At 47.3% G+C, this 72,089-nt stretch overlaps 2 protein-coding genes across 4 annotated transcripts in view; one reads left to right on the top strand and one right to left on the bottom strand.

Moving 5' to 3' along the window:
* The window catches only part of IGLON5 (IgLON family member 5), a 305,924-nt gene extending 300,369 nt beyond the window's left edge, over positions 1 to 5,555 (top strand). For both annotated transcript variants that reach the window (XM_075606322.1, XM_075606323.1), the window contains exon 8: positions 3,487 to 5,555. In XM_075606322.1, coding sequence (XP_075462437.1) covers positions 3,487 to 3,587 — 101 coding nt within the window. In that variant the 3' untranslated portion in view covers positions 3,588 to 5,555. The remainder of the gene's footprint in view (positions 1 to 3,486) is intronic.
* A 21,579-nt stretch (positions 5,556 to 27,134) lies between these two features.
* Positions 27,135 to 53,344, bottom strand: LOC142496585 (hepatic and glial cell adhesion molecule-like). Of its 2 annotated transcripts, none has more exons than XM_075603251.1 (7): positions 53,175 to 53,344; positions 42,121 to 42,441; positions 38,403 to 38,678; positions 33,501 to 33,611; positions 30,468 to 30,526; positions 29,605 to 29,680; positions 27,135 to 29,081 (listed from the first exon to the last, which is right to left on the bottom strand). In XM_075603251.1, exons 1-7 carry the CDS (start codon positions 53,224 to 53,226, stop codon positions 29,026 to 29,028), a joined length of 951 nt encoding a protein of 316 aa, XP_075459366.1. In that variant the 5' UTR covers positions 53,227 to 53,344; the 3' UTR covers positions 27,135 to 29,025. The 2 variants fall into 2 exon arrangements, with proteins under 2 accessions (XP_075459366.1, XP_075459367.1); XM_075603252.1 differs by having other exon boundaries at positions 29,605 to 29,668.
* Positions 53,345 to 72,089: the final 18,745 nt, after the last annotated feature.

Here is a 72,089-nt window from a genome sequence, read left to right as displayed (position 1 = left end):
CCACACTACACAACACCCTAATACAATACACTATAACACACTACACTATAACACACTACAACACACTATACTACAATACACTATAATAATAGTAATGATAATAATTATTATTATTATAATATTATTATTACAATACACTACACTATAACACACTACACTATAACACACTACAATACACTACACTATAACACACTACAATACACTACACCGCACTACACGGAGATTCCACGGAGTAGGAAAGAGCCAGTGCACAGCCGGAAGAAGGCGAGAGCTCGGGACGAAGTGACCGTGAAAAAAAGTTTATTAATTAAAAAACATGACAGGAGAGTCCTGGCGGATCCCCTAACGCGTTTCACGCATAGAGCGCTTTATCAAACCAGGGAGCACGCCGGGGGGGGGGGGGGTTAGGGGGGAGAAACATGTGCTACACAAGCATTCATAGACCTGAGATACGATGGCTTCTCACAGGATTCCAGGATGTGAAGAGGGCGAGGAGCAGCTGATTTGTGGAACAACGTTGGCACAAAAGCACCATACTGTAATACATTTGTGCAAAGAGAAACAATATGGAACGGACTCAACATAATGTCATATTCCTCTTTGGAGATTCTAGGAGATCAGGGGTGGCCAACTCCAGTCCTCAAGAGATACCAACAGGTCAGGTTTCCAGGATATCCCAGCTTCAGCACAGGTGACTCAGTCATATTGAGCCACCTGTACTGAAGCAGGGATATCCTGAAAACCTGACCTGTTGGGGGATCTTGAGGACTGGAGTTGGCTACCCCTGCTCCATATACATACAGATGTAGCCAGCATTATTGCAACTATAAATGCGGGGTTTCCCCTCATGTATGCCGCACTCATGCGGGAAATTGCGCGTCAGCATACCGTGCTATTGGTGTAACGCCGTGTGTAACTAAACCAATTAAAGCGATTTATCACTTTCAGTCACAAGGTGGCGCTGTGGGTGAACTATAGTGTGCATGCGTTGTATTGTCAATGGCGGCCCACATGTAAGGTCACCGGACCGCACAGCCGGCGCATGCGCGTTCACACTGACAAAGCAGTGGTGGTGCACGCATATTCTACACGTGCGCTGTGTGTGGTCAGTGGCTGCAACCACGTACAAGATTGTATAGAATTGTTCAATGCTTGTACCTGTATATAGAGATGGGCACATTTGGGGGGGGGAGGGGAGGGGGGGATCTGCAGCGGATCAGCCGGTTGCTTCAGTCCGCGGATCAATCTCAAAAAATGGCGACTCGGGTTTTGCGGATATTCCTTTATTATTATTACCAATACACTCCGCGGATTCCGCGGCCCGTGGACGGATCCGCCAATGGATTGCTAAATCCACGGATTGGATTCTACAAATCCGCCCACGGGTCGTATCCAATGGCGGTTTTTGATTAATCCACGCGGATTAAAACCAACCAAATCCAAATTGTACACCGCAAAAATTGATTTTGGGGGAGGGGGGGGGGGAAATGCGAGAAAATCTAGGAAACGGAATTGGACGGATTCGCCCGTCTCTACATGTATAACATGAGCACTGTAAAAGGATTTTTCGCACTGCCTGTTTACTTAACACTTTGAGCGAATGTGTCAAAATTCGATCCGTGAAGTCGGGCAGTTTTTATTTAATTTTTTTGCAAAATTTAATTTGCAATCGAATATTCGACCTCGAATTAGACATGGAGAAACGTGGGCGAATGTACCTAAACCTGCCGGCGTTTCCGCTCCGCTCTCCCTTTTTAACGAATGTTAGCATTTGATCGGCAAATGTTAAAACAAATTTTCAATACGATTTACTCGGTTCGATGGCGAATGTTCACACAAATGACCCCTAATGCAGATATTCGCACCTTAAAGCTGTAGTTCAAGCTCCCGTTTTTTTAAAGTTTTTTTAAAGTTTTTTTTTTTTAGTTTTTTTTTTTTTTACTTCAATAGTTTCATGTGGGCAATCTCTACTTACCTAAAGAACTGCATAGCTGCCGGTCAATTCGTTCTCCGTCTATTGATCGGCGAAGTTTGGCGACATCTTTAGATCTGGGGAATGTAAATGGTTGCTATAGGAACAAACATGCTTGTTAAAATAGAATACAAGAAAATTGGTCTTTCAAAGTTGTTGTTTTTTTAAAACAGAAAATGCTAAAAGTATTTTTTCTTACTACAGAACTGATTTATTAAAAAAAACACACATGCAGGATATTGCTTGAACTGCAGCTTTAACGGGATGGCCCCATGCAGGAATGCTTGTGCGTTTTGGGAAGTATATAAGTCAATGAATACTCTACTAAAATAGAAGCTTCGTCCTCCTCTTTACCCTCCACCTCCTCCGTTTTTGATTCTTTTTCCGTCTTGATGAGTTACCACATTATTGAACCACTTGCGTATTCTGACTAATCTCTGGTTTGTTGAGGAAGCTGCGAATTGTTACTGGAAATGTGTGATTTCTGGAATCATTTTAGCCTTGGAAAATCCTCTGAAATGTTTTCACAGGCAATCAATTTGGGCAGGGGTGTGGGGGAGGAGGGGAGGAGGGAATACATGGTGCAACTACCATTTACATATATAAACACACTGAAATGTTCCAGCACTCACTGACTATTAGAAAACTGGTCACAAACCGGAATATGCCAAAATGTGAATTGTAATGAAAAAAGCAAAATCTACAATAAACCTGGAATAATGTCACGTTAGCAGGAAATCCACAAAATGGACCCTAAAAATAGTGTGGGGAAACTATACAAGGGAAGGGATACCATAATGTGAAAGGAGGAGGGAACAACAAAATTAGGGGTGGGGGGTAACAAGGGGGGCAACGTTTCAGGGTAAGAACCCCTTCCTCAGACCCGTTTCCTCAAGTCCAAAGGGACAAAATGGTACTTCCCTAGACCTTTATAACCCCACTATATAGAACACAACCAAACACAAAATGCTATGAAATAGAATAAAGCAAAAGTTCAATAAGTCCAGACCCTAGTAGGAGAATATAATTCTCAAAAGATCGAAAGTTCAACCGTAAAGTCCTTGGTCGGGGTCTGGGTTATTCTGTCTCTCTCTCCCCGTGTATCCGTCTCTCTCCCCGTGTCTCCGTCTCTCTCCCCGTGTCTCCGTCTCTCTCCCCGTGTCTCCGTCTCTCTCCCCGTGTCTCCGTCTCTCTCCCCGTGTCTCTCTCCCTCCTAGTCTATTGTAGATTTCGCTTTTTTCATTACCACTCACATTTTGGCATATTCCGGGTTTTGACCATTTTTCTAATGGAACATTTCCGTGTGTTTATATATTGTTTTGGGAGGAACTGGGGTCCTCTCACTGTTCCTAATTGCACCCTGCAAACAATATCATATTTACCTTGCTTCAAGTGTGCTGTCTACCATTATTGTTTTATACCATTTAGATAGTTTATCATATCTACAGTATATAGGACTTGTGTTTACTTGCGTTTAAATGCTTACTTTAATACTCTGTTTCTCTCTATTCTAGAGCCTGGCTTCAGTCTCAATAACGGTGTGACTTACCCAGCTTCTCCTCTGCTACTTGGTTTGTTCTCTTCCATGTTCGTCTACGTCCTACGTAGAATCTAAAAAAAAAATCCAGAAAAAAATTCTCACAATGGGCAGAAAAAAATAAAATATTACCCACAAATAAAATAAAAAATATCAATAAAAATACATTTTTTTTGACGGAATCCGACACTGTGAGGGAACAAATTATGCATTTCGAAACCGCGTCATTGACTCGTCTACCAAGAAAGAGAAGAGAGAGGTGGATTTAACAGATGAAAAAAAAGATAGACAATATACTGTAGTACGTGACGGAGAAACAATGTGGCTGAACGATAGAGGAGGAGAGAAACTTAGATTATGAAGGAAACAAATGAAGAGAGAGTGTAACAAGGCGGAAAGAGACACCAAGCGAGATTAGACGAAGAAGAACCTCATTGGTATATGAGATACAGAAGACTGTAATTCATTGTTGTTAACCCTTCCAGTGCTGGAGCTTGCAACCTTCATTGGCACTGAAAGGGCTAATGTTTCATTGTAGTCCCCCACCACATCTCATTTACAATTTGATCTTCTCGAAAGACCCAACAACCCCAATGTAAACGTTGAGAGGCCGGTCCCTCGGCTGGCCTCACTTCCCTAGCACTCTATCACTGTTACTGTGACCATTACACCGAGACTCTCTCAATACCCTCTCGTCCCGCACACACCAAGACTTCCAGCCCAATAAGTGTTGATTCTTTACTGTAAATTGCCAACTGTTTCTGAACCTGAATGCTAAATATTAGCCGATGTTCTCCTGCACGACCTAGAGCAAGAAAAAGACTGAGGGGCAGAGAGAAATGGGACATGAGTAACATAAGGTACCGGGAGAAGTGTTGTAACGAGTTGGCTTTAGTTTATACCTTCAATAACAAATGATCTTCACGGCTCATCACCTCCGAAATGAAGTTGATACAGTATAATTTGGGGTGAATCATGATACTTGAGTTGTCAGTGTACTGTACCTGTTTCTCCAATCCTTCTGCAAACCCATTTTAAAGCACTCCTGGAACTCTGGGAAACTACCTGAAACAGACTTTTCAAATGTGGCATGTAATAAACATTTCGAGGTGTACAGCTGTTGACTAGGGGGACCGGGGAACAATGAGTGATAGGCAATTAAAATGTACGACTGAGAAAGTTGAACCACTCATGTTGCAGAGCTGAAAGATAAGGGAGGTCCACGTATAATATGTCGACATTTCCACCATTCGATTGGGATATATAAGGGAGGGTGCACAGTCCCTGAAACCTGCCACTGTTTCATATGCCTGCCATTCATCACCAGTGTCTGTGACATTCTTGTGGGTATTATAAAGACCCTATTCCCCTTTTTTAGAAGAGAAAGAAGGGGATCAAGGGGCCTTGAGTATTGTCTGACTGTTAGCTGTCTGTCTGCATGGTCCTATCACTGACTGCAAGTCCTGGGCCCGTCGTTACTCATTGTGTTATTTTGACATGGAAATGGACTCAGACCTCCCGGGCTGCCATGTTTGGGACATACACTGGTGTGGAGATGGAAGAGGCTGGGATAAGCAACATTTTGGAAACTTCTGTCACCCACCAACGTGTTACAAGATCTATAATTACCAGGACCCAATACAAGCACTTCACCCATCGCCCACCAAAAAAAAATCTGTCAAGCAGGGCGCTCCTGCTGGTGTCTCCAAAATGGCGGGCCTCCCACAAGCGTGTCTTCGTCCTTGACGTCTTTTTGTCCGTCCACCTGTTTGTAACAGATACACGTGGGACCGAAAAATGGGCCCAACAAGAGCTTCCAAGCTGTGCGTCAAAGCAATGCATTCTGGGATTTCAGTCATGGTTCCTGCGTGGGGTTTTGCGTCTATGTCGGGGGCACTTTATGGCTCATCACAGGAAATTCAAGGCAATTTGTTTTCTTTTGTTTTTCTTTTTGCAAAAAGATAAAAAAAAGTTACTTGTGAATATTGGCGAACAAATGTAAAAAGTGTTATAATATAAGAGAGAGAAAACTCTATAGCAGAGTGTGTGGTAATTTACATGCAAACGCCACCTTTATACACGTGTCCCACATGTCCATTCCCACCGATTTGCAGTCGACTTCACTGATTTGGCGCCACAGCAAATAGTACTTTTCCATTAAAATGCTATTGTCTGGTGCAGAACCCCAAATATCCATATGGGTGACATCTCTACATATAGCACTGCCGAACTTTACCTATAAAAACATTTATTCATGGCAGGGGCACAAGCTCACCCTGCCACCCCTCATACACCAGCATAAAAAGAGAAGGGTCACAATCAGGGCACAGTGTCTGTACATTTATTACCCTGGGGTGAGTTCCTTTATGAAAACCAAACTCTACATTTTGAGTTCTGGTGGCACTAGTCACCTGGGTAGAAAAATAACCATTTAGAAAAAAGATTTGTAAGAGCTTGCTCTCCTAATACTCACCGTACTGGAACAGGTAATAGTGGGGCGCCATATGTTGTCGGGGGTCTAATCCTGTAATAGATCCTGTTATGGAACAGATACAATAGTAGAAAGGCAGGAGGGCACTCATATTGCCGAAAAAGTATCTTTATTGAGGCTACATATTCCCCCAACGCGTTTCGGTCTCAGCTGGGACCAAAACGCGTAGGAGGAATATGTAACCTCAATAAAGATACTTTTTCTTCAGTTTACGAGTGCCTTGCTGCCATTTTCTAACACAGAAAAATAGCCAACCATCTACTTACAAGGGTCTGGAATCTATAGATCGGGCTCAAACAGATTTTTGACAATCCAACGTAGTCGGACAGGAAGTAATCCCTTTAAATGTGTTGTTTAAAAATTGGCTATTTTTTTAGGGGGGGGGGTCGGCTATTTTTTTTAATGAAATATCTTAAAAAGTTGTATTTTTTGCTAACACCTGACTGTAGTAAAAAAAGGCTTGCACTGCTGTACGCTATGAAAAATAATGCAGTGATACAGTACTGTATAAATAGGCAAATAACCAATAGTGAACAATTAACAATAATAAAAGCACAGGTAATGTGAGAACCCTTTGATCAGGGATGGCCAACTCCAGTCCTTAAGGGCTACCAACAAGTCAGGTATTAGGGAGATCTCTGCTTCAGCACAGGTGGCTCAATCATCATGACTGATCCACTGAGTGAGCCACCTGTGCTGCAGCAGGGATATCTTGAAAACCTGACCTGCTGGTGGCCAGTGAGGACTGGAGTTGGCTACCCCTGCCTTAGATGTAGAAAAAGCAGAGAATCTTATCAAACACTATGTCATAGTCTTATTTAGGTAATAATGACCAGTGATATCATTGACTACAGTTATATCATTAAAACGCTCCGTACATGGATGGTGTGCTGCAATAAAGATACACATACATTAATATATACATTGAACCTATATATACACTAGTGTGTCTGCTGATCTCCTGGAAGAACGCCTGGAATTCTTCACTTTAAAGATTAGAAGAAGAAAAGAAAAAAGCTCGAGACATGAGCCCTCATCGTTTATTAATAAATAATAAATGTTATGCAAAGGTAAGTAATGCGCTCACAAATAGAAAAAAGAAAAGTGCTTGTCGCAAATCAGTCCTCCCAGCACGATGCACATGCAGGCAGTCTGATGGGGCATTTGCAAAGACCCTACAGAGTGCAGTAGTGTGCCTGGGCAGCAAACGATGATGTCAGAAGTCGGTGAGCTCTCACTGTGATCTTGGCTGCATTTAGCAAGGATGTGAACTGGCAAACTCCCTATGCGTTTTGTGGCTGTGGCCACTTCATCAGGGGTATAAGTTGGATCCACTGATGAAGTGGCCACAGACAGTCACAAATAAGTAGAAACAGTTTAGTTCACCAGATCGCATTCTATAGACTGTCAGCCCAGGTGCCCAGCCTTCAGCAGACTGAACGGTGTGAACTTTCTGACTCTTTGACTGACTTCTGAGGCCATTAGTTACTGTACTCTTTAGCGTATTTGCAAATGCTCTATCAGACTGACTAAGTCTGCATCACGGTACTGGGGTTCTCCCTCCAGGCAGCACCTCTGCTGTCTTACAATCACAAGCAGCGGCACAGCATAAAGCCACCATTACTGATTGTCTTATCAGAAGGAGCAAAAGGCCTCTTCTAAAATAAAAACATGTATCTACATCCAGACATCTTCCAACATAGAAGAATTCCCAAACAAGTGTAACGGGTATTCCCTCTAGTATGACCCACCCAATCTCATATTGGCCCCTGTGGTCTAACCAGTCCCCATTACATGGTCGTGTCTGGTGGTGCACCTGTAGACAACAGGACTCCTGAGTGTCCCGCATGATGGTGTTCAGGGATTGTCAATCCAGACAGGCAGCTGAGGTAGTGTGTGCGAGTCCTACCTATATCACGTGCAGCGCCTCCACCTCATCAGGATCTCTGCGTCCGCAGGGAGATGGGTCTGATGAGGAACTCCTTCTTGGTGGTGACTTCAACTGGAGAGTAACTTCACACTCACAAAGTGGGGTTGTCTTTGAACAGGGCATCTTTATTGTTGATGTAGCAAACTGTCCCCTTGCAGTGATCAGCTCAGCCGCAAATCTCGCCGTACTGTCCCTTGAAAAGGTACGCCCTCCCAATGGAGTGGGATCCCCTCTCCCCGCAGGGAGATCACCCCTGTGCCAGGTCCCTGGACACAGTGTGGCCTTGTCAGGCTTAATGTAAAAGTGGGCCACTAGTTACTGCACTAGTGGGCCCTTCATTTCCCAAGTCTCAACACAGATTTATTCCTGTAACTCTCTCCACCGCTCTCCCTCCCACTCACTAACTTTGAGCAGTGCTGTGCCTTATATACCTCAGGAAACAGGCACATCTCTGATGTCACTAACTGTGGACTCAGAGCATGTAGCCACTCCCATCCATACATAGGGCACCTCACCAGGGTGTGAGGGCAAACCTCCATGATTACTGCTGGCATCCCTGTAACTTACCAGGTTTACTGCCAGCAGGGGAGACAACTGCAGACCATTTCCCAGCATGGCTACACAAGTATTTGGGGGGGGGGAGAGTCACAGAGAGTACGCTGCATGTAGTGAGTGATGTGTATAGGAAGGATGGGGGGATACAGTGCATTAAAGGGGACAATGTCCGTGTTATACTTGCAAGGTTAAGCGTCAAAGCAATAGGTCCAAATGGGATCCAGCAAAAGTTTCCTGAAAGAGTTTATAGAGCTGCTAGTCACACAGGAACAGGTACGGTCAAGGAAAAGGGGGAGGTGATATGATGGAGACTCACAATCCGAAGAGTATAAATTAGGTACAAGACATCGTTTGGGGTGACAGAAATGCCAAAGCAAAGAGCGATGTGCGGAGAGAGGGGGAGCTGGGGCCAGGAGCATTCAGGAGCAATGTGAAATGGTGGCGGTTGCGGTAAAGAAATGACTGGGAACTGTGACAGTTCCGGGTACAGGGGGTAAAGTCAATGAGAAAGAAGATCTAATGTGCAAAGACAAGAGAGAATAGAGCAGAGGGGCTCAAACGGTTTCATCAAGGGCTCGGGCTACCAACAGGGATAGCCTCAAAGCCTGGCCTGGTGGACCGAGTTAGAGTATCACTGGAATAGTGCAGGTGACCACTGGAATAGTGCAGGTGACCACTGGAATAGTGCAGATGAGCACTGGAATAGTGCAGGTGACCAGTGGAATAGTGCAGGTGAGCACTGGAATAGTGTAGGTGACCACTGGAATAGTGCAGGTGACCACTGGAATAGAGTAGGTGAGCACTGGAATAGTGCAGGTGAGCACTGGAATAGTGTACGTGAGCACTGGAATAGTGCAGGTGAGCACTGGAATAGTGCAGGTGAGCACTGGAATAGTGTAAGTGAGCACTGGAATAGTGCCGGTGAGCACTGGAATAGTGCTGGTGAGCACTGGAATAGTGCAGGTGAGCACTGGAATAGTGTAAGTGAGCACTGGAATAGTGCAGGTGAGCACTGGAATAGTGCAGGTGAGCACTGGAATAGTGTAAGTGAGCACTGGAATAGTGCAGGTGAGCACTGGAATAGTGCCGGTGAGCACTGGAATAGTGCAGGTGAGCACTGGAATAGTGCAGGTGAGCACTGGAATAGTGTAGGTGACTACTGGAATAGTGCAGGTGAGCACTGGAATAGTGCAGGTGAGCACTGGAATAGTGCAGGTGAGCACTGGAATAGTGCAGGTGAGCACTGGTATAGTGCAGGTGAGCACTGGAATAGTGTAGGTGACTACTGGAATAGTGCAGGTGAGCACTGGAATAGTGTAGGTGACTACTGGAATAGTACAGCCCCTTGTAGGTGGGTACACTCCATGAGCCCGCCCCCTCTAGAGGTTTCTATGGGAGCAGCCAAAGTTAGTGAGCAGTCTTCCTCTCAGCCCTGGAGAGAGAGGAGTCTGCCTCTGCACCTCAGGGTGTGAGGAGGTGGATGTTGGAGCTCCCTGCTCCTCAGGGAGTAAGGTGGGAGCTGTGAGTCTTCCCCATGGCGGGGTAAGCTTGCTCATTTTAGGCTGGCTAGCCTAAAGACCACCTGAATGAGAGCACTAGTGATGAAGGTGCACCGCCTAGAAAGCCTGGGGCGATTGGAGTGTGATATATGCTGCTAGAAGAGCTGATGCAGAGTGCCCTGCAATAAAGTACCCTTCAAGATACCTCTGCCTCTGGTGTCAGTTCCTGGGCAGGAGGGAGGTAATTGTGTAGTGATTGGGGCTGACACTTACACTCCGTGGGATCCATCACCGCTGGAGGCGCTGACACCACCATGAAGAACCCAGAGACCTGTGCGAGCCAGTCCTGTTCCTGTCTCTTTACCATCTGGCAGACAACTCAGACCTCCTGCAAACAAACAGGGAGAGCACCGTGCAATCATGGTCATGTGCCCACTCCCATACACTGGTCCCTAAGTGAGGTTGTTGGGGGACACGTGTTACATATGTATGTATGTCTTTATTTATATAGCGCCATTAATATACATAGCACTTCACAGTAGTAATACACGTGACAATCATATAAATAACAAATAATACAAATAACAGATCATGGAATAAGGGCTTCAGACATAAAAGTAACATTTAGGAAAAGGTGTCTCTGCTACAAAGAGCTTACAGTCTAATTGGTAGGAAGAACGTACAGAGACAGTAGGAGGGCGTTCTAGTAAGTGCGTCAGCAAGGGGCCAAGCTTTATGTATCATGTGTCTAGTATTAGCCACGGAGCTACTCATATGCTTCGTTAAGCAGGTGTGTTTAAAGGTTGGTCTTAAAGGTGGATAAAGAGGGTGCTAGTCGGGTATTGAGGGGAAGGGCATTCCAGAGGTGTGGGGCAGTCAGTGAAAAGGGTGTAAGGCGGGAGAGGGCTTTATATGCAAAGGGGGTAGAAAGAAGACATCCTTGAGCAGAACACAAGAGTCGGGATGGTGCATAGCGAGAAATTAGGGCTGAGATGTGAGGAGGAGCAGAAGAGTGTAAAGCTTTAAAAGTGACGAGGAGAATGGAGTGTGAGATGTGGGATTTGATCGGAAGCCAGGAGAGGGATTTCAGCAGGGGAGACGCTGAGACAGATTCAAGAAAGTGTAGAGTGATTCTGGCAACAGCGTTTAGGATAGATTGTAGGGGAGACACGTGAGAGGCAGGAAGGCCGGACAGCAGGAGGTTACGGTAATCGAGACGGGAGAGAATGAGTGTCTGTGTCAGAGTTTTGGCATTCGAGCAACAGAGGAAAGGGCGTATCTTTGTAATATTGTGGAGGAAAAAGCAACAGGTTTTAGCTACCTTTTGAATGTGAGAGAGGAGTCGAGTGTCACCCCTAGGCAGAGTGCTTGTGCTACTGGGTGAATGATAATACTTCCAATAGTGATGTGGAAGGAGGTAGTAGGACCAAGTTTGGGAGGAAGTATGAGCAGCTCTGTTTTTGCCATGTTAAGTTTAAGTCGGCAGAGGGCCATTCAGAAACTTTGGTCTGTGCAGCAGGTGTAAGGTAAGGGGTTGAAAAGTTAATGTGTGTGTCGTCAGCAGAGAGGGGATATTTGAACCCAAGAGATGTGATTAGGTTAACTAGAGAAAGTGTGTACAGAGAAAAGAGAAGAGGTCCCTGGGCCCAGCCAAGGGGGACCCCCACAGAGAGATTGATAGAGGAGGAGGTGTTAACAAAAGAGACACTGAAAGTACGATGGGAAAGGTAAGAGGAGATCCAAGATAGAGTTTTGTTATGAATACCAAGAGTATGGAGAATGTGAATTAGAAGAGGGTGGTCCACAGTATAAAATGCTGCAGAGAGGTCGAGTAATATGAGCAGAGTGTAATGACCCCTGTCTTTCACAACATGGAGGTCATTAGTTATTTTAGTGAGGGCTGTTTCAGTGGAGTGAGCAGTGTAGAAGCCAGATTCTAAAGGGTCTAGGAGAGAATAGGTGTTGAGAAAATGGGGCAAGCAAGAGAATACAAGACATTCAAAGAGTTTAGAGGAAAAGGCAGGAGGTAGACAGGCCGATAGTTAGAAAGACAGGTAGGGTCAAGCCTGCTGTTTTTGAGCAATGGTATGACTGTTGCATGTTTGAAGGAGGAGGGAAAGGTACCAAAATAGAGGGAGGAGTTAAAAATGTGTGTGAGCGTAGGGATTATAGTAGGAGCAAGAGGTTTTAGGAGATGGGTGGGAATGGGGTCAAGAGGACAGGTGGTAGAGGGAGAAGAGGCGATCAACAGCGACACATCCTCCTCTGTGACAGTGGAAAAAAAGTCGAGGAAGGCAGGAGGAGAGTTAGGAAGAGGTGTAGGATGGACGGAGGATAAGAGGGGATGTCCTGATGAATGGATTCCACCTTTTTATTGAAATAGTCAGCAAAGTCCTGAGGTGAGATGGGGGAAGAAGAGGAGGCAGCCGAGGGTGGTCTGAGTAGGGAGTCAAAGACAGAGAAGAGTCGGGTGGATTAGACTTGTGTGTGTTTAGTGAAGAAAAGTAGGTTTGTTTAGTCTGAGAGAGGGCAGAGGTGAAACAGCACAGCATAAATTTGTAGTGAAGGAAGTCTGCAAGAGTGTGAGATTTCCTCCAGAGGTGTTCAGAGGAACAAGTGCAGGAGCGCAGCATGCGCCTGTGGGAATTTAGCCAGGGTCTTGGGTGAGAAGGGCGAGAATGGCCGAGACAAAGTGGGGCATGTAGCTCAAGAGAGGAGGATAGTGCAGAGTTGTAGTTCCTGACCAGGTTGTCAGGGTCTGGAGCAGAGCTGAGAGAGGAAAGGGAGGAGCGTAAAGTGGAATCAAAAGTGGGTAAATTAATAGAGCGCAGGTCTCAGCAAAAACGAGGGGTAGATGGAGGTGGAGAAGGGGAGAAGTGAGAGAGAGAAAATGAGATGAGGTGATGGTCAGAGAGCTCTCATCATTAAGCAATTTTAATCCAGCACAGCCACCGTCAAGGAGTGGATCAGAGAGGGGGCAGCACTATATCCGGACGCGGAGCAAGTTAGCAGAGCTCCACGAGATCCACGAGCAATTTCCTACTGACGGGTTGCTTTCTCTTTTCATGCATTTCTTTTTATGCAATTCTTTTTATGCATTTTTTCTATTGTTTTTATACATGTGTTGTTTTTAGAGCTTTTGGAAATAGAATTCATTGTAGCCCATTAGTATCGTGACATTGCTCCATTTTATATTCACACCAAGGAGGGATCATCTTTATACACTTATCCACTTGGAATTTTACCTTAATAGTACTGCAAAGGATTTAAAGACACCATGATGTGCATTTACTCACACAAGGCCGTGTGAGTATTATTTGTATTTTTAATTCTATAGATCCCTATATATTAGATCACCACTACCCTGATAAGGCAGCAGGTGTAAACACACCTGCAGAGAGAAAAAGAAAAAAGATACCTTCCCCTAGGATTGCACTCACACTTGCCCGTGTGAGTGCTTGCAGCATTTGCTGCTTTTATATATCTGCTTTTGCATATCTGCTTTTTTATATCTTCTTGGGTTCGCTAGCGGGTCACCACAGAATTACGTTGATATTTTCCTACTAACATTTGTTCTTAAATTTGTTCACACCGAGGGGGATTTCCTAAACTGGGAGTTGAACACCATAGAAGAAGACCAGGAAGAAGATCAAGAACCTGAATAAAAGAAAACATTCAAGTTAAAGATACCTTGTTGTGTACCTACTCACACAAGGCCGTGTGAGTAACATTTGATTTACATCTATTATTACACACAGGACCCAAATCACACCTATAGATTACCACTTGTGAAGATCATTTCGGATATAAAGATACCTTCCCCTAGGATTGTACTCACACTTGCCCGTGTGAGTACTGGCAGTACAGTATTTACTGCCTTTATATATATTTATATTTGTTTGGAGTAAAAAGTTTTGGATTATTTAAATACTGGCTGTATCCCTCTAAACAACTGTCTTTCAATCTGTTCACTCCGAGGGAGACATCCTCACTGCAAGCCGAAGACTGTTGAAGAAATCTATGAGGAAAACCAAGCCCTGAAAAGAAGAAGGAAATCAACCAAGGGAACACAAAGAAAAGTAAACCTTGCTGTGAGAGCATTTACACAAGGCCGTGTAAGTGATTTTATATACCTTTTCAAGCACAACCACAAATATCTAATAAGATACCATATATATTCCAAAGTCTTCAACCTGTGCTCCCCCTTTTTTTCTCTATATCCCTGATGGTCAGAGAGAGGAAGGGGGGAAATAGAGAAATCAGAGAGAGAAGTTTTTAGTGAAAACCAGGTAAAAGATAGCTGTGCTTGTGTCAATGAGTATTGTGATATCCCAGTGTGGTCAGCAGATAGCTATGTTTGTTGTGATGTTTGAGAGATAGCTGTGTGTCCCAGTGAGCGGAGCACTGGCTGTTTATGAACTCCACACTGTGTGTTATTAGAGGGGGAGGAGAGCTGACTGATTTATAATGAACATTTCCACCGCTCGCCATTAAACCTCAGGCGCTCGTCGCCCATAACTGCAGCCAGCTCTATTTATTAATAATTAGCAAATTGAAGCCAAATGAACAGTTAACATATCCCCTCTCTATTTACTGCCTGCTATCAATGGCTAATAAACCAGCTCACATACAGCAGGATTATTTACAGGAGCACTCATTTATATGTGCCAGAAATAAAACATTGTGCTTGGGAGCTGCAGAGCATCGCTTAATGCCTAGTCCACTCTGAGCTATAAAGATCTGCAGAACAATGGTTAATTCCTCCCATAATACAGATCTGCAGAGCATTGGTTAACCCAGTGTCATTCCAGTCTCAGAGGTCCCAGAAGGAACAGGGACCCCTGAGAAGCTGGTGGTTCCGGGCCTTGCATAGGCTCTTATTACCTGCAAAGAACAGGTGCTGTGTATGGATGTAGCTATCCATATCTATCGATCGATTGATTGATTGATTGATTGATAGATGTGTGTGAATGTATATATATATTTTTTTTATTTATTAATAAAATGTTTTACCAGGAAGTAATACATTGAGAGTTACCTCTCGTTTTCAAGTATGTCCTGGGCACAGAGTTAAGATGACAAATAATACATGGTTACAAATACAGTTACGTAAGTGAACAGGGTTATACATTATATACACAACATTGCATGCACAGTTAAAGATAATATATATTATAGGCGCATGTAACAGTTACAGACTAAAATTGAGTCTGTAGAGCCTTAGAGAATTGTCCTGTACTTTCTTCTTGTTTTTGAATCATGTAAACGATTAAACTTTTTTTTTATTTTCTCAACAACTGGTGAGTTGATCGGTGCTTTTTTCAATGGATCCTGCTGTTCAACCAATTTTTTTACCTACCTAAAATGTGAGACAGCCTTAGTTTTGAAAGAACTTAGACTGGTGGTGGATGTGAGAGTCTCCGGTAGATTGCTCCAGTTTTGGGGTGCACGGTAAGAGAAGGAGGAGCGGCCGGATACTTTGTTGAGCCTTGGGACAATGAACAGTCTTTTGGAGTCAGATCTCAGGTGATAAGTGCTGCGTGTGGTAGGGGTGAGGAGCTTGTTCAGATAGATGGGTAGCTTGCCCAGAAAGTATTTTATGGCAAGACAGGAAAGGTAAATTTTGCACCTAGACTCAAGTGATGACCAATCTAGTTCTTTGAGCATTTCGCAGTGATGTGTGTTATAGTTGCATTGGAGAACAAAATGGCGTATTGAATTGTAGAGGGTGTCAAGTTTTCTAAGGTGGGTTTGGGGTGCCGAGCCGTATAAGGGATATGCGTCTTGCCATCCATACAATGGACGGAAATGTAATATGAAGCCCTGTGTTAATTGTTCCAACACACACATTATATACTGTATTTGCTGAAATGTCCCTGCAGTAAGATATATGTAGGTAACCCTACCAGACCTTTCAGATGCAGATTTACAGAGCATTGGAGGTATAACCTAGCCTCCCGGCCGCTATGTCTTTTTCCTGGGCCCTACTAATGTAAGCCCTGTTAAGTGCGGGCAGTGGGTGGGATAATTCCTGCCTAAGGCCTTGTGTGCTTTTGCAGACTTGGATATGTATCCAAGGGCGGGCCTTAGCAGCAGCCAGAAAGTGTCAGCCTGAAGGAAGGATACTGATTGGCTATAACACACTATAGATGAACCAATCAGTATTTAACCTGCTCTGTTAAGGGGCAGGGTTACAGTCATCCACCTCAGGTTATAAATATTGGCACTTTCCCAAATTGTGGGTGGTCCTTGTCATTCTCTCTCACCCCTCTGTGGAGTGAGGAACATCTGCCCTCCATCTCACAAGGAGAGAGTACAATATGCATAATGTATACTGAGGATGTAATGCCTCTGTATTAAGATCAGCCAGCAATAAAGACAAGAAAATAGAAATGATGTGTTATTCACTGTCTACCATAAAAGAAGAGTTGTCAGTATGGGCCATCCACTGCCATCACAGAGAATCCATTCTGACTGGAGGTGCTGCACCAAGCAAGAACAAAGGTAACCTGTAACCCTGTCCTGTTCTCCCCACAACATCGCGGAGCACTCAGCCTTCCTGTTTACCGACAGGTACACAGCATAACACCTATTGAAGTAGGTAGAAGAGCATACCCACCCCAATCTCACTTAGGGGGTGGGGGGTACAAGGGCTACATTTGGAGGTGCTGCTGAGAGCGTGAACTGCTCACTGGACAGGTTTTGCAGCAGCAGGATGTTGGGACTTATTGTGAGTGCTACAGAGACTGCTCATTGCTTCCCTCACTAAATAAATATGTTGCGGCGAACCCCTGGACATCGTGCCAGGGAGTGTGGACACCCTCATATCAGCGGAGTATTAATCTGTTGGGTGACTCCTTGAGGCACCACCAAGGAGCGTGAATACTCACATACAATCTCAAAAATATGATTTGGTGCGACTACCTGAGGCTTCACCAGGGAGGAGTGAGTACCTTGCATATCAGTTTACCAAGAAGAAAATAGGGAGCAGGTTTCTGAGGTGACACCAGGGAGCTGGCAGCCCATTGTCCAGGCACTGCAGTTGGGGAGGCTTCACCAGGGAGGAGTGGGTACCCTCCTGTAACCCACAACAAAATAAGCAGCAAGGGGACAGGGCCTCTGAGGTATCACCAGGGACCCCTGTGCACCCAAGCAATAATGGACTATTGCAATAATCAGTGAGGCGTTCCCTGAGGCTCTACCAGGGTGTGTGGTACTCAAGAAAAGATGTTTTATTGTGTGTGGCTCCTGTGGAAATCAAAAGGAGTTACACATGTCCTTTCTAGCTCACAAGATGGTGGTCTTCTCTGAAAGGAGAACTGCATGGTTGCTGGACTTTAGCTCACAAAATGGCGGTTCCAGAGAACTGGGAGCCGCGTGGTCTGCTGAACTACCTCAAAATTGTGGTTCATGCCGACACCAGGGAAGCCGCGGCTGTTTTGCAAAAGTTGCAATCTTTTGCTGGGTTCCAGTTTGCAAGAAACTGCGCGAACTGCCGAAAACCCTCCCCCTTCCTTGCTCCTGATTGGACTACACTATCCACCAGGGGGAGGAGCTGGGTGTGCCTTGACGGAGCATAAAGGATGTGAGGAGCCAGATACTCTTGCACTTCAGACACACCAGTTGTGCTTACCAAACTGTCTCAATTTGTTCCAGTATGGAGAACCGTGGCCAAGTCTACGAAGTGACCGGAGGAGTCCTAGTAATCAGAGACTGCCAGAAGACCCTCCTACTAGGGGTCGGTCCGCTGTGCGACTACCCAGGCGGACAACTACAGATGATGGGGAGCTGCCCGGTTTGCCGTGTCCCTTATTTCAGGACTGGGCCGGAAGCGACCCAAGGGGATGATTTTGCTATGAGCATTACATTGCTGTGCACGTTATATCAGCTGGTGCGCAAGCTGTCGCTGTTGGCCCAGGGTTCTGCGGACGATGCTGCTCACCACTATATTGGCATGGTCTATGAGCTGTTCTATCCTGACCAGCAAGTGTAGGCCACTTACCCTGCATCCCTGATGAGTATGGATCTGCCCTCCGTGAGGCATGGCAGCCGAAAAGAAGGCTCTATACTGGATCCTACTGCCTGGGTGACTGCCTTCCAGAATGTGCCTGGTGCCTCTCCAATCTTGGAGCCGTCCCTCTCCGTGTCCGGCGTGACATCTGCGCCTAGTGGTCTGCCGTCTGAGACCAGCGGAATCGCCCCACCACTATGAGGTGAGGTGCTGTCTGCTGCTACTGCTCCGGTAAGCTACTCCAAGAGGGAGGTGACTGCCATCGGTGAGTCAGAGGTTGATGACATCCCCGAGGTATCGACCAATACCTCCCACGATCCCGAGACGGCTGTGGTTTCCATTTCCTGAGGTCATCATGGGCGAGGCTCGGGAGATCCCCTTCGTTGAACCGCACTGGGACCCTGTGCAGAGGACGGCAGAGCTGAAAGAACTGCACCGCCAAGAGATGCGCGAGGCCCGTGCACGAGCTGTCGCGTATGTGAAGGCGGCGGAATGCCACTAAGACGCACTGGGGCTGCTGGAAGAATTCCCTCAGGGAGTGCTGGCCGGCACTACTCCAGATGCCAGTACCCTCGGACCAGTTGCTGCGCCACCACCAGGAGAAGAAAAGGCCGCAGAGCCGCCCAGTTGGGTGGGCTTACCTGACACCGCTGCTGTTCCGGTGAGTGATCTGCCCACTGTAGATCCTTTCCTACTCTGTTGTCGGGAGTGAAAGGAAGCAAGAGACTCTCTTCAGGCCACAGCTCTGGCTGAAGCCCGATACATCAATGCTAAAGTTCGGGGCATCCTGAACTTAGCTGGGACTGTGGACTGTGCCATTGCTCCTCCAAGGGAGACTTCCCTGGATTTCCCTTCCAGAGACTTTGGTGTGGCCCCTTTGTCATCCTGGGCCCATGTCATTTTTTCACCTACCCCTTCTGTCCCGCCTTCCCCTGCCGTTACCAGTTCCAGGGTAAAACCTCTGACCCCCAGGCCCTTATCACCAGTGAGTCCTGTGGCCCCAAATGGTTGTGAGAAATGTGATACCATGTTTGTTGTGCCTGCTATGCCTTTGTACACGGTGGGGAAGTCTGTACCATGGGGATAAGGTGGAGGAGGAGGAGGAGGAGAAGTCTTCATCAAGATCAGTAACCGGATTAGCTCCAGTTAGAGAAGAGAGTGTAAAATCACCATTATGTGAGGGTCTTGTATTCTGGGTATTGCAGGGCACTGCTAGTGAGAAGAGCCTGATGAAATTCAGTAAGGCAGAAAGGGTGCTGGTACAACGTTTTAGAAAGATGGGTTACGAATACCCTTATCTTCTAGAGCAGGGGTGAGCAAACTTTTTATGCCGAGGCCCCCTTTTTATTCATGAAATTTCTCGGGCCCCCCCTGCCTGATGTAAGCAAAATCACATGGAAAAAAAACCTTTATTGAACGGTATACAAAGTAAATACAAATATGTCTAAGGCTGCGCATATAGTGCCCGCGACGTCACCCGTCGCCGCTAGCGAAAGTTGTATTTCGCTTTGCGGCGGCGCGGGCGAACAGGCCATTGATTGGTTAAGGGGCTGTCACATGAGGCGACAGCCCCTAAAAAATCAAATATTGCCGGCTTCAAAAAATCGTGTCGCCACGTCACGCTTACTATAAGCGCACGCGGCGGCGACAATGCATTTGTTTTCGGGCGACGTTGGAACAAAAATAGTATAATACCTTTTATTGTAAAAAACTATCTAAAAAATAACAAACAGTATCTCACTCACATGTTGTGAAATAGTATCAAGCAGTTGAGAGTTTAAATTGAGTCTCTCACACTCGTAGAGTTTGGTCTCCGGTCCACTGCACTGATGCTAGCCTGGTTTACTTCCGCGTCACGTGCTCCGGCTCCAATTCTCGCGAGAATTCGACCTCCAATGACGTCACAGCGCTATCTCCACTCCGTTCTGCAGCGCGTCTCACTCTGCTCGGTTTGCAATGTCTGCAATGTCTGCAGGGTCTGCCCTACGCGTTTCTCCTCTAGGGCTTCCTCAGGGGCATAATCATATATATATATATACACACACACACGCACATATACACAGATATACATACACACACACACACACACACACACACACACATATACATACACACTGCAGTTCATTTATATACACACAAACACGTGTATATATATATATATATATATATATATATATATATATATATATATATACACATACACACACACACACACACACACACACACACACACACACACACACACACACACACACATATACACACACACACATACACACACACACACATACACACACACATATATATATATACATACACATACACATATACATACACATATACATACACATACACATATACATACACATACACATACACACACACACACACACCTGGTGGGTGGAGGGAGTAACTAAGCCTGCTCAGGTCCCCCCATGTGCTGCTGAAAATGGGCGGCTAACAGACAGGAGGAGGAGGGCTTGTCTGTGTGCAGGGAAGGCCCCGCAGCAAGGCCCCGCCCCCTCTGCAGGCCTCGCCCCCTCTGCAGGCAGACACAGCAGGGAACTGGATGCAGCCTCAGCACGGAGCTTCTGGCCGCCCGTGCACAGCTCTGCCCGCCCCCAGGTTTCCCCGCACGCAGCCTGCGCCCCCCCTACATAATCATGCGCCGCGCCCGCCCCAGTTTGCGCACCGCTGTTCCAGAGAACCTTATGCGGAGTGCTGAAGAGCACAGGATGGAATGGGTGGAAAAGGCTATTATAGCACATCTCAAATTCACATTTAATCATGGATGTGCAAATGTATTGCTTTTCCTGTTAAGTGATTTACGGGTTGTTGCACCGTAAGGTAGTGTTATACCACGGTAGTCCAAACGGGGGCATTGGACTTTTCACCAGGGGGAGAATATAGCCTACCCTCCTGGCCGCTATGTCTTTTTCCTTTTAAGTGCGGGCAGTGGATGGGATAATTCCTGCCTAAGGCCTTGTGTGCTTTTGCAGACTTGGATATGTATCCAAGGGCGGGCTTTAGCAGCAGCCAGAAAGTGTCAGCCTGAGGGAAGGATACTGATTGGTTATCACTCACTGTAGATGAACCAATCAGTATTTAACCTGCTCTGTTAAGGGGCAGGGTTACAGTCATCCACCTCAGGTTATTAATATTGGCACTTTCCCAAATTGAGGGTGGGCCTTGTCATTCTCTCTCCTCCCTGTATGGAGTGAGGAACATCTGCCCTCCATCTCATAAGCAGATGTGAGGAGAGGTCCAACAGGCCTGACCTGTTGGGGTCAGGGACCAGTAAGCTGGGAAGGATGTAATGTCTCTGTAATAATATCTGCCAGCAATAAAGACAAGAAAATAGAAGTGATGTGTGATTCAATGACTAAGAAAGAAGAAGAGGTGTCAGTATGGGCCATCCCTGCCCTCACAGAGAATCCATGCTGACTGGAAGCGCTGCACCAAGCAAGAACAAAGGTAACCTGTGAACCTGTCCTGTTCTCCCCACAACATCGCGGAGCACTCAGCCCTCCTGTTTGCCAACATGTACACTGCACAACCCCTAGTGAAGTAGCTAGAAGAGCATACCCACCCCAATCTCACTTGGCAGGTGGGGGGGTACAAGGAATGTTAAGTGTGTGAAGCAGAGACAAAAAAAAGGTCAGCAGAAAGATAAGATTATGGGAGTCCAGTCACTCTACAGTTTTTTAGAAGCTAACCCTGTATGTACCCCTAGGGTGATGGTCATGGAGCAGGTGTAGCTGCTTTGCATGGGGGTGACAGGGACAGGCTACTATTGCAACAAGGTTCGTATTGGATGCTTTAGTACATAAAGAAATGAATACCATCTGGGCTATAGTTGTTTTAATGAATAGAAGTAATGTCACACCCAGAAGAGAGGTAATGTCACACCCAGAAGAGAGGTAATGTCACCCAGAAGAGAGGTAATGTCACACCCAGAAGAGGGGTAATGTCACCCCCAGAAAAGAGGGGCCACTTTATATGAAGAGGGGAACTGTATGTCTGGCGTTATGGTGTGTGCCAGATAGTCCCCTTTGATACTTCAGGGCTTCTTAGGCCGTATAATACTGTCACGCGAGTAGTGGCGTCACTGGAGTTGCGACATCAGCTGCTGGGAATATGGCTTGTATACTAGCTTTTTCACTCTCTGAATGTTTAACTCCTGAGTCAGACACTGCACACACCTTACATTCTGATACGCACTATGAATGGCAATTAATCACATGCAATGTGGATACAAGAGTGACGCCAATTAGAGGGTCAAATGTACCACTGCAATACTCTCTGACCCTCCAAGGCAGAGAAAAAGGTGTGTCACAATAGAATAAGTATCATGTTGTGCAAATTATTTATGTTATAAACTTAAGACTGGGAGCACTGCTCTTTACCCCTTTTTTGCAACCTAGTAATACTATATGATGAAGTACTTAGTGTATACATTATGCATATTGTACTCTGTTAGAAATATTACGTTAGAGGTATACTATTGTAGCCCCCTGTAAACAGCACAGGCTATACATATCTTTCTCCAACTGTGGTAAGTCCTGTTAAGGGCAGGCACCAGTAGTAATAATGGGTTTTCCCCCCTTCAAGCCCTGCCCTGAGTGATAGATGCAGGCCCCTGGCTCTGCTGCAGGCATGAGACAGAGGGGAGGTGCTGCTGACATCATGAGGGGTGGGGCTAAGACTATTTAGCAGCCCATTCCTGTAAGTGACAGTTAGTCTACTCTGGAGTCTGTTCTGATAGGACTCTGGAGCTGATCTGTCCTGGGAGTTGGAGGAGTAGACCAAGCTCCGTCCTGGGAGCCAGCAAGCAAAAGAGAGAGAGAGAGAACTCTGGCCTATTACATTTGGAGAGCGAGCCGAGTTCAGGTGGACCAATGCCCCTCACCCCGATGAAGGGGTGATGGGGAGAATCCATCCCCCACCCAGAGGATACCCTCTGAGGTGGGCAGTGGGGTATTGAGGCCCCACCATAGTCCATCCTGTCGGAGTGCATACTTGGAGGGAAGGAGAGGAGGAAAGGCCTGTACAGAGTGGAGGGTCATGTGTGCTGTGGAGATTGCTGTTGTTGCAGCTGTTGTTGTTGCTACTACTGCCGGGCGTGGCTCAGAGCAATAAAGAGAGACATTACCTTTAACTAAAGACTGTTGTATGATCCTGGAGCATCTACCCTGGGACCGGGGTCACTCTTCTATACGGGTCCTACCCCATACCCTGGGAAGGTATAGAGGATGGAGGCGCCGCACCACCACTAGAGAATGGAGGCTACTACCCCAGAAGCCTGGTCCTGTTATCCACCACACCACCGCGGGAGACTCAGGCCCTCCTGTTCCACGCAGGTACGCACCACCCAGTACATGTAATCCGCCCTCACACACCCTAGATATGCCAGATGAGTCTAGGGGGGGGGGAATAAGGGTTACACTATTTTGACACATACTGTCTAAAGCACTTTAACAGGGACTTCAACGGACAATAACAACAGCATCATCTTTGAGTTGAATAAGTCCACACACTTTCATATTGTCACATAAAGTTCATAACTATACAATATAGGTATTCCCAAGCCTTGTTTGGAAACAAATCTGGACGCATTTGTCTTCACCTGATGTTGAAGTAGTAATTTGGGACGTTACCTTTATGGTATGTAACGGATTTTCTGGACCCTCCTGACCCACCCAATCTCACATTGTCCCCTGTGGTCTAACCGGTCCCCATTACATGGTCGTGTCTGGTGGTGCACCTGTTGGCAACAGGACTCCTGAGTCTCCCGCATGATGGTGTATGGGGAATGTCAACCCAGACAGGCAGCTGAGGTAGTGTGCGTGAGTCCTACCTACATACAGTGCAGCACCTCCACCTTATCAGGAACTCTGCGTCCGCAAGGAGATGGTTCTGATGAGGAACTCCTCTGTGGTGCCTTCCTCTGTGGAGTAACTTCACCGTCACACATGGGGGTTCTTGTGAACAAGTGCATCTTTATTGATGGTATAGGCAGACTGCCCCTCACAGCAAACAGCTTAGCCGCTCATCTTCTTTAGTACTCTCCTTTCAGAAGATCTGCCCTCCCAATGGAGTTGGATCACCTCTCCCCCCAGGGAGATCACCACCTGTGCCAGGTCCTTGGACACAGTGTAGGCCCTGCCAGCCTTACTGCTGCAGATCAGACTACTTGCTGTAAAACCCTTTTCTGGAACTCTTAATTAACACACTTGACCTCTTTCTTGACACACTAACTTTGGGCAGTGCTGTGTCTTATATACCTTAGAAAACAGCCACATCTCTGATGTCACTAACAGTAGACTCAGAGCCTGTTGCCACTCCCCTTGACTACATATGACACCTCACCAGGGTGTGAGGTCAAACCTCCATGATTGATGCTGGCAATCCTGTATACTTACCAGGCTTACTGCCAGCATGAGAAAGAACTGTACACCATTTTTAACACATGGCTACAGGTAAAACATATTAATGTAGTCTTAGACTTACCTAAGAGGTTATTTAATTCCAATATCCCAGAAACCTCATACTACTTTACTCCTCTACAGGTACTTTATGTTTTATATTTGCACCGTGTCACGCATATTCTTTGATGTAATACAATTTTATAATTTTGTGTTTTTAAGCAGACCCTAGTTTTCGGAGTGAGTTTAAGCGGTTTAATTATCCGTAGGACTTACCTGATTCAGCAATCCACTATTCAGAGGGCAAATCTTTGGAGGGTCTTTTTTTTATCCTTTTAGGATCAACCTGTCTATACAGCAGCACCCAGCAAGGAAACAGAGCGACGTGACTGCCCGCACAGCGAAGCAATGGGGTGCAAGTCTTTCATTTAGAGATACTGTATACAGAACTTTCCAGGTCTCTTGCATACTAAACAGTGCCTTGTAGGGCAAATAAATACTCTGGTCCCGTCTTCGGGCAGGTTACATTGGAAGCTGATAGTGTCATATATATTTATACAGGGTAAAATGCATCAATACATCGAACATGTAAATCAGCGGTTTGCAGAGGCTTAGTGTCACACGATAAAACTAGAGGGAGATTCAGGGGAGGTCTTGTGTGAGACGAGGTGTTCAGTGTCTGAGTATTTGGTGCAGACAGTCTCTCCTGTAATGGAGATGTAGGTAGGTACATGTAACTGGGAGCATTCAGGGCTGAGTTTAGGCAAAGACACAACAGCCTTAAAATGAACCACTCTTCCGAGCTGCATTTACTGCAGCACAAACGTATTTACAGGACTCTACATCTACAAGCAAAATAATGCTGCTGCTGCCCTGCGTGTCCCGACAAGATGCTCAGTCTGAGTCTTGCATTAGTGGCTCCCAGCCCTCTCTAGATCTAGAATCAGCCCAGCAGAGCTTCTCCCGCATTCTCACTCCAGGCTCGAGCACCAGGTGCTGTACGTGTCAGCCTTGTATCAGGGGGTTGTAGAGGCGGGGCTGCAGTGCGCTGCGGAGTGTGCTGCGCTAGGGAGCCCAGCGCCACACACAGTAACCCCCTCACTGCCACAGATAATACGTAATGTAGGATATTAGTAAAATCTAAACAATGAGTGGTAGAATACCGCCACTGAGGATAATGTGACACAAATCCCCTACCCGTGTGTGTGTGACTCCTAGCCAGATACTTTCCCGCGTAGGTGGGGATGTGCCGAGGGTCGTACCCGTGATGTCACGTGAGCGGTTCGCCCTCACTGGCTGAACCGCGCACGTGACCAGGGCAAGCGCGACAAATACAAAAATATTTGTCTTGCCAAGCATCGCGCCTCTGCACACTCACGTGCACGCTAGCAGCATGGACCCATACAATGTTTGATCGCGCGCTCACGAGCAAGCTCTCAGTCTGGATGCCGCCTTACGCCTTACGCCGCGTTAACGCATGCGAGCAGCATGGACCCATACATTAATTGTTTTGATCGCGCTCTCACGAGCAAGCTCAGTCTGGACACCGCCTTACGTCTTTAACACTGTGAGCAGCGCGGCTGAAGTGTTCTACCGCTCGCGTGTCTATCTTTTCACGTTTTCTCTTTGTGTCATTAAAGATTAGCACGCGTGTGCTATATAATCACGTTGGCACATGCATTCCGTTCTCCCCTCAAAAAATATACTTTATCAATGATGTTGGTTCTATTGTCTCTCACCCCCCACTGTTTTCTTGCTGTACCCACCTCCCACCCTGCATATAACTGAAAAACAAATAAAAATCGTTTGGAAAAAAATATACAAAAAAATAAACTTAAAAAGATATACATATATACTTTAAAACATCTGTACATGCCCAAAAAACACAGAAAAAAACCACCAGCGACTGATCATTTTGCCCTTCCGGTTAAAATCGATAAAAATAAGTAAATGAAGCATTATTTCTTATTTAGTTAGACACCTTGTAGCAGCCCCGCCACAGAGAGGATACAAAGGAAGTAAGGACATGAAAAAGTGCTCAGATAAACACAGAATTCATACGTGTGTCAATTTTTTTTCCTGTTGTTAACACTGAAACAGATTTTTATAATAAAATGAAAACACAGAAGAAAAAAATCTAAACAATTAAAAAAAATACAAACTGAAAACCCTAATTATAAAACACACAGATTATAGATTCAGAAAATAAAATGAACATATTTACTTAAAGTGCACGTTACTTGGTAGTATTACATTGATTGAATCCACTCCAACTGGCGAGTAGAGCCATTTTAAGTCAACGCTTCCATGTTGACCAATCAGAAGGCTTGATTTAGCAGAGTATTAAGAAACAGGTGTCGCTGGTGCCTGGAACTTTCAGACGTTCTAATTGGCTCAGGCTGTAGTCACGGATACCGTGAACCTGTCTCCTTACTCAGCTGTCAATAGAGAAACTTGCCACTCAGGCAAATTAGGGTTACCACCCAGCCGGATCAAAGTTGGGAGGACATGTTTGTCAGAGATAAACGCTTGCCTATTAGCAAACATTAAACCATTGCTAATCTGGCAGCTGACACATCCATTCCCCTAGGGGTTTAGTAGAAGAAAATGCATTGCAGTCTGGCTAAAGTCTCGGTGATAAAAACTCCACGTACTGTAGGTTTTTCTTAGTTTAGAACTTTATTACTGCACTAAAAGTGCAGGGTAACAGCAAGATGAAAAGACTATTACAAAGAAATGTATGAAACAATCAAACGAATACACTATTCCTCGCCCCGAATCAATATGAATATTTTCTGTGGGTTGTTAGAGTTCCCTCCTGGTACATTATATCATGCTGAGTTTTTGCTGTTCTATCTATTACTATCAGGCTAAATCACAGATAGCATAAACGCTTACTTGAATGAATCCTTTAGGCACTATTGCATATTTCATGAAACTAACGTAGCGGTCGCGGCTGGGATTTCAAGGCCGATTTGAGTTCCAGGAGATTCCGGTCTACTGTAAGTCCCGTTCAAGGTAAAACTCTCCCAAAAGGGTTCCCTGCACCTAGGAGAGTCTAGTTTTCTACCCCATTCCCCCAGTAAGTGTGTCTTTTCATCTGTATTTTGTGTTTCACTGTGTGTATGCGAATGTATGCCGAATAAATTACAATGTATTTTTCTGCCTTGTTTTGCTCAATGAATGAGCCTGGTAAAAAGGTGTAAATAACCTGATCTCCTGTGACACATGTAATGCACATTTTAGTCTCCTAAGAGACCTTCTTCAGGATTGAATGAAGAAGAAAAAAAAGAAAAGATGCACACCCCATAGTAAGACTCATGAAGAGGACCACATGCATATTCTTAATGTATACGTCATCAATAAACCAATACCCTTATTAGTAATTAAGTAATCAAATGGTGTGCTGTTTCTTTAAGACTGGTGAGTAATGGTGCTTCCGATCACACATCTCCTGCTCCCAAATAGGTTGGAAATAGTCATGTTCTGTATGCCAAGTTTGAGACCAGTTCATATAAACATGGAAGATAGAATCTAGCAAACTGACCCAGTACACAAAGGCAGTGTTTGTGTACATAGCTGTGTATACATTTCCATCCTCTGACCAAAAGATGTAACAAAATAACGCTGTGCTTAAAAGACCTGGGTTCAAAATGTTACATGTCACTAATAAATTACAAGCCAATTAGGGCGGAGTGCAGGGTTTTTGTATTTGTTACTATACTATGTCCCCTGATTATCAGGCCCAAAATATATTACCCATCTTGATCCTTAATTACTAGCCTCCCATGTCAGTACAGAGCCCTATCTTTGCTGTCTTCACATTCCAGTGTTCTACAAACTAGGAAAGAGGCCAACAGAATGACCATGTTAAAATCATAGTTAGTGTCGGCTCTTTTGCTACTAGAAATAACTAATAATGAGCTAATACAGTATCTATCACTACAACAATAAATATAAAAATAGACTAATTCCAGGTTTTAATCCACTTTTCTCAACAAGAAAAAAGGGCTACCAATCCTAGAATGCTTAGAGATAGTCAAAAGACAAAATAGGTCTGGCTGAACCTGTCCTTCAGACTTCAATCCATATGGTGAACCTACATGAAATAAGCACAAACAAGAGGGAGTCAATCAATGAATAGGAAACTGATGTATAATATGTGCAACGGGTCCCCAGTACCTACCCAACTCTGGTGTGATAATCAGCTTAGCTGCACCCTCCTCAGGAACCCTGTGCCAGAGGCAACATAACATTGCACAGGTAGGTGCCACGAACCATGATAACATGTCTACGAAGGGTGAAGATGAAAGCTGTGCCCTGGTTGACTGTTGGTTAAACAATTACTAAAGAACTAGGCCACATATCTGTATCACATTAAGAAAAGAGGAACTCTTTCTCTCCAATATTTCTCTTTGCATTGAGGTTTCCATTTTTTGCCAGCCGCATTGAGCTGATGCAGGTCTTCCTGCCTGTCCTTAATCATAGTCTAGTCTTCTGCATAATCATTACAGCTCGTTTTGTTGTATGTTTGGTTTATTCTGCAAAGAATAGATGTAGTTTTCACATGCAGCATGTAATAGTTCTCCTGCTGTCGGTTGAGTGTCACACTAGTGTACCATGCAGCTTCTGGGGGCTGTTTGGAGGCTTGGAACATTGGGCTGAAAAATACCAGAAACAAGGAGCAAAGTAAGGTTAACACGTGAAACCCAGCACCTTTAATAAACAAATGTTCCAAAATACTATGCATGCACTTACAGTATTATCTAAGCAACAGTGCATCAGATAAGGCTAATGACATATCCCCCACAGGACAGGGAGCCTTGCTGCCCACTTTAATGGTCAACATTGCTATTTAACACAATAACACCTTAACTAAGAAACAAACAAATCAATACCCGAACTTACCCAGCTGGCTCAAAAAGTCATGATCGGCTGAACTAATATATAATGGTTAGCGCTAACCATTCACATACCCACAATGCACCCAGGGCTGTAAAACTAATCCACACAAAATGTATTCCCTAACAAAAGGAATATCACAGTCAATACCTTGTCCGCCAGCTCGGTCAGGTTATCAAAACAAATGGCATGATGTCGGTGAACCCACAGTGAACTTCAGCGAGATAAACGTCTATAGGGTAAAGTAAAGGGTTTAAATGGGATTCGAAGCACTGGACTTACCCTTATGTCTGTTATCTGTGGCGAAGATAGCAGGGTCATCCTGAGACAGAGGGGCACTAAATACCTGTATAGCTACCTGTATAGCAACAAAGAGAAAAAAGTGAGAAATTGCCGAGATGGAACAACCAAGACAAAGAAAAAGAGCGATAATGCACTGTGACGGAGCGACCTGTAGGCAAGGGCAGTAAGACGCTAAGACCGACGGATAAGCTTAACCGGATTGGTTTATTAACCAGAAGACAACTAATCAATAGGGACCCTGTCCCTTTAAGGTCAAAAGAAATCATAAAATAAACCCCTATTCCCTATAGGGAAACTAACTCACTACTTCAGCCCTATCTAACAGCAGCTGGCCAACTAAACTGGTTACCAGCTTTAAAACATATAACACAATATTATATAGCACTATAACACAAGGGAACAATATATAGTTTTATCTGACATGCTGGTCCAGCGTCTCCAATTTCTCCAGCTGCAGGCGTGGAATTCCTGCTGCTCCCAGGAAGTCTTTAGCCCTTCTTTGTGCAGGCTCCTGTTGTGTGGGGCTTTGAGTCCCCCACTGTTGCCTGGCAAAATCCTCTGGTCAACAAAGCCTGGATCCCTGCGGGCTGGAACTCTGTAGTCTGTGATCCTCTCAAAGACTCCAAACAGGGACAGTGCAAAGCAGCCACTTCCTGCCTTTTCTACCCTTTCAATCAGGATTTAATTACCTCCACCTCCCAGTTCAGGTATGAAACCCGACACTAGGGCAGTTTTCAGCCTTGTAAGGGAGTTTAACCCCTGGACTCCCTTACATGCACCTAGAGAGGAGAAGAGATAGTGGAAGAGAAAACAATCTAAGAAACAATGAACAATGAACTTACTGCATGATTGGAAGGTACTCCGTTATTCTTAAGCCTGGCAGGTTCCTTCTCCTTATCATCTAAGGGGTGATCAGATATTGATATAGTTATTGATAATATGTTAATATCACCACAGTCACTGCCCACCAGATAAGTCCTACAGCCACCAAAATGGGTTATCGGGATTTCAGAGAGAGCTGCACAAATACCCACCTTTTCTCTGCTAAGTAGTCCTATATTTCCCTGCTAAAGATGGTTGCAATATTTCTAGAAAATCAGGCAGATGGGAATTGGACACGAGGCCACTGCCCCAGGGCTCACGTACATCAGAGAACAGTAAAGGACCAGAAATGTTTAATAGAAGTGACATTGACTGTGGGGGGAGGGGGTAACTAGGCTATACAATAAAGGTTAAGCCCATCTGGATGCCCCTGAAACCGTGGGGTCTCTGGCAGCTACAAAGCACCATAAGTCAGGGGCCAGGTAACATAAGATGCAGAAGTTCCCCGCTTTTCTGATTTGACCAGTTATAGGAAAAAGGAGGCTTAGGGAAGTACCTCTGGTACTTTTTGGACCAGGGGGAATGGGCCAGATGAAGAGGTAATCTCTCGAAACGTCGCCCCCCTAGCATACTTTTCGTTCTCCGTTTTTTGTGTATATTCCTTGTGTTTCATGTTTTTTCCCCTTTTTCTTCCCCCCCCCCCCCTCACTTTGTGACATGCCCATTTGTGATACTGGTTTCTGTAAACACATTTGATTTATTTCTGGTTTGTTTTATTATTAAATGTTTATTCTGCATTACAATTGTTTTCATCATTTAGCTATTAGACAGTGAGTGCTGGTACTTACGTAGATTTGTATGTATTAAAATATGTTTTATTATGTTGGTGCATTTACTATAAATATCTGTTCAGTCGGCCCGGGAATCCATATAGGTGCCAGGAAGTCTGTATAGACATCGTAGTTGAAAGAGGAGACGGGATGTTGAGAGGTGCCGGGGTGCTACGTGCACAGGGCAGGGCAGAGTACTGGCTCTGGAGAACAGAGACCCCCTGTGGGGAGGACCCTCTGGTTTGCCAGACTCAGTGGAGCCTGTCCAGTAGGTGGCAATGGGTTGACTGGGGGAAGCGGCAGAATGTTGGCCCGTTTCCCATTGGCCAATTCATTTGTCCCGCCCACAGGGCATCCCGGGCTGGCTTGGCACGCCCCCGCCTCTAACGTCATCTAAAGGACGAGCCCCTATTCCTAGTGGCTGGTGGGAAGGAATTCCCATGTTCTGATTGGTCGCTCCTCCTCCTCCTCTTACTTCCATGCTGAACATAGAACAGCGGAGGGTATGTAAGGAGAAACCCCAGTCAGAGTACCAGGCGATCCTGTGACTTGGGACGGTGATGCAAAGACGGCTTTTCAAAGTTGCTCTGTTACGAATAGCAGAGCAACCGGCTTCATTTTTGGAGCTAGGAAAGCCTGCTGCGCTGAGGCCAAGTCAGACGCGAGGTCCAAGTTCTCGTTTTAGAACGTAGCGGTCGCGGCTAGAGCTGCTAGCCGAAAAGAGGACCAGGAAGCCCGGGTGGATATCTGGTCAGGGTAAGCCTTCCTGAAGCAGGCACCCTACACCTATTTGAGCCTAGTGTTCACCCCCAGTAAGTGTGTTTTTCGTCTGTATTTTGTGAATTCATTGTGTGTACGTGGGTTTACCCGAATAAACTACATTTGATTCCACTACTGTGTTTTGCCTGGTGACTGATCCCGGTATAAAAGTGTTACACGTGCTGGTCTCCCGTGACATTGTCCTGGTCTCCCGTGACATTGTCCTGGTCTCCCGTGACATTGACCTGTTTAGTGAGGGAATGACAGACAGGGAAAGTTGAGCAGTATGTTTCTTGTACTTCCAGTTCTGTGTGACTATAACGTGTCTAAAGGAGTCAAAACGGCAGGAAGCAAAGAAAGTTGGGCTAACATGCTGTGCAGCAGGCAATAAAAAAACACTTTACTGAGACATGCCCACACTCACATACTGAAGAAGTACTGTATATACATGGCTGGAGAGGGTGTTTGCAGAGGGGAAGAACAAGAGAGAGTGTTGTTAAGTAAAATTCACTAGATATTAAAACATTGTTTTTCACCTCAAAACATACATTACAGCAAATGAAAATATCACTTGTGAGCCCATTCACATGTCTGCCAGGTCTGCAACTCTGCTTTTCCCCATTATGTCCCAGCATTCAGTGTTTCCAATGCAGCAAGGGATTCTGGGAAATTACATGTGAGCACACATTGTCACCTTTTGCTTGTCCATTTTAACATGGACCCCTATAAGTGTATGCCTGTCATATTACACGTTTTTTCAGCACAGCCTGGGTTAACCCTAGCTATGCAGCCAGTAACCCCACACACAGACAGCTATGTTGACCTTTTGTGTCTCATCAGTGTGAGGCTGGTTATACTGGCTTTGCAATTTGACGCTGGGATAGGTTTCAACCACACCTTAAATAAGATATGGTGATGAGACCCAAAAGGTCGAAATAGCTGCCTTTGAGTCGGGTTACTGGCTCTGCACTTTTAACCCAGGCTGTGCTGAAAAGCTGTGTAATGCGACAGACATGAGCTTATAAGGGTCCATGATAAACTGGATTTGAAGCAAAAGGTGACAGTGTGCTCAGTTGCATGTCATTTCCCAGAATCCCTTGCTGCAGTGGAAGCACGGTACGTTAGGAGATAATGTCTGGGACGTGTGAATGTGCTCACAAGTGGTATTGTCCTTTGCTGTACGCTGTACGGTGGAGGGTTTTGTCACTTTTTTACCTACCATAACTCATATAATGTGTGGTTGCAACCTCAAAACATATCATTTGTGTTGCTTTTCTTTACCAGTGGAACTGGGAGGCCTCGGGCCCTGAAAAGGTAGCTGTAGTCGTAAAGCTCTACGTAAAACTAGTAGAACATGCTATTATTATTATTATTATGTGGGCCTGTGTTACACCATTGCATTGTCTCTCTCTGTGTCCCAGGCTCGCTCTCTGCCCCTTTCTCCCCCTTACATTGCAGACTCACGTTTTTTCCGACGTACGCAGCACACGAGCAAGACGAGAAGCGCTGTGAGCAGCAGAGCTCCCAGGATAGAGCCAATCACAATACCAGCGATAACCCCAGCACTGAGCGTGGCTGGAAAGGGAAAAGAGTGACACTGAAATGCAGCCATACGAGTGGCACATTTTGTCTAGCCCTTAGTGTGCCTAATAAACCCATTGAAGCTATGACCAGGAAGGCTGGTCTGGTGAGAAGGACCCTCCTCCTCCTCCTCCGCAGCCGCCCCCAGTTGGAATGACACATTTGGTCACGGTCATTTCGCCGGGACCGCGTGACTGCTGTCGTACGGCCGCCGTTAACTTTGGGGTTTTTAGCGGTTGGGGTAGAGGGCTTTAGGGTAAGGGTTAAGCTGAAGTACTTACTTTAGCGGCAACGTGGCTGGCGTCTGGCAGCGGTAGGGTGAGTTGTGGCAAAGCACCGGCAGTCATTTAGTCGTGGCAAAACGGCCACGACCAAGTGTCCTAAAGCTACTTTAGCACAAGAACTATTGAACCACATGACACATAATGCTTGGCCCCCTGCAGACGCACTTACTTGTACTCCCTCCTACTGTCTCTGTACGTTCTCCCTACCTACCAATTAGATTGTAAGCTCCTCGGAGCAGGGACTCCTTCCTTAATGTTACTTTTACAGTATGTCTGAAGCACTTATTCCCATGATCTGTTATTTATATTACTTGTTATTTATATGATATGTATTACTACTGTGAAGCGCTATGTACATTTATGGCGCTATACACTGGCGACACACTTTATTCGAGCTTGGCTAGTCCCACGAATTCGGGTATACCCGGGTGTATTGAGGTTTGTGACTGTTTTCTGCCCGAGTGCATTGAGTTATTTTCCAAGCAGGGATTGAAGCATTTTATTCCTGCTGGCTTCAATTCTGCACAGTATATATATATATACTGCATTACAATTCATGAATTTATGCCATCTGGTAGACACGCGAAGCATTGCAGCCTATTAAATCCTAATCATTATCATTTAACAGATCAGCCGCCCATCAGCCAGGCATCAGCCAGGCATGAACCCAGGCTGGGAAGGCAAATGCAACGGGGCTTGTCAGAGGTGAGGAGCGGCCAGGTACATACCGGGTATTTGCTCGAATAAAGTGTGTCGGTGCAGTATAAATAAAGACATACAATACAATACAATACAATACAACCAGTCACTGTCATAAGATGTAGTTCCAGGTGACTGGAGAAGCGCGAATGTCACCCTACTTCCCAAGAGCTCACGTACGGGAGAGGCAGCTAACTACAGGCCAGTGAGCCTGACTACAGGCCGGTGAGCCTAACTACAGGCCAGTGAATCTGACTACAGGCCGGTGAGCCTAACTACAGGCCAGTGAGCCTAACTACAGGCCGGTGAGCCTAACTACAGGCCGGTGAGCCTAACTACAGGCCGGTGAGCCTAATTACAGGCCGGTGAGCCTAACTACAGGCCGGTGAGCCTAACTACAGGCCGGTGAGCCTAACTACAGGCCGGTGAGCCTAACTACAGGCCGGTGAGCCTAACTACAGGCCGGTGAGCCTAACTACAGGCCAGTGAGCCTGACTACAGGCCAGTGAGCTTGACTACAGGCCAGTGAGCCTGACTACAGGCCAGTGAGCCTGATTACAGGCCAGTGAGTCTAACTACAGGCCAGTGAGCTTGACTACAGGCCAGTGAGCTTGACTACAGGCCAGTGAGCCTGACTACAGGGCAGTGAGCCTAACTACAGGTCATTGAGCCTAACTACGGGCTGGTGAGCCTGACTACAGGCCAGTGATCCTAACTACAGGCCAGTGATCCTAACTACAGGCCAGTGAGCCTGACTACATGCCAGTGAGCCTGACTACAGGCCAGTGAGCCTGATTACAGGCCAGTGAGTCTAACTACAGGCCAGTGAGCTTGACTACAGGCCAGTGAGCTTGACTACAGGCCAGTGAGCCTGACTACAGGTCAGTGAGCCTAACTACAGGTCATTGAGCCTAACTACGGGCTGGTGAGCCTGACTACAGGCCAGTGATCCTAACTACAGGCCAGTGATCCTAACTACAGGCCAGTGAGCCTGACTACATGCCAGTGAGCCTGACTACAGGCCAGTGAGCCTGACTACAGGCCAGAGAGCTTGACTACAGGCCACTGAGCTTGACTACAGGCCAGTGAGCCTGACTACAGGGCAGTGATCCTAACTACAGGCCAGTGAGCCTGACTACAGGCCAGTGAGCCTGACTACAGGCCAGTGAGCCTAACTACAGGCCAGTGAGCCTGACTACAGGCCAGTGAGCCTGACTACAGCAGAGGGGAAATGAACGGAAACACTGTTGAAAAAACACATTTCTGGGGCAAGATCATGTCAAACAAACTTAACTGATGTATTTGACTAGGTGACTAAGGTAATAGATAAAGGTGGAGCAGTAGATTTGGCACATCTAGATTTTAATAAGGCCTTTGACACTCATAGAAGACTGATAAACAAGTTGCTTCGGATTGGATTCTGAGCGGGTTGAATGGATAAGACACTGGTTGCATGATAAGTGGCAGAGATTTGTGGTGCATGATAAGTGGCAGAGATGTGTGGTGCATGATAAGTGGCAGAGATTTGTGGTGCATGATAAGTGGCAGAGATGTGTGGTGCATGATAAGTGGCAGAGATGTGTGGTGCATGATAAGTGGCAGAGATTTGTGGTGCATGATAAGTGGCAGAGATTTGTGGTGCATGATAAGTGGCAGAGATTTGTGGTGCATGATATGTGGCAGAGATGTGGGGCACATGTACAGTCAGAGGAGGGGAATATGGACAGTGAAGTATCCCAAGGATCTGTACTGGCCCCTGTGTCATTTTTCTATCTATATTAGTGACATTACAAATGGTCTGGAAGGGAGTGTATGTCTTTGTGACGATGGCACAGAGATAAGTAACAGGATTCACACCCCAGGAGGGGTAAACAAAACGATGAAGGATTTAGGTAACTTAAGAAGAATGATTAAAAGTGGTGTGACTACAATTTAATGCCAAAAAGTGCAATATCATGCATTTGGCTCATAAAAATCCAAAGACACAGTAATGTACAGTATTAGTGGCCCTATAATGTCAGCTGCTGCTGAGGACAGGGACCTGGGAGTCCTCATTTCAGCAGGATGTAGGTTGTATACTGTAGGAAGAGGAATAACAGCAGAAAGAGAGGGGTGGTGATGCCTCTGAATAGATCATGGGTAAGATCCCACCTCAAGCACTGTGTTCAGATCATATCTCCAGAAGTACATTAATATGTGGGAGATTGTGCAAATAAGAGCCACTAAAATAGTGCGGGGTTCACATTATAATACTCATCAGGAAACACGGGAAGACCTTCAAATGTACAGCTTGGAGTAGATAAGGGACGGGGAAAGAGAAGAGCTAGAACAAGGCCATGCTGTGAAACTGGGTGCCAGGCTCAGGGCTAGAACAAGGCCATGCTGTGAAACTGGGTGCCAGGCTCAGGGCTAGAACAAGGCCATGCTGTGAAACTGGGTGCCAGGCTCAGGGCTAGAACAAGGCCATGCTGTGAAACTGGGTGCCAGGCTCAAGGCTAGAACAAGGCCATGCTGTGAAACTGGGTGCCAGGCTCAGGGCTAGAACAAGGCCATGCTGTGAAACTGGGTGCCAGGCTCAGGGCTAGAACAAGGCCATGCTGTGAAACTGGGTGCCAGGCTCAGGGTTAGAACAAGGCCATGCTGTGAAACTGGGTGCCAGGCTCAGGGCTAGAACAAGGCCATGCTGTGAAACTGGGTGCCAGGCTCAGGGCTAGAACAAGGCCATGCTGTGAAACTGGGTGCCAGGCTCAGGGCTAGAACAAGGCCATGCTGTGAAACTGGGTGTCAGGCTCAGGGCTAGAACAAGGCCATGCTGTGAAACTGGGTGTCAGGCTCAGGGGTGATGTGCGGGTAGTGATGCATAGAATAGCCTCCCAGCAGAAGTGGTAGAGGAGAATACACGATGGGAATTCCTAAATGCGTGGGATAGACCTAAAGCTAAATCCTAAATACAGAAGAAAGCTTTGCTACAGCGGATAGGACATGCACAGACTGGGTGGGAGAGGTGGTCCTTATCTGCGGGTACTTTCTATGTTTCTATGATTATCTCACCTCAATCTTAGACTGCTGCAGTACTGAAATGTATCACACTATCCCCTTCAAATCGCTCTAGGACGTTTTACCGTGACCATATGGCTGCTGGTGTTTCATTGCGACTCACCCCGCCACCGGAAACTGCCCCCGCCAGCCACTTTGCCGCTAAGGTAAGTGCCTAAACCCCTACCCTAAGCCCTTACCATAAAAACCCCTACCCTAACTCCTTACCCTACAACCCCCTACCCTAACCCCTTACCCTACAACCCCTACCCTATGCCCTTACCCTACAACCCCTACCCTAACCCCTTACCCTACAACCCCTACCCTTACCACACAACCCCTTACCCTAACTCCTTACCCTACAACCCCCTACCGTAACCCCTTACCCTAAAAAACCCTACCCTAACCCCTTACCCTAACCGTTTACCCTAACCCTAAAACCCCTTACCCTAAAACACCCTTACCTACGCCCTTACCCTAATAAAAACCCTACCCTACACCCTTACCCTAACCCCTAAACCCCTACCGTAACTGCTACAACCCCTTAAATTTATACCATACCCTAAAGTAACATAACTCACCTTTAAAGCGGCCGACGGTAGGGATCCCAGCGACGGATCGGCTGGGTGAGTTGTGGCAAACAGCCAGCAGCCATTTGGTCACGGCGAAACGGCGGTGACCAAATGTCCCATTCCGCCTTCAATCCCCTTAGCAATGACTCCTGTGACAAACGCATTACTGGCCGCTCCCTACCGGGGCTACTCACAAGGAACACTGAGCGTATAGCTGCCCCGGCCACTGCTCAACGGGTTGGATATGTTGCAGGAGTAGCTTCCACTGTGAGTCATGTTAGGATGCATTATCTGCAGTGTCCGGCTTCTATCTAGGAGGTTGTAACCAGAGTCACCACGCAGAGGGTTCCCATCCTTATCCCACCGCACTGCTCCTTCTCCCCGGGACACGGTACAGGTCAGGTTCACATCGGGGGACCTTTCATTCACTGTTGCGGGTGAGGAACTCACAGATACATTCTCCACAGGTTCTGCAGGCAACAAAGACACAGGGAGCGACAACATGGACATTAAATAACTACCAGCAAGCGAAGGTCTTCTGATACTCTGTCAAAGGGCAAGCATTCAGCCAGTGGCAAAACCATCCGTCTCCTTCAATGTTATCCCATCATTCCTAACACTTTACAATCTCACAATGCCGGAGATACAGTATCACCTCTGAGAAAGGGATAGTCATTAAAGTCGTTTAGGGGAGATGATAGTAATGTTGCTATTTTGAACGCAAAAACGCATTTTAATCCCATAATATTTTATCCATTCATCACTTCATAGATTGATGGTTCATGTTACAGGGATAGGGATAGTAAAGTGGGATGCAGAGTCATTGACTGAACACATACACATGTGTGTGTCTGTGTGTGTTTAGTCAATGAATATACCAGCAGCCCTTGTCGATCCACTGCTCCTCCCATCTTACTTTTGGTTATCGTCTTGGTCTTTAAATTTCCCTTGGAATTCAGTCCAGTACCATCTTTGTTCACTGATGGTCAGTGGCGGATTTCCCACTAGGCCCGGGCTAAGGGTGGCAAAATTTGGGGGCGGCAAAAATGTCCGCCCACATATACTTTTGCCGCTGTTGGGCCTGATGGGAAGTCACTTAGCTGTTCCGGCCAGATCTTTACCTGCCGCCCCCCTCCTCCTTCTGAACCGTCAAATAACGCTGCGGACGTTACCACGATGACTCGTTGTCATGGCAACGCGATGTCACAGCGGCAAATGACAATGCAACGCCGTGCGATGTCACGTTGGTGACGTCTGCGACATCATTTGACGCTGTGGTTCAGGAGGAGGATATGGTGGCAACAAGGAGGCGGCCGCAACAGCTAAGCGCCCAGGGGCGCCGGATTTTCACATCCGTACGCGAGCACAGGCAGAATAAATTGGTTGAACACTTTCCCCTTGTAGCACGAGAGAAGGTTCCCTCATCTTATTTCTTCCAAACGCACTCCGTCCCACCTTTGTTTCATTCATCTAGTAAGTTTCACAGAGTTGTTTTGTTTATTAAAGGTAATTTTTTTTACTTATTTCATTGTAAGCAAGTAAGCCAGAATGTGTGCCACCTTTTATGTAAGCAAGTAAGCCAGAATGTGTGCCACCTTTCATGTAAGCAAGTAAGCCAAAATGTGTGCCACCTTTCATGTAAGCAAGTAAGCCAAAATGTGTGCCACCTTTCATGTAAGCAAGTAAGCCAAAATGTGTGCCACCTTTCATGTAAGCAAGTAAGCCAAAATGTGTGCCACCTTTCATGTAAGCAAGTAAGCCAAAATGTGTGCCACCTTTCATGTAAGCAAGTAAGCCAAAATGTGTGCCACCTTTCATGCTAGTACTGCAGTGTACAGTGCTATAAAACATCAATATGTTATCGGTTTCATATATACTCGTCTGATGCTGTAATTATATGGAGTGGTAGGGGTACTCCATGCATGGCCATGTCCTAATTTTGGGGTTGACTTAGGGTCACTGGTTTACTTCCCCCTAGAGGGCTAATTCTTGGCTTTGGAATTAGTATTGGACTATTGATCGACCCTACTAAATGCTTTTTGCAACATTATTCATGCCAGGGAAGGTGACCCATGCACTGCATGTCCTACTTTTTTGGGGGACTTAGGGTCACAGTGGGATAGCTACCCCCCCATCACACCTCTCCCCCCCCCCATGCAGGATACACCACAAGTTTAGAGATGAGAGAGCGACATATTATATAAGTATGTTATGTCTTTCATTGGGATTGAGTATTCTCTTAGCGCGTGGCATACGGCTACGGCACAAAATAAGAGCGCTCAGCTGGAGGTAGCCTCTCCATGGCACAAAGTCCATGCTACTAGATTGTTCAACAAATCCAATTCAAATCTCCACCTCCCCCCTCCCCCCACTTCCTCCTCTTTTCTACAACTGTCCCGCTCGATGTCACTGGTCTAACTCAAACAAACTCCAGGTTGAGTAGGTTAAGTCTTTAGTTGAGTTCATTGTTGAAAACAATAAACAGTTAAGAAAGTGCAATATCCTATGTTATTACCACTTCAGGGTATGTGTCATCAGCTTCAACTTTGTTGAAAACTTATCTGTGTGGGATATGCCTCAAAATGAGAGAGAGCGTAAAGGTGGTTTCTCGTGGTTGAGGGTGTTATGTCCTTCTGTGTGCGATACACCTCAAAACGTACCTGGTACCTGGGCTTCACATTAAGAAGAAACAACTGAAGAACATTGAGTGGGTGATCTCCTTCTCAAATATTCAGCCCTATAAACTTCATACATCTTTTTTCTTGACATTTGTACTTTCAGTCTTACTATCTTCCTCCTTTCTCCTGGTAAGGGGGTTATATATCTTTCCATGTGCGGGGAAAATGTTCACATACAAACAGTTTTTAATGTACAGAATTGGCCTCAAGAGAAGAGATAGAAAGAACCGTTTTTCTGGGATAATTTAAGATTGGCCATGCACACACGTTCGTGACCTTGGGTTGACCAAGACCAAGAGGCAACAATCCTTTGAGTTGGGATAAACACCTAGGGTAACGGGCATTCCATGGCTGAAACTACTCCATGAAGCTGGGCTGCTGGGGCAGGAATGGGAACTGTAGATAGTGGAGGAAGGTGACCCTGTAGGATTCGTGCCATTTCTTAAGTTAACCATGTAGAGTACATAAAAAGAGGAAGGGAATCCTTATCACTGACTGGTAACACTGGAGTTGAAAACTTGAGGTGTTTAAGTTTCCGTTATAATTATGTTTTCTAATCTTTTTTTATTATTTTATAAGTTTTTTTATAAGCATTTATCCATGCTTTATATGATCTTTCAACCTTACGTTACTTTTTTCCATAATTTGGTAAAATTCTACACCAGATCCAACACTGAATCCAAACAAATCGAGTTTGTGTAAAACCAAATTCAAATAAAAAACACAGAACATTTTTAGAATCAAAACCATGTCGAAAACCAATACACAAACGTGTGGGTCTGGGATATGGGGGCTCGAAAACCAGGAGTCTGGGGGACACTGGGTAGCCCCGATGTAATTCAACCCGCTTACCGGCAAATGATGGTTGCACGCCGAGGAGAATTAGTGGACTACCGGTAACTTTGGCTCCCGAACTCCTGCAAACAAAATAACTGCATTTCCACCCAAATATCCCTCCTAAAACTTATACTCCTGAAGTTTCATGTTTCTGGGGCAAGGGGAACATGTAAAGTGGAAAAGCAGGGTAGACTTTGACCTTTGACTTTTAAAGGTTACATTACAGGGTCCCTGGCTTATGGTGCTACTTAGCTGCCAGGGACCCATGGTTTTCAGGGGCAACCAGTCGGGCTTAACCTTTATTATGCGGACTGGCTACCCCCTACCGTCACACCACCTTCTCACATACACTTACCGAGTCAGAGACCATGGAAACCACCTTCTCTCATTCACTTACCATATATTTTCACCTGGAAGGTTTTTGTAGCATCTTCTTCGTCCAACGTGACCACAGTGACAGTGTATGTTCCAGAGTCCGTGGGGGAAGCATTGGTGATATTAAGTGAGCCTTGACCAAAGAGTTGCAGTCTTCCTCTGTAAGCCTGAGAGACATTATAATTGGTATTCCCCCATATGACCACCCTACGGGAATCCTTAGCCCAGGTGACTATGGGACTCTGCGATGTGCTCGTGTAGAAGATATTCAGGATGATGTCTTTGCCCACCAGGAAGTTTGCTGCATCGTTAGCCGTTATCTCCAGCGCTGCTCCCTCTCCACCTGTTACAGGTTATACATGCAGGTTAGTCATAGAGTAATGCACACAGGGAACCCAAACATGTAATGCGGAGACACACGTACTGGAACCTGGAGTCATAGAGTAATGCACATAGGGAACCCAAACATGGAATGCGGAGACACACGTACTGGAACCTGGAGTCATAGTATTGCACACAGGGAACCCAAACATGTAATGCTGAGACACACGTACTGGAACCTGGAGTCATAGAGTTGCACACAGGGAACCCAAACATGTAATGCGGAGACACACGTACTGGAGTCACAGAGTAATAACACAGGGAGCCCAAACATGTAATGCGGAGACACACGTACTGGAACCTGGAGCCACAGAGTAATGCACACAGGGAACCCAAACATGTAATGCTGACACACGTACTGGAACCTGGAGCCACAGAGTAATGCACACAGGGAACCCCAACATGTAATGCTGAGACACACGTACTGGAACCTGGAGCCATAGAGTAATGCACACAGGTAACCCAAACATGTAATGCTGAGACACACATACTGGAGTCACAGAGTAATAACACAGGGAGCCCAAACATGTAATGCGGAGACACACATACTGGTACCTGGAGCCATAGAGTAATGCACACATGGAACCCAAACATGTAATGATGAGACACACGTACTGCAACCTGGAGCCACAGAGTAATGTACACAGGGAACCCAAACATGTAATGCTGAGACACACGTACTGGAACCTGGAGCCACAGAGTAATGTACACAGGGAACCCAAACATGTAATGCTGAGACACACGTACTGGAACCTGGAGTCATAGAGTAATGCACACAGGGAACCCAAACATGTAATGCTGAGACACACATACTGGAACCTGGAGTCATAGAGTAATGCACACAGGGAGCCCAAACATATAATGCTGAGACACACGTACTGGAACCTGGAGCCATAGAGTAATGCACACAGGGAACCCAAACATGTAATGCTGAGACACACATACTGGAACTTGGGGTCACAGAGTAATGCACACAGGGAACCCAAACATGTAATGCTGAGACACACGTACTGGAACCTGGAGCCACAGAGTAATGCACACAGGGAACCCAAACATGTAATGCTGAGACACACGTACTGGAACCTGGAGCCATAGAGTAATGCACACAGGGAACCCAAACATGTAATGCGGAGACACGCGTATTGGAACCTAGAGCCATAGAGTAATGCACACAGGGAGCCCAAGCATGTAATGCTGAGACACACGTACTGGAACCTGGAGCCATAGAGTAATGCACACAGGGAACCCAAACATATAATGCTGAGACACACATACTGGAGTCACAGAGTAATGCACACAGGGAACCCAAACATGTAATGCTGAGACACACGTACTGGAGTCACAGAGTAATGCACACAGGGAACCCAAACATGTAATGCTGACACACGTACTGGAACCTGGAGCCATAGAGTAATGCACACAGGGAACCCAAACATGTAATGCTGAGACACACGTATTGGAACCTAGAGCCATAGAGTAATGCACACAGGGAACCCAAACATGTAATGCGGAGACACGTGTATTGGAACCTAGAGCCATAGAGTAATGCACACAGGGAGCCCAAGCATGTAATGCTGAGACACACGTACTGGAACCTGGAGCCATAGAGTAATGCACACAGGGAGCCCAAACATGTAATGCGGAGACACACGTACTGAAACCTGGAACCATAGAGTAATGCACACAGGGAGCCCAAACATGTAATGCGGAGACACACGTACTGGAACCTGGAGTCATAGAGTAATGCACACAGGGAACCCAAACATGTAATGCTGAGACACACATACTGGAACCTGGAGCCACAGAGTAATGCACACAGGGAACCCAAACATGTAATGCTGAGACACACGTACTGGAACCTGGGGCCATAGAGTAATGCCACAGGGAGCCCAAGCATGTAATGCTGAGACACACGTTCTGGAACCTGGAGCCATAGAGTAATGCACACAGGGAGCCCAAGCATGTAATGCTGAGACACACGTAGTGGAACCTGGAGCCATAGAGTAATGGACACAGGGAACCCAAACATGTAATGCTGAGACACACGTACTGGAACCTGGGGCCATAGAGTAATGGACACAGGGAACCCAAACATGTAATGCTGAGACACACGTACTGGAACCTGGGGCCATAGAGTAATGGACACAGGGAACCCAAACATGTAATGCTGAGACACACGTAGTGGAACCTGGAGCCATAGAGTAATGCACACAGGGAACCCAAACATGTAATGCTGAGACACACGTACTGGAGTCACAGAGTAATGCACACAGGGAACCCAAACATGTAATGCAGAGACACACGTACTGGAACCTGGAGCCATAGAGTAATGCACACAGGGAACCCAAGCATGTAATTCTGAGACACACGTACTGGAGTCACAGAGTAATGACACAGGGAACCCAAACATGTAATGCAGAGACACACATACTGGAGTCACAGAGTAATGACACAGGGAACCCAAACATGTAATGCTGAGACACACGTACTGGAACCTGGAGCCACAGAATAATGCACACAGGGAACCCAAACATGTAATGCTGAGACACACGTACTGGAACCTGGAGCCACAGAGTAATGCACACAGGGAACCCAAACATGTAATGCGGAGACACACATACTGGAACCTGGAGTCACAGAGTAATGCACACAGGGAACCCAAACATGTAATGCTGAGACACACGTACTGGAACCTGGAGTCATAGAGTAATGCACACAGGGAACCCAAACATGTAATGCTGAGACACACGTACTGGAACCTGGAGTCATAGAGTAATGCACACAGGGAACCGAAACATGTAATGCTGAGACACACATACTGGAACCTGGAGCCATAGAGTAATGCACACAGGGAACCCAAACATGTAATGCGGAGACACGTGTATTGGAACCTAGAGCCATAGAGTAATGCACACAGGGAGCCCAAACATGTAATGCTGAGACACACGTACTGGAGTCACAGAGTAATGCACACAGGGAACCCAAACATGTAATGCTGAGACACACGTACTGGAGTCACAGAGTAATGCACACAGGGAACCTGAACATCTGATTCTCAAATATATGAGTTATTCATTAAACTGCAATAGTGCCCATCGGGGCACTATTCCACAGAAACGACTATTAAAGTCAATGGGAGTTTTGTTTGATTGGGCCTTGATCCGCACTAGAGCAGTTTAATAAATATGCCCCTGAAACTGGAAGACAAGCAAAGGGCACATAGGGAGCAGAAAGGGAAGTCAGAGTACTGTACAGAGTCCAGGCACATTATCCTCTCACAGGCAGAGGAGCTGCTAGCCGCAGCGCAGTGCAGGTATCCTATTTACATATGTAGCCAGGTCACCTGATGGCTACTATTCTGCCCTTGGGCTGGCAGTAACCCCTGGTACTATCAGGTTGCCAGGCAGGGGGTGTTACATCCTGTTGTAGCTGGGACAATGGGGTGCCTGACTCCTGGCTGTACTTAAGGGCAGGACCGCCCTCAATTGAGTAGTGTTCCTTCCCCTCTGAGGAAGGCAGGTCACACAACGGGGAGCCTGAGATTGGGACCTTCCCATGTGCTCTTCCCTCCGGGGGAGAGTGAGTGTGGACCATACCTCTGCCTCTGTTAGGGAGGTGGGGAAGAGCAAGGACAGCTGCGGGTGCCCTTGGCCTGTAGTGGTGGTCCAGGGACCATCATCCGGGTAATCCTGAGACTGTATTGGACAGATCCTGCCTTGTTCCTGTTACTTCAGTGTATAGTAATAAACCATTCCTGTTGTTACAGTATACCTCCTGCCTGGTGCATGACCTTACTGGGGGAAGAGGTAATAAGTTCTACCGTGGGAGATCACCTTCAGTTCCTGGAGCCTACGGCAGATGGAGGCGCTGCACTGCTAAGGAGATATGTGGGGTATGAACCCCAGAAGCCTGTTCCTGTGTCCCCACTACCACCGGCGGACGACTCAGCCCTAATGTTGCCAGCAGGTATATGCACCACACACCCTGTTATGGCCCCTATCTGCGATCGGTGGGGGAAACACCGTTACACATACAAAGCAATATACAACTCACTGGCCTGACTCACTCTCATAGCTGTTTCTGTGCTGGTCTTATTTGGTGTAAACTATAACCTTCAGAATTGAATTAGTCTCCTTTGCTAATGAAACATTTTCTTCAGGTAAACAAAGGCAGCTCCACGGGGAGCTCTAAACACGGGCGTCTCCATACACTCACTTATCTACACTTAGCTGCACCACAAGAGGGGCTTGCGGGACTTTACACTGCATTGTGTTAGTAGCATCCAACCATTTAAGGGGCTACAACTGTCTGTGTGAAGTCATAAAGGCGCTATAAGCCTTTTACTCAGAGAATCGTTACCCATTATACTTGGGGTGTGTCACAGAAGCGCACACAGAGCTCCGCAATCCTCCTTCCCTACACAGCAGCAATAAGAGGTTACAGAGCAGGAGCAGGAGAGCTGATCATACTGCCGCACCTTCTCATTCCTCTCACAGAGCCTCTTCCTGCGCAGAACCCGGCACGTTGTCTGTGAGAGATCACAAGTGTATCTGTGCAGCACAGGCAGGGGCAGAGGCCTGTGCATCACTCAGCCTAGAAATGGAGCCAAATGGGACCAGCATTATTACTGCAGACAGCTAATACTGGCTCTTAATCCCTCAAATACATCTATCCCGGGCACATTTTGACCCATGGGGCAGTGGTTGTAAAGGCCAGTACTAAGTACCTACCAATGCTCCGCGTTATAATACTTATATAAAGCACGCACACACTTACAGTACTTTGCATGACTTCTATCAAAGCAACACGTGCCTGAATCCTGCATTCTAATCACATTACTGTCCTCCCAATTAGGGATAATTGTGCTCACACTGTAACAAACCTTCCCAGTTGCCCGGGACACATGGTTATGCGGTGTTTGCACGCAGTAATTGGTGCACTTGGCACTGAGTGAGGGTTCTAGGTGACAGTGTAATGCTAGGAAGCTGCCGGGGACACATGGTTATGCAGTGTTTGCACGCAGTAATTGGTGCACTTGGCACTGAGTGAGGGTTCTAGGTGACAGTGTAATGCTAGGAAGCTGCCGGGACACATGGTTATGCAGTGTTTGCACGCAGTAATTGGTGCACTTGGCACGGAGTGAGGGTTCTAGGTGACAGTGTAATGCTAGGAAGCTGCCGGGACACATGGTTATGCAGTGTTTGCACGCAGTAATTGGTGCACTTGGCACTGAGTGAGGGTTCTAGGTGACAGTGTAATGCTAGGAAGCTGCCGGGACACATGGTTATGCAGTGTTTGCACGCAGTAATTGGTGCACTTGGCACGGAGTGAGGGTTCTAGGTGACAGTGTAATGCTAGGAAGCTGCCGGGGACACATGGTTATGCAGTGTTTGCACGCAGTAATTGGTGCACTTGGCACTGGATGAGGGTTCTAGGTGACAGTGTAATGCTAGGAAGCTGCCGGGGACACATGGTTATGCAGTGTTTGCACGCAGTAATTGGTGCACTTGGCACTGAGTGTGGGTTCTAGGTGACAGTGTAATGCTAGGAAGCTGCCGGGACACATGGTTATGCAGTGTTTGTACGCAGTAATTGGTGCACTTGGCACTGAGTGAGGGTTCTAGGTGACAGTGTAATGCTAGGAAGCTGCCGGGACACATGGTTATGCAGTGTTTGTACGCAGTAATTGGTGCACTTGGCACTGAGTGAGGGTTCTAGGTGACAGTGTAATGCTAGGAAGCTGCCGGGGACACATGGTTATGCAGTGTTTGTACGCAGTAATTGGTGCACTTGGCACAGAGTGAGGGTTCTAGGTGACAGTGTAATGCTAGGAAGCTGCCGGGACACATGGTTATGCGGTGTTTGTACGCAGTAATTGGTGCACTTGGCACAGAGTGAGGGTTCTAGGTGACAGTGTAATGCTAGGAAGCAGCAAGGGGAATACGGAGAAATGGGGATGGATGTGTCACCTGACATTTCAGTGATGGTGACAGGTCACATACAGCAAATACATTACAAGATGTACAGGCTAGACCAGGGGTGCGCAAACTGCGTGGGGGGGCGCCCCCTTCTGGATGGGGCACTGTGGTTATGGAGGCCCCGCGTTTCCCCCGAAGGTATTTAAATTAAATGCCTGGGGACAGCGAGAGGCCTATGTAAATTCCCTAACCTTGGCTTGGGGCGACGCATTGCCATGGCAACCCAGCGTCAAATGACCCTGCGGGGTCACTTTGATGTCGCATTGCCATGGCTACTGCACCGACACACTTTATTCGAGCAAATACCCGGTATGTACCTGGCAGATACCTGGAATGCGCCGCTCCTCACCTCTGACAAGCCCCGTTGCGTTTGCCTTCCCAGCCTGGGTTCATGCCTGGCTGACGGGCGGCTGATCTTTTAAATGATAATGATTAGGATTTAATAGGCTGCAATGCTTCGCGTGTCTACCAGATGGCATAAATTCATGAATTGTAATGCAGTATATATATATATACTGTGCAGTATTGCAGCCAGTGGGAATAAAATGCTTCAATCCCTGCCTGGAAAATACCTCAATGCACTCGGGCAGAAAACAGTCACAAACCTCAATACACCCGGGTATACCCGAATTCGTGGGACTAGCCGAGCTCGAATAAAGTGTGTCGCCAGTGTACATGACCCTGCGGTGTCATTTGACGCCGGAGCCAAGGTAGGGGGGGGGGGAAAGAGCAGGCAGGGGGGCACAGACTGAAAAGTTTGCGCACCCCTGGGCTAGACCACGGATGGCCAACTCCAGTCTTCAAAGCCACCAACAGGCCGGTTTTAAAGATATCACTGCTTCAGCACAGGTGGCTCAATCAGTGGCGTATGACTGACTGAGCCACCTGTGCTGAAGCTGTGATATCCTTAAAACCCGACCCGTCGGTGGCCCTTGCGGACGGGAGTCGGCCACTCCTTGGCTAGACACACTGACATCGCTGTGCCCTGGATGTGTTCTCGTCTCTGTCGTGACAGCATGTGAGCGTCAGTCTGAGAGCCTGGCCAATCATCCATGTTATATTGGGACACTTTCCGTTCTGCTCACCCCCTTCCTATCCTTTGTGTCTGGATTATTACAGGCACAAAATAAACTCCTTTCATGTTCTTCCAGCGCCGCACTATTCGGATGTGAAGAGAAGGACGTCGCAGTAGAAGCCGTCCCATTTACACTGGAGAGCCTATTTTGAGGCCATTTCAGTTCCTTGTGGATTTAGACAAGTGAATGTGTACCCTCTGTATGCATCAAAGGGACACGCGTGGAAGAGAGCAGGCTGAAAGCCCTTCCAAAATCTATCCACAACCGCACGCAGTTATAAACGCTGTGCCTGGGTATCTTTCAATACGTGTATATTGGCTACAAAGCAGAGCTTCGTAACTAAGACATTCATTTGATTAGAATAGAGGGAGTTGAAATAAAATAAGGGCATTAAACATAAAAGCACAAACAGAACAACAGTCCCTGAGCTGGAGACTTTCATCTAATTAGATATCTTGAGTGCTGGTTGCCACATCAACATGTTCTGTTATATCCTAGAGGAGGGGTACGCAGCTTAAATCCTCAAGCCCCCCCCCCCCCCCTTCCCCAACTGGTCAGGTTTTCAGGATATCCCCTGCTTCAGCACAGGTGGCTCAATCAAAGGCTCAGTCTTTGCTTCTGTGCTGAAGCAGGGACTAATTGATATTCTGAAAACCTGACCTGTTGAGGGGGGAGGGGGGACTGAGGACTGGAGTTGAGCGCCCTTATCCAAAAGGGGGATATTCCGTGGGGGGAAACAACTTGTTCCAGTGGTTTGGTGTTTTTTTTTTAAGTCAAATTTGAAGAAACTATTTATACATAACTGCATCTGTAATCATTTATTCTTAATCAATGTAGTCAGCAACTTCGGCTTTTTTTTAAAATTATTATTAACACATGAAAAGAGAGACGTGGACGAAATAAAATCCGTATTTATCAAATTTAGCCCCTAATAAAAAAAATGCCAATACGTGATCATTTTCCAACATGAAAACTACCTACACCCCACAAGCCCCTCCCCCCCCCCCCCCCCCCCCGTTTTCCATCGAGGGTTCTTATGCAAGAATGTGGCGTCTCCGAAGGCAAAGACAGTATTTGGAGCTGGGAATCGTCGTCGTGAAACACGCTGTGGGTCAGGTAAAAAAAAACACTAAAAAGTGACACAAACGCCCAAACTGCTTAAAATTCTGCTCAAGTTTTCCCAATGAAAATTACTATTTTTTCCCCCATCAGTTTGCTTGTGGCCGGGGTTTATTGAATTAACCTCTACATCTTTTCTTGTGCGTCCCTCGGTGCTAACGACTTCTTATTTACTGCTATGTGCCGCGCTAGGGACCCACCGCACAAAGCCACACTCAAGGACTGCCACGGGATAGCAGGACGTGTAACACTTTTATACCGGGATCAGTCACCAGGCAAAACACAGTAGTGGAATAAAATGTAGTTTATTCGGGTAAACCTGCGTACACACAATGAATACACAAAATACAGACAAAATACACACTTGCTGGGAGTCTGGGGATGAAAACTAGGCTCAAATAGGTGCAGGGTGTCTGCTTCGGAAGGCTTACCCTGACCGGGATATCCACCCGGGCTTCCTGGTCCTCTTTTCGGATAGAATCTCTAGCCACGACCGCTACGTTCTAAAACGAGAACTTGGACCCCGCGTCTGACTTAGCCTCAGCGCAGCAGGCTTTCCTAGCTCCAAAAATGAAGCCGGTTGCTCTGCTATTCGTAACAGAGCAACTTTGAAAAGCCGCCTTTGCGTCACCGTCCCAAGTCACAGGGTTGTCTCGTTCTCCGAGTCGGCCAACTCCTTGCATACCCTCCGCTGTTTTAGGTTCAGCATGGAAGTAGGAGGAGCGACCAATCAGAGTGTGGGAATTCCCTCCCACTAGCCAATAGAAAGGCGGCTCATCTCTTGGCTGATGTCAGTGGAGTGGCGTGGCAAGCCAGCTCGGGATGACGGGTGGGACATATGGATCGACCAATGTGAAACGCACCGACATTCTGCGGCTTCCCCCAGTCAACCACTGGGCAGGCTCCACTGAGTCTGGCAGACCAGAGTATCCTCCCCACAGGTGGTCTCTGTTCTTCCGGATCTAGTACTCGGCCCTGCCCCGGCCACTTAATACCCCGACACCTCACCACATCCCGGTCTCCGATATCTAGCCAGACTTCCCGGCACCGGTGTGGATGCCCGGGCTGACTGAATAGACATTTATAGTAAATGCACCAACATAATAAAATATGGTTTAATACAAGATATGACTTGGGGAGACCCCTACCTGTGAGAGAACTAGGACTGGGATATCTGGGCTCGAAAACCAGGAGTCTGGGGGACACTGGGCAGCCCCGGTGTAAGTCAACCCGCATACCGGCGAATCCTGCCTGCACGCCGGGGAGAATTAGAGGACTACCGGGAACTTTGGCCCCCGAACTCCTGCAAACAATAGCAGTTCTACCCAAATATCCCCCCTAAAACTTACACTCAGGAGGTTTCATGAGTCTGGGGCAAAGGGAACAGGAAAAGTGGAAAAGCAGGGATCACTAACTTCTGCATGTTCCAATACCTGGCCCCTGGCTTATGGTGCTACAGTACGTAGCTGCCAGGGACCCACACTTTTCGGGGGTAAGCAGATGGTATAGCCAGGCTTAACCTTTATTGTATAGCCTGGTTACCCACTCCCGTCACACGGACAATTCCCAGTACACTGGTGACCGCTTCTTTTTGCGGCAGACAGGAGTTTGGACACTTCACCGGTCACTAATTAGCTCGGCCGAAAGTCAGCGCACACATTCAACGTGCCTCAGTTTACAAGCAGGATGAGAAACCCAAACCAGGGGGGAAAGAATACAGAATAAAAGGACTTGGCTCCTTTAATGATAAAGTTATAATATTTAATGACTAATCCCCACTGTGTAAAGGGCAAAAGGGATGGTCAGCTGCCTGAGGCCGGGAGGTGTCAAAGGGAGGTGCATTTAAACCACTTCAGCAAAAGAGCATTCTTTCTTCTTTGCTCATCTATATTAGATCATTTGAAGCAGTTGGTGTGCAGAACTGTGTGTGTGTATATATATATATATATATATATATATATATATATATATATATATATATATATATATATATTTATATATATATATATATATATTATTTTTTATTAGAATATGTAAAACAAATACAAAATGCATCTACCCCTTCAGAGACCAGGAAATGGTGCTTATTAACTCCGTGCCTTTGCAGCTGACTCTAGAGCTGAAGTAGTTAACCTTTCTGAAACAAAAAGCATTTCAGTTCTACACCAAATGATCAATAATAATAGTTCTTAATAATTATAATAATAATAATATAATAAACTCTAGCCACCTGATCAGCTATAGCAGGGGTGGTTAACTCCAGTCCTCATTCCCCACCCCCCTCCAACGGTAAAGGTTTTTTAGGATATCCCCTCTTCAGCACAGGTGGCTCAATCAGTCCATGCTTCAGCACAGGTGGCTTAATCAGTCCATGCTTCAGCACAGGTGGCTCAATCGGAGGCTCAGCCTTCAGCTGAAGCTGGGATATCCTGAAAACCTGACCTGTTGAGGGGGGGAGGGGAGGGCTGAGGACAGCAGTTGAGCATCCCTGAGCTATAGAATAAGATATATTGTAGACTTACCCCGTTCAAGCAGAAGGAGGATAACCCAGGTAAGTCTTATGTGTCTGCCCATCTCCTGGGGAGGGTTTAATACTCTGACAGCAGTTTAAAGATCAGAGATACTGTATGCGTCTGAAAACGTGTCCATCCCCGGGCACACCTCAGACAGAGAGGAGCAGCCCAAACTACAAGTATTTATACTATTTATACACGCGTGTAGTATGGTGTATGCCATACAGAATGAATGTTGATGTGTAAGTTACAGCTGCACTGAGCATGCTCCAGCTGATCGCGACCCTTAGCTGATGTTAATGGATGTTTTTTTATTACAGTATTTTGTTCCTGTTTCCTGAATATAGTATTTACCTTTTACCTGCGTGGCTTCCTGACGTGTAAACATGCCACTGGCAACCAGGAAAATACACTATCCAAACGTATCTCCCTTAACGTAAGTATCTGAGCACACAATGGCTGCTCATGGCAACATAGCAGAGTACGATGCACCGAGTGCCGTATACCCGCGCCTCCGGCTGTGCGTGGTTCAAAATCCCACCCCCTCAGGCTCCTCCTGCCCCCAGTCCCAGAAGGGACATACCCTTGCTGTGATTTTGTGGCATGGAAGGGGCTCCGTACAGTGCACTACATCGCCCGCCCCGATACTATCTGGAGGCGAGTACTACCAACTAACGAGGGCGAGAGGTCCTGATGGACGGAACTCTATTACACTTGGCTCCCCGTCCCACCGGGGACTTGAGCTGGAGAATCCTCCATGGTGCACTGAGCGCGGGCGAGCACCTAGCCCAGCTCACAGACTCCCCGGCTGCATGCCCATTTTGTGAGGAGCAGCAGCCAGTGTTTCGCATTTATTTTAGTTGTGCCAGACTGCAGCCCCTCTTGTCACTCTGGAGGGGCCTCCTCCTGCAGTTGTCCCCTCATATGTTTTGTTTTTGTGCACGCAGTGTCCTGGAACAATAGGACCAGGGACCTCCTCGTTACCTGCTGCTGGCATCACCCAAACTGGGTATATATAAGTCCAGGAAGCAGAGTTTGGCTGGGGAGGTATCCCTTCCCTGCCAGGCTCTGCTCCGGGCCCTGGCAGGCGCTGGTGTGCTCCCTTATCCGGGGAGCGTCACCCACCCTGCGGCCACTGGGCAGATACCATAAGTGGGGTGCTGTGCTCAGTATCCCCCTATCTGTTTTTTTTGTGCTCCACCACCTCTTTTAATGCACTTTATTTTAAGTCACTGATTTGGTTTCTGTTTTACATCGGTTTAAAGCTTTCCTTTTCTCTTTGGTCTTCAACCAGATGTTGTAGTTATTGACTGGTTGGCTTGGCCAGCCAATCACACGTAAGGTGTAAAAATAGACTGGGTGCGGTATACTGAGACACTCCCAAAGCTTTCTTTGCTAATTACATTTTGGATCCTGATACATGGCATGCAATCCTGCTGAGTGTGGAGCAAAGACTCAGAAGTTTAGGGACATTTAAAAACCCCACTGAAATGCTTATCAGAGTACTATGCATTTAGTACCATTTTGCCAGACATGCTACCACCTGGTCTGCAGCATTAATAATATACAAATCCTGAGATGTCTCTTGGCAAAATCTTCCATTCGGATTTGAAGACACTTCTTGGAATAGCACCAGCTATAGACGCTGCAGCACAGAAAGTTTTGATTTACAAAGCAGCATAAAGACCTAAACAGCTGATCAAGCAGTTGCAGAAAGCGTGAAGACTTTGTCAGACCTGTCTGCTACAACAAAAGAACACACTGGTAATCGGGCGTTTCACCGTAATGTGGCAAAAGCAACGCTTTCCATGCCGGGTAAGACATGATGGCAATTGTGCCTATTCTAGGACAAGGTCAGCAGAGCCTGTCACATGCATGGCCGTCTTGTCCAAATGTGTTCTAATAAAGACACCCCTATCTAAGCTCAACCCTGTTATGACCACCACCTAAACCTATACACCTTAATCTCGGGGCCTCAATCCTCCCACCCCCTGACATGCCCCCATTCCTGAGGGGTACTGGGGGCTACTTGACATAAGGAGGTCTTGAGTTAACCCCTTGGTCCCTTAACCACTGAATACACAAACAATAATACACAGACTCCAAAGTTAGGATAAAATGGCCACAGCTTTTGTTAAACGTACCCCAAATACCAGCAGCGTCCGATTGCACCCACACATGATATCAATCCACCAATGTCATATATGATGCCCAAAATCCACCGGACATACCAGCCTAGCAAGAGATATATAGATACCAGCAGCCAAACTAGAAAGACATCACCAGACCAGCCACCTTAGCCACAACCCAGCAACACCTTCCCCAGCCTATTTCCAACTGGATCTCTGATCCACTCGCAAACTGTTTGGATGCTCGCAGGAGCGGTGAGATGGAGTCATCGGCGGCGACGGACGTCGAAGGAGCACTTGTTTTCTACCTTGGGTGGTCTAAATGTGATTTTCCCTTGGGGTGCATGTGAGTGTGATCACGTGTGTGTACGTATCCATTTCTATACAAAGGTTATTGTACTATGTCCATTTTCTCTTTTCTCTGCAAACTATTGGAGAGAATATCTGATACATTTACAAGTAAGAAGACTCCCTGGATATCACTTTATTACTAATGGGCTCTTTATTATCATCTATACTGTAAGTGGGATGCTCTCGGGGAATACCAGTGCCTTCACATCCATAGGGTGCGATTTGCCTGTGTTCAGTATCTCCAGCCGAACCTTCTCTACCCCGTCGATGGGGTAATCCTCATTGCTGAGTCCTCTCAGTTTCATATGCTTCGCCGGCTGCAAGGGTCGGTGTTGGAGATTTTGGTTGTAGAATTCTCTGTACACAATGATCACTTGTGACGCTGTGTCCAACAATGCCGATGAATAGACACTATCCACAACGACTCGTATGATGGCGGCGGGTCCCACCCGACTGCAAGCGATCGATGATGATGTCTCGTCGGGTTTTGCCTCCGGTGCACTCTCTGAGGGCGGGGAGGTTGCTTCTGCGGTCTGGACCTTGCAAACCATAGACTTGGTATGGAACATTCTAGTTGGGGGGTTTGTTTCTCTTCCCGGGCAGTCCTTTGCAAAGTGATCCCTCTGTCCACAGCTGTAGCAGTGATTGGAGTGACCTTCACCAGCTGTGGAGGGGAGAGCTAATCTCCTATGCGGTGGGGAGATTGGTTAGTGCTGCCTCTGGGGAGTCTGGTCTTCAGAGTTCTCTTTGACCCTGGGCTGCTCTCCTGAAGGCTGCAGGAACCTCCGCCCCTTTGTTCTCTTCTTTGCGGTGGTATTTAGACTTCTTGGGAGCGTGGAGTCGGTTGTGTGCCTTGTGTACTTTCACCTGCTTCAGTTGTCCAAAAGAACGTAGGTGGACTCCCTTGCAAGAGGCCACACCGAAGCATGTTGGCAATAGGGAGGGTAGGGCTTGACCCTCGCAGAAATTGCTTGCGATGGAATTCATCCACACTGGAAGCAGGGATGATGCTGCGGGTGAGTAGCGGCCTCAACACCAATTATATACGGTGGATGAATGCTGACAGCTCCTCACCTTCTTTCTGGCGGAGGGCATAGTACTGGGCCCAGAGCTCACTCTCATAGTCCTCCAGGCTGTAGGCCTCCGCTTTGAACTCCACTAGCTGCTTGGCCATTTCATCCCCATTCTGCTCCCTCTGCATACTCATCATTGTAGACGCTGGAGACCTCAGGCATTCCATCAGCCGCTGTCTTTTCACCGCTTCGGTGCTCGTCCATTCCCCCACTACCTTGAGGGCATGTTCCTTCCATACTACGATTCCCTCTTCTCCGACAGGAGTGGGTGATAGTCCGGAAAAAGCCTTCAATTGGCGGTAGGGTTGCGCCGGGGCCAACTGACCTATTTTCTCGGTCAGTTGTCGCAGGGCTTCCACGAATAGTCGAGCGTCCCTTGAGCTGTGAGTACTGTGGTAACTGCGTCCGGACCGTCGGCTGCCGGCGTCGCTCGGGCTAGGGCTCCCTGGGGAAGAGATGGCTGCGGCGCCTGACACTCCTCTATGCTTGGAGCAGCTCTAGTGAGAAATAGCTGTGCATGTGACTGTGAGAGATAGCCGTGCATGTGACAGTGAGAGATAGCCGTGCATGTGACAGTGAGAGATAGCTGTGCATGTCACGGTGACAGTGAGAGATAGCCGTGCAGGTCACAATGAGAGATAGTCCTGCATGTCAGAGTGAGAGATAGCCCTGCATGTCACAGTGAGAGATAGCCGTGCATGTCACGGTCACAATGAGAGATAGCCGTGCATATCACGGTGACAGTGAGAGATAGTCGTGCATGTCACAGTGAGAGATAGTCATGCATGTCACAGTGACAGTGAGATAGCCGTGCATGTCACGGTGACAGTGAGAGATAGTCGTGCATGTCACAATGAGAGATAGTCCTTCATGTCACAGTGAGAGATAGCCCTGCATGTCACAGTGAGAGATAACCCTGCATGTCACAGTGACAGTGAGAGATAGCTGTGCATGTCACGGTGACAGTGAGAGATAGCCGTGCATGTCATAGCATGAGATATAGCCGTTCATGTCACAGTGAGAGATAGCCGTGCATGTCACGGTCACAATGAGAGATAGCTGTGCATGTCACGGTGACAGTGAGAGATAGCCGTGCATGTCACAGTGACAGTGAGAGATAGCCGTGCGTGTCACAGTGAGAGATAGCTGTGCATATCACGGTGACAGTGAGAGATCGTTGTGCATGTCACAGTGAGAGATAGTCGTGCATGTCACAGTCAGAGATAGCCGTGCATGTCACAGTGACAGTGAGAGATAGCCGTGCATGTGACAATGAGAGATAGCCGTGCATGTGACAGTGACAATGAGAGATAGCCGTGCATGTAACAGTGAGAGATAGCCGTGCATGTCACAGTGACAGTGAGAGATAGCCGTGCATGTGACAGTGAGAGATAGCCGTGCATGTGACAGTGACAATGAGAGATAGCCGTGCATGTAACAGTGAGAGATAGCCGTGCGTGTCACAGTGAGAGCGGGACCAGGCAGTTGCTGTGAAAGTATTCGCCTCCTTAGCACACGTCCTCGTGTCCTTAGCATTATAACCTCATGCCAGGACCTGGATGATAAAGTGCCTCACTCAGGAGGCGAGAACAAGAGCCAGAGGGATAAATGGAGTAATCTCTCAAGCTATTCCTCCCGCTGGCTCTGAGCACAGCCCTGGAGAGCTGCCGGCTTCCCTGATATATGGGATCATTCCTTTAACCCATCACCCGGAGAGAACACGGCCTGTGATTACAGCTCTGCTCACTCACAAGACTCTTACACAAGGGCCAAGTGTTCCTGAGCTCGGGACAATGCTGAGCACGGGACAATGCAGAGCTCGGAACAATGCTGAGCTCGGGACACTGCTGAGCTCGGGACACTGCTGAGCTCGGGACACTGCTGAGCTTGGGACAATGCTGAGCTCGGGACACTGCTGAGCACGGGACAATGCTGAGCACGGGACAATGCTGAGCACGGGACACTGCAGAGCACGGGACACTGCTGAGCTCGGGACAATGCTGAGCACGGGATAATGCTGAGCACGGGACAATGCTGAGCTCGGGACAATGCTGAGCTCGGAACAATGCAGAGCTCGGGACACTGCTGAGCTCGGGACACTGCTGAGCTCGGGACACTGCTGAGCTCGGGACACTGCTGAGCTCGGGACAATGCTGAGCTCGGGACAATGCTGAGCACGGGACAATGCTGAGCTCGGGACAATGCTGAGCACGGGACAATGCTGAGCACGGGACAATGCTGAGCACGGGACACTGCTGAGCTCGGGACAATGCTGAGCTTGGGACACTGCTGAGCTCGTGACACTGCTGAGCTAGGGACAATGCTGAGCTCGGGACAATGCTGAGCTCGGGACAATGCTGAGCTCGGGACAATGCTGAGCAGGGGACAATGCTGAGCTCGGGACAATGCTGAGCTCGGGACAATGCTGAGCTCGAGACAATGCTGAGCACGGGACAATGCTGAGCTCGGAACAATGCTGAGCTCGGGACACTGCTGAGCTCGGGACACTGCTGAGTTCGGGACAATGCTGAGCTCGGGACACTGCTGAGCTCGGGACAATGCTGAGCACGGGACAATGCTGCGCATGGGACACTGCAGAGCACGGGACACTGCTGAGCTCGGGACAATGCTGAGCACGGGATAATGCTGAGCACGGGACAATGCTGAGCACGGGACAATGCTGAGCTCGGAACAATGCAGAGCTCGGGACAATGCTGAGCTCGGAACAATGCAGAGCTCGGGACAATGCTGAGCTCGGGACAATGCTGAGCACGGGACAATGCTGAGCTCGGGACAATGCTGAGCACGGGACAATGCTGAGCTCGGGAAAATGCTGAGCTCGGGACAATGCAGAGCTCGGGACAATGCTGAGCTCGGACCAATGCTGAGCTCGGGACAATGCTGAGCTCGGGACAATGCTGAGCTCGGGACACTGCTGAGCTCGGGACAATGCTGAGCTCGGGACACTGCTGAGCTCGGGACAATGCTGAGCACGGGATAGTGCTGAGCTCGGGACACTGCTGAGCTCGGGACACTGCTGAGCTCGGAACAATGCTGAGCTCGGGACACTGCTGAGCTCGGGACAATGCTGAGCTCGGGACACTGCTGAGCACGGGACAATGCTGAGCTCGGGACAATGCTGAGCTCGGGACAATGCTGAGCACAGGACAATGCAGAGCACGGGACACTGCTGAGCACAGGACAATGCTGAGCTCGGGACAATGCTGAGCACGGGACACTGCTGAGCTCAGGACATTGCTGAGCTCGGGACAATGCTGAGCTCGGGACAATGCTGAGCTCGGGACAATGCTGAGCACGGGACAATGCTGAGCACGGGACAATGCTGAGCTCGGGACAATGCTGAGCACAGGACAATGCTGAGCTCGGGACAATGCTGAGCACGGGACACTGCTGAGCTCAGGACATTGCTGAGCTCGGGACAATGCTGAGCTCGGGACAATGCTGAGCTCGGGACAATGCTGAGCACGGGACAATGCTGAGCACGGGACAATGCTGAGCTCGGGACAATGCTGAGCTCGGGACAATGCTGAGCTCGGGACAATGCTGAGATCGGAACACTGGACAATGCTGAGCTCGGGACACTGCTGAGCTCGGGACAATGCTGAGCTCGGGACAATGCTGAGCACGGGACAATGCTGAGCACGGGACAATGCTGAGCACGGGACAATGCTGAGCTCGGGACAATGCTGAGCTCGGGACAATGCTGAGATCGGAACACTGCTGAGATCGGAACACTGCTGAGCTCGGGACACTGCTGAGCACGGGACACTGCTGAGCTCGGGACAGTGCTGAGCTCGGGACACTGCTGAGCTCGGGACAATGCTGAGCTCGGGACAGTGCTGAGCTCGGGACAATGCTGAGCTCGGGACACTGCTGAGCACGGGACAATGCTGAGCTCGGGACAATGCTGAGCTCGGGACAATGCTGAGCACGGGACAATGCTGAGCTCGGGACAATGCTGAGCTCGGGACAATGCTGAGCTCGGGACAATGCTGAGCACGGGACAATGCTGAGCACGGGACAATGCTGAGCACGGGACAATGCTGAGCTCGGACAATGCTGAGCACGGACAATGCTGAGCACGGGACAATGCTGAGCACGGGACACTGCTGAGCTCGGGACAATGCTGAGCTCGGACAATGCTGAGCATGGGACACTGCTGAGCACTGGACAATGCTGAGCTCAGGACAATGCTGAGCACGGGACACTGCTGAGCTCGGGACAATGCTGAGCAGGGGACAATACTGAGCTCGGGACAATGCTGAGCTCGGGACAATGCTGAGCTCGGGACAATGCTGAGCACGGGACAATACTGAGCACGGTCAATGCTGAGCTCGGGACAATGCTGAGCATGGGACAATGCTGAGCACGGGACAATGCTAAGCGCGGGACAATGCTGTTCCCCACCCAGACACTTTACCTCCCTATATCACACTACCCAGGCACTTTACCTCCCTATTCCCCACCCAGACACTTTACCTCCTTATATCACACTACCCAGGCACTTTACCTCCCTATATCACACTACCCAGACACTTTACCTCCCTATATCACACTACCCAGGCACTTTACCTCCCTATTCCCCACCCAGACACTTTAGCTCCCTATATCACACTAATCCGGCACTTTACATCCCTATTCCCCACCCAGACACTTTACCTCCCTATATCACACTACCCAGGCACTTTACCTCCCTATATCACACTACCCATGCATTTTATCTCCCTATTCCAAACCCAGGCACCTTACCTCCCTATATCCCTCCAGGCACAAAACCTCCCAATTGTCACGCTGCGCTCACCACAAACAGGACGGAAGACCGCGGGGCTGAGGTGGGGATAGAAAGGCACCGACCCACAACCACGCAGTCCTGTCCGGAATGCGTAGTCCAAGTCGTACCGCGTCGTAGGGTTGGAGAGGTCAGGGTAGTCAGGGTACTTGCCGTGTTCCAGGGTTGGAGAGTCCGGGTAGGTAGAGTTTCGTAGCCAAGGTCCTGGGTAATAGAAGGTAGAGTAGTCGAGTAACGAAGCCGGGGTCAAAGTGCTGGAGAGTGTAGAAATCCAAGTAACAGGCAGGGTCAAACAGGACAGACAAAGTTCAAGACAAAACTAGACAGCAGCGGTGAGCACAATGCATAAACAGGAGTTTATGCTCAGCAAGAAATGCCAGACAGGAGCAGGTATATATGCAGGGAGGATCCAATTACCTTGCAAGGGTGTGGTCCGGTCCTCCAATGGTGTCCGAGCAGCAGTAATTAGAAACAGCCTGCAGGTCATGCTTTCCTGGTGATTGCCTTGGTTGCCGAGCAACCCGCGCGCGTGCGCGATGTGCGTCGCGGAGCGCTGACGTCACGCGGGTGTACGGCCGAGTTCCCTCCCAGTGGGAGGTGTTGGCAGCTTCTCACTGAGCGTGCGTGTACTGCCCTAGCCGTGCGTGTGCGCATAGGAACGCCGTGTGACGCGTCAGCGAGGCGGTCCGTGACTGGAGTAGCTGCGGATGTGACAGTATCCCCCCCTTGAGGGGAGACCTCCGGGCGACCCAGAGATGGTTTTTCCGGGTACCTACGGTGGAAGGCATAAATGAGACGGTTGGCATGTACCTGACGATGAGGAATCCACTCTCTCTCCTCCGGGCCATAGCCTCTCCAGTGTACGAGATATTGCAATCCTCCTATGGACATCCTAGAGTCGAGGATAGTCTGTACCTCGTATTCTATTTGACCCTCTACCAGTATAGTTTGTGGCGGTTTAGGTTGCCCCTTGGAGGAAGAGTCTTGAAGGTATGGTTTTAGAAGGGAGGAGTGAAAAACAGAGGGAATTCTCATAGATTTAGGCAGTTCTAGCCGATAGGCTACTGGGTTGATCCTTTTAGTGATGCGGAAGGGGCCAATGAAGCGTGGTGCCAGTTTGGGTGAAGTTACCTTTAAACGAATGTTTTTGGTGGATAACCAGACCCTTTGTCCTACAGAGTACCCTGGGACCTCTCTTCGGTGACGATCCGCTTGTCTCTTCTGTAGTCTACCAGCGTGCTGTAGGTTTAGATGGATCTTCTGCCATAAGTCTTGTAAGTGAAGGATCTTGTCCTCTGCGGCCGGGACTCCAGACTTCGAGATAAGAGAAGGGAGCGCAGAAGGATGGAACCCGTAGTTGATCATGAATGGTGATTGTTGAGATGATTCATTCCGAAGATTGTTATGGGAGAATTCTGCCCATGGAAGAAGTTCTGCCCAATCGTCTTGAGTATCAGCAACAAAACACCTTAAAAATTGTTCCAGAGACTGATTGGTGCGTTCAGTTTGCCCATTGGTCTGGGGGTGATAGCCTGACGAGAAATGTAGTGTGACGTCCAGACTCTTACAGAACGCTCTCCAGAATCGTGAAATGAATTGGGATCCTCTGTCAGATACTATGTTCCGGGGAGTACCATGCAACCTGAAGATCTCCCTGATGAAAACGTCGGACAACATTGATGCGGTGGGTAGACCTTTCATGGGAATGAAGTGTGCCTGTTTTGAAAACCTGTCCACCACTACGAGTATGGTGTCCATGCCTCTAGATTTAGGCAACTCAACAATAAAGTCCATAGATATGTGTGTCCATGGACGTTCCGGGATCGGTAATGGATGAAGAAGACCCGCAGGTCTGTTGTGTGGCGTCTTGTTCCGTGCACAAATAGCGCATGAAGATACAAAAGCTCGTATGTCCCTCCGCATGTTGGGCCACCAGAACGTGCGTTCGATGAGCTCAGTAGTTCTTTTGGTGCCAGGATGACCAGCTGTCTTGGATGAATGTCCCCACTCCATGACGCTCCTCTGGTAAAGAAGTGGAGTGAACAAACGATCCTCTGGAACCTTGAGTCCTGCTGGGATGTTGTTTTGAGCCTTGGTAATATCAGGCAAGGCGTTGAAAGTACTGGCTGCCACAATGCAAGTGGATGGAAGAATGGTCTCCTGCTGTTCCACCCTGCTATCCTCTACCAGGAACTGTCGAGACAACGCGTCGGCTTTAATGTTCTTAGAGCCTGGGATATATGAAATGAGGAAGTTGAAGCGTGTAAAGAATAAGGACCATCTTGCCTGGCGAGACCCGAGTCGCCGTGCTCCCTCAATGTACAGTAGGTTCTTATGGTCTGTTAATATTGTGACAGGTGTCTCCGTACCCTCCAGTAGATGTCTCCACTCCTCCAAGGCCAGTTTGATCGCGAGGAGCTCCCGGTTACCCACGTCATAATTCCTTTGAGCGGAGGAAATTTTTTTAGAAAAATACGCACAGGGGTGAAGTGGAGCTTGAGGATTCTTTCTCTGGGAGAGTATAGCACCTGCTCCTATATCGGAGGCGTCTACCTCTAAGGAAAATGGTAATGAAGGATCTGGGTGTACCAAGATGGGTGCTGAGGCGAATGCCGTCTTTATCCTCTCGAAGGCCTGGAGAGCTTCGTTAGACCAATTAGTAGGGTCAGCTCCTTTCTGAGTGAGCGCCGTGATGGGTGCTACTACCGATGAGAATCCTTGAATGAACCTCCGGTAATAGTTGGCGAAGCCGAGGAACCTTTGGATAGCCTTGAGGGAGAGAGGACAGGGCCATTCGAGTACAGCTTTGACCTTGCTGGGGTCCATAGCGAGTCCAGTGTCCGATATAATATAGCCGAGAAATGAGGTAGATCTTTGGTGGAAATGGCATTTCTCAAGCTTAGCAAATAAGTGGTTCTCTCTTAAGCGCTGCAAGACTTGTTTGACGTGAGTAGTATGTTCCGGCATGGATCTGGAAAAAATTAATATATCATCCAGGTATACAATCACATGACGGTCCAGAAGGTCTCTAAAGATGTCATTAACAAAGTCTTGGAAGACCGCAGGGGCATTGCACAACCCAAACGGCATAACTCGGTACTCGTAATGCCCGTCGCGAGTATTGAATGCTGTCTTCCATTCGTCTCCCTGTCTGATTCTGACCAGATTATAGGCGCCTCTGAGATCCAACTTGATGAAGATCTTAGCTCCTTGGAGTTTGTCAACCAATTCTGTTATTAACGGAAGGGGGTAGCGGTTCTTTATGGTAAGTTTGTTGAGACTGCGATAGTCTATGCAGGGTCTGAGGGTTCCGTCCCTCTTCTTGACGAAGAAAAAACCCGCCCCCGCAGGTGATGAGGATTTACGAATGAACCCCCTCTGAAGATTCTCCTGGATATATAGTCTCATAGCCTGAGTCTCAGGTATGGACAATGGGTATGATCCTCCTCTCGGGGGCATGGTACCGGGTAGAAGATCGATTGGGCAATCGTACGCACGATGTGGCGGAAGTTCTTCTGCTTGACGTTTGTCAAAGACATCGCGGAAATCTTCGTATATCCCCGGCAGCTGTACCCTGTCAGGATCCGTGACCTCCATTCCTGCCACTGCCTTTGGAGCAGACATGCAATGTTCCAAGCAAAAAGAACTCCAACGAAGTGGTGTGGCCTCTGTCCAGTCAATGACAGGATTGTGGATCCGGAGCCACGGAAGTCCCAGAATGATGTTCGAGGAGGGGGTGTGAATGACATCAAAGGTTATAGTCTCGGAGTGAAAGTCGCTAGTCATGATGTTAAGGGGTATGGTTTGTAAGGAAATGATCGCGAGCTGCAATGGTCGTCCGTCAATGGCTTCAAGACCTACCGGTCGATCTTTGGGTACCAACGGTATTTTATTCTTGAAGGCGAACCTTTGGTCCACGAAGTTTCCTCCTGACCCCGAATCCAGAAAGGCCCGTGTCTGTACTGTGAAGGTCTCACCGGATATGGAGATCGGTAGATAAAACCTCGTAGAGGGTTGAGGAGGGGGAAAAGTTGCAGTGCCCAGCGTGATCCTCCTTATACTCACTGGGCTTTGGCGTTTCCCGGTTTCAGCGGACAGTTGAATACCAGGTGGCCGTTATTGCCACAGTAGAGGCATAGTCCCGCTCGTCTTCTTCGTTGCCTCTCGATAGGCGAAAGGCTAGTCCCTCCCAGCTGCATGGGTTCATCTAGGACAGGAGTTGTGGAGAGTAGAGGACCTATGGTGGAAAAGGAAGATGATTGTATACCTCGGGGGTGTTTGTTTCTTTCCTTCCTTCTCTCTTGGAGGCGCTGATCCATCCGGATGCACAGGTCTATCAGGTCCTCCAGTCCAGCGGGATGATCCAGAGCTGCTAATTCATCCTTCAACCGTTCGGACAGACCCTGCCAGAAGACTGCAGATAGAGCCACATCGTTCCAGGCGGTCTCGGCCGCCACCGTCCGGAAGTCCAGAGCATAACGAGCCACAGTACGGTCTCCCTGAGAAATATTAAGCAGAGTGGATGCAGCCGTAACCCTACGCCCTGGGGTGTCAAACACCCTTCTGAATTCGGTGATGAAGAGGGTGAGGTCAGAGATCAAATCTGGGCGTTGCTCCCAAATAGGAGAAGCCCATGCCAGGGCGGCGTCAGTCAGCAGGGAGATTATGTATGCGACCTTTATTCGTGAAGAAGGAAAGTGAGAGGGCATTAGCTCAAACTGTATGAAGCACTGGTTCAGAAACCCCCGACAACCGCTGGGATCCCCTGCATATCGGTTGGGCGCAGGTAGTCGTGGTTCGGAGGTAGGTGTGATAAGTGCAGGAGTGGCTGCGAGTGGGACGGGGTTGGTGGTAGATACAGTTAAACGTCTAACTTGTTCAGTCAGGGTATCCACGTCTTGTTTAAGTTGGGAAACTAGTTGTTCCTTGTGTGTAAATGAGCCGGTAAGTTGCCGGAAGCATTCCTCATGGGTGTCTAAGCGTCGGGCCACCTCAGCGGCGTCCATGTTTGTTGGGCTGAGCATATTGTCACGCTGCGCTCACCACAAACAGGACGGAAGACCGCGGGGCTGAGGTGGGGATAGAAAGGCACCGACCCACAACCACGCAGTCCTGTCCGGAATGCGTAGTCCAAGTCGTACCGCGTCGTAGGGTTGGAGAGGTCAGGGTAGTCAGGGTACTTGCCGTGTTCCAGGGTTGGAGAGTCCGGGTAGGTAGAGTTTCGTAGCCAAGGTCCTGGGTAATAGAAGGTAGAGTAGTCGAGTAACGAAGCCGGGGTCAAAGTGCTGGAGAGTGTAGAAATCCAAGTAACAGGCAGGGTCAAACAGGACAGACAAAGTTCAAGACAAAACTAGACAGCAGCGGTGAGCACAATGCATAAACAGGAGTTTATGCTCAGCAAGGAATGCCAGACAGGAGCAGGTATATATGCAGGGAGGATCCAATTACCTTGCAAGGGTGTGGTCCGGTCCTCCAATGGTGTCCGAGCAGCAGTAATTAGAAACAGCCTGCAGGTCATGCTTTCCTGGTGATTGCCTTGGTTGCCGAGCAACCCGCGCGCGTGCGCGATGCGCGTCGCGGAGCGCTGACGTCACGCGGGTGTACGGCCGAGTTCCCTCCCAGTGGGAGGTGTTGGCAGCTTCTCACTGAGCGTGCGTGTACTGCCCTAGCCGTGCGTGTGCGCATAGGAACGCCGTGTGACGCGTCAGCGAGGCGGTCCGTGACTGGAGTAGCTGCGGAGGTGACACCAATACCCCGTCCCAGGCCCATCACCCCTTATACCCCCCTGGCCCATTTCCTCCTTATACCTTCTTTTTTCCCGGTTTGTCTTATATATATATAATACCATTTTCCTCAATAAAGGGTTTAAAAATATACTTTGTAAAGTGTCCAGAATAAAGTCCCCAAAAACGATTCAAGACAGATCTTCCCTGCGTATTCCTTTAATAGTCCTGCTCTCTAAAAAAGGTCCCGTTCTTCTTTCCAGGATACCGAAAAAAATAACGAGAAACAGAGGTGCGTACCGATGTGAAGGCGAAATGTATCGGTTACATGGTGCAGCGTGATAACACAATGCACTCACAGACAGACAGGAAGGACGGAGCACGTTTATAATGAATGCTACTGCCACAATGTTACCAGAGTAAGGGTCGCTCCCTGCGTCTCCTAAACCTCACCCTGGGTGAGAATGAGCGCTGATGTACTCTGCAGTGTTGCCTATTCCCAATCCTCCAATTCCCCAACGCGTTTCACGAATGAAACTGTTGCTTCTTTCGAAGTGAATGGATTACTGTAAAAGCAGCCGTATATATCCAGCTGGTCCCCACAGCAATGTAAACCATCACATTGAGGAGGATTTATGGCCAATTGATATCCATAACCACAATATAAACCATTCAGTTTAATGGGACAGATGTCTCCTATCTGTACAATGAAATCATTAAAGAAAAAAAATATATATATATACCCAATGGATTTTCCATTTAGGACTTGCATGTTTTTCATTTCATGGTGACCCACAAGTATATAGATATATATTGCTTACCTACACCTTCTACGGGTGTCCCATGCTTTGCATGCTCATTGTTGGTGATTGGAGTGGTACTGCATTGGTATTAAATATTATCATTAGCAATATTTAGGTTACAGTATACAGCTATTAAGCATAGATTCATTGACCGGCCTGTCTTAGCATTAATGCAGTAGGATATAACATTGTTTTGTTTCTTTCCTATATTGCATTATATTTGGTCTTTATATCATTCATAGACCAGACTATATTACAGAACTTTATTCTATGCTTATACATATTTTCAGCTGCAGGGGTTCCAAGGGGACTGTTTTATTTGTGTTTTTTTGTAATTCATGTTTCTCTTTTGAATAAATCAATTTATATTTATTTTGCTTGAGTGCTTTTAGTGGGACATCTTTTTCTTTCCTTTTTTGCTATTCATTAATATCTGTCCCCAGCACCGTCATTAGGCTGTAATTTACTTTGTAAACAGCATCATATTATCTTTTGATTTAAGCTATTTTGTGTTACTGTTTCTAGTTAGTTGCAGGCTTATTTTTTGTTATTGTTGTTTTTCATATATATATATATATATATATGTGTGGCTCGACAAATTGTAAAAAAATATCACTCTCCCCCCCCAAAAAATGTTTTTTTAACCCCCATCCCACTGAACCCCCTCCCACTGTCGAGTGCTTATCGGCGGTGGGGTGCGGCGTCTCCCGCCATTCTCCTGCAACTTCTGTGTCTCCCCCTCCAATTCCCGTGAAAATGGCTGCACGGCGCCAAATGACGCTGCGTTGCCATGACGAACCGGACGCTACGTGACGTCATGTAGCGTTCCGTTGTCATGGCAACGCGGCGTCATTTGATGCTGCACAGCCATTTTCATGGGATTTGCAGGGGGAGACACGGGAATTGCAGGAGAGTGCCAGGAGACCGCCGCACCCCGCTGCCTGTAAGCACTCGACAGCAGGCAAAATGGGGCGAGTACATTTGTTGAGCCCTGTATGTGTGTGTGTGTGTGTGTGTGTGTGTGTGTGTATATAGATATATATATATATATATATATATATATATATATATATATGTGTCAATCTATTTTAAAATATTAATTCATAAATGGAACTGCTGTAAATTTATGGCTATTTCATAGATATCTAAAACACCTTTTTACACAAATGTATTTACACAATTTTTCATGTGATAGGAATCGTTGCATTACCTGTAGACACATAAATAAAAAAGATGCATTTACATCATTTTCAAATGGTATAACTTATACCTACTTATATACTTATAAGGTTAATGATTGCCTAAGTACATTTGTGATATATCTTATATCATGTGAATGTGGTCTCCAATATATTGGTAGAACATCAAGAACTTTAGGCACACGGTTCCTAGAACATAGGAGAAATGTCATACGTGGGTTTACCATGCACAGTTTATCACGACACTACACTAGTAAACATAACAAAAATCCATGTAGTTTGTCAGTTATGGGTATTGAATCCATTCCTTCTATTATATTGGGAGGTGATAGATTTAAGAAATTATGTACGTGTGAGACATATTGGATGTATGTACTAGGTACATTACATCCGTGTGGATTGAATGATCAGATTGATGTTAACACTGTTGTTTAGTGTTATGGTACCAACATGTTTTGAGGTGCGTCTCTGAGGTCTGGTTTGGATGGGTTTTCCTGTCCCCTCATTGATAGTTGTCTCATCTCAGTTTGGTTGGTTTTACTATAGGTGCTCCTTTGGCCCATATAGACATAACAGGTGGAAAGTGCATTTATTATTAATATCATTATTATATGCCCATATCCAAGTGGCCCATTATAAGTGGTAAGACGACTGAACAACTGAAGTTTAAAAGGAAGGGCCCCTTACCCTAACAAAAATCATCTTCTCTCCTCAGGTAATATCCCATATCTGAATCCTGTCTGCTTCAACTCTTTGCTGTGTGTGTTTCAGTATATGCAACTGAAACAATCTTAGGTAATATCCCATATCTGAATCCTGTCTGCTTCAACTGTTAATTAAATTAAGCATTGACACCTAGGCAGGGAACACCCTGTGTAGGAAACAATCTGTTTGAATGTGCCTCAGATGTGCTAATTAAGCAGACAGAACCACTGTCAGGTGACTTTTTAGGCCTATATAAACCCAGTCAGAACAGCTAGTCTGCCTGCAGCCCATATCCAAGTGGCCCATTATAAGTGGCAAGACGACTGAACAACTGAAGTTTAAAAGGAAGTTAGTGGCCCATTATAAGTGGCAAGACGACTGAACAACTGAAGTTTAAAAGGAAGTTAGTGGCCCATTATAAGTGGCAAGACGACTGAACAACTGAAGTTTAAAAGGAAGTTAGTGGCCCATTATAAGTGGCAAGACGACTGAACAACTGAAGTTTAAAAGGAAGTTAGTGGCCCATTATAAGTGGCAAGACGACTGAACAACTGAAGTTTAAAAGGAAGTTAGTGGCCCATTATAAGTGGCAAGACGACTGAACAACTGAAGTTTAAAAGGAAGTTCAAAAGAAGTAAGGAAGAAGTGGACACCCCATCTGGCCCTGATTCCTGCATGTGAACTACGCTGGAAAGGAGGATATCATCAATACCAGACTGCATCATTACTGCTGTGATGCTGCCTTTACCATTTATATTTGCTGTGACTTCACTTCTTCTCAAATTATGCACTTCTTTTTACCAGCCTCAGTATGTCTCTAACTCTATTCATATATCTCCATTTCTCCTTCCTTCACCACTTCTCTTTTCACATGAACTCCTTTCTTACTTGCATCCTCTGACACCACACAGCTATATCCCCTACACTAAAACACACCCCTACAAACCATCCTCACACATCCTCTTCCTATCCATGCTTCTCCTCCTTGCTTCTGGGGATATCTCTCCCAATCCTGGTCCCTTCCTTATTTCTACTTGCTCTCGTCCTCGCCTGCCAAATGCAATCTCTACTCCTTCTGGTGTTAACCCCTCCAACCACATACCCATCCCCTGCCACCCTCCCTCCTCTCTCCCTTTCTCCTGTGCCCTTTGGAATGCTCGCTCCCTTTCTAACAAGTTCCTCTCTGTGCATGACTTCTTTCTCTCTCACTCCCTGCTTCTCTTTACTATAACTGAGACCTGGCTCACTCAGTCTGACTCTGCTCTGGAAGCTGCCCTCTCCTACGGTGGCCTTTCCTTCTCCCACACTCCGCGCCCTGATGGCAGGGGTGGAGGCGTGGGGCTCCTGCTCTCCTCTCTCTGCCGTTACCGAACCCTTCCTATTCCCCCCTCTCTTGCTTTTCCCTCCTTTGAGGCTCACACTGTCCAGATCTTCTCTCCTCTCCCGGTCCATGTGGCGGTCATCTATCGCCCACCTACCTCTACTCATTCCCCTTCTGCCTTTCTCTCTCACTTTGAATCCTGGCTCTCTTTCTTTCTCTCCTCAGACTCCCCTGTTCTTCTCCTTGGGGACTTCAATTGCCACATTGATGACCCCTCTCTCCCTTGGGCTTCCCGCTTTCTTTCTCTAACCTCTTCTTTTGGCCTTCAACAGTGGACTGCAGCCAGCACCCACAAGGATGGCCACTACTTAGACCTGGTTTTCACTAAAAACTTTTCTCTCTCTGATTTCTCCATTTCCCCTTTTCCTCTCTCTGACCATCACCTCATCTCATTCTCTCTATCTCGCTTCTCCCCTTCGCCACCTCCATCTACCCCCCGGTTCTGCAGAAACCTGCGCTCTATTCACTTACCTGACTTTGAGTCCACTTTAAGCTCCACCCTCTCCTCACTCAGCTCTGCTACAGACCCTGACAACCTGGTCAGGAACTACAACTCTGCCTTGTCCTCGTCTCTTGATCTACATGCCCCGCTTTCTCTCTGCCGCACTCGCCCTTCTAACCCTAGACCCTGGCTAAATTCCCACACGCGCATGCTGCGTTCCTCCACTCGTTCCTCTGAACGCCTCTGGAGGAAGTCTCACACTCTCGCAGACTTCCTTCACTACAAATTTATGCTATCCTGTTTCAACT

The sequence above is a fragment of the Ascaphus truei genome, chromosome 6 (genome assembly GCF_040206685.1).
Source record: "Ascaphus truei isolate aAscTru1 chromosome 6, aAscTru1.hap1, whole genome shotgun sequence".
NCBI classification, from domain to species: domain Eukaryota; kingdom Metazoa; phylum Chordata; class Amphibia; order Anura; family Ascaphidae; genus Ascaphus; species Ascaphus truei.
Note: the sequence above shows the minus strand (reverse complement) of the source record. Positions and strands in the feature narration are given on the sequence as shown.

Coding starts and splice junctions, on each gene's coding strand:
- LOC142496585 (XM_075603251.1), bottom strand. CDS start 53,226: ATGGGCAGACACATAAGACTTACCTGGGTTATCCTCCTTCTGCTTGAA. Junction 38,679..42,120: donor CTTCCAGGTGAAAATATATG/GTAAGTGAATGA, acceptor TGTTGCCTGCAG/AACCTGTGGAGAATGTATCT. Junction 30,527..33,500: donor CTGCGTACGTCGGAAAAAAC/GTGAGTCTGCAA, acceptor ATCACCCCTTAG/ATGATAAGGAGAAGGAACCT.